Source organism: Pleurodeles waltl, chromosome 4_1, assembly GCF_031143425.1.
Source record: "Pleurodeles waltl isolate 20211129_DDA chromosome 4_1, aPleWal1.hap1.20221129, whole genome shotgun sequence".
Classification (NCBI taxonomy): domain Eukaryota; kingdom Metazoa; phylum Chordata; class Amphibia; order Caudata; family Salamandridae; genus Pleurodeles; species Pleurodeles waltl.
In genome coordinates this window covers 877,745,450-877,817,538 of record NC_090442.1, presented here as the reverse complement: position 1 = coordinate 877,817,538, position 72,089 = coordinate 877,745,450, and positions in this window count along the sequence as shown.

The following is a 72,089-nucleotide window of genomic DNA, read 5'->3' as shown; positions in this document are numbered from 1 at the left end:
GTCAGAGACCATGGAAGTGAGCCCAAAGGTTCCTTAACACCTGCCTTGACCCAGACGTTAAAAAATGACTCTAAACGGGTTTGGAGTAATTTTTTAAGGCCCTCTCCCTCCCGTGCGCCATTTTCACCCAGATGGATAAATATGGCGCACGGGTGTTTGAGTCGATTTTTGGATGGGAACGCCTACCTTGCATCTCATTAGCGCAAGGTAGTTTCCTGCATCCCAAAAATGCCTCTGACTCCAAAGTATAAATATGGAGTTAAGTTTGCGCTGGATTTGTGCCCAAAAAAAGGTGCAGATCAGGCGCAAACAGAGTATAAATATGCCCCTTGGAGACATATAATTCATTTCTTGAAGACAATATAAAATAATGTGTACTCAGATACTGTAAGTGAAGGTTTACAAGTTCAAGAGAGTTGTGGGTAGGAACTTTCTAAAGCCATAAAGCCATGAATAAGGTACTGTAGTTTATATACAATAGGTATTGTGTTCAACATCAGTGCAGTACAAATATTTGCAGTGTGGTTGCTTAGTCATGTTCCAATTATAAACTTCAAAATTGTCTTTGTAGCAAACATTTGTAGACAGTGAGCAGCTTGAGTCAGGCCTTCTGACATGATTTGGTCACTGAAAGTCAGGTTTGAGTTATTGGATTAATGGAATGCCTCATTTCTCATTCCCATTGTAGGCCTGTGTAACTGGTACAACTTTTAGCCGTTTGAGGGAAGAGTAGCATTTAAGGGATTGATTTTCTCCCTTTCCTCTGTAGCCAGAAGTATATTTTAGGTGGTCATCACCCACAGTTATGACAAAACATTTAGGCTGTGCACTACAGGTGCATTCTTTCCTACATACCTGTAGGGGGAAGCGAGAGTATTCAAGGTTTTAAAGTGCAAAAGGCTTAATATAGAGGCACTATGTAAAGTATTTATGCAACACGTCAAACAGTAAAACAGTGAAAACACCACAGAAAAAAGTATCCTACACCAGGTTAGAAAAATGGAGCAAAATAGAATAAATAAAACAAGACCAAGCCAATAAAATTCCAATCAGTAAAATCAGAGTTAAGAATTCTTTAAGAATAAACTGCAATAAAGTGCCTGAAAGCACCAAGCAGCAACTGTGGTTATCTGGTCATGCTGGACCAGGTCAAAGTCAAAAGTTCATGCCAACCGTGATGGAAGGGTCAAATACAGTCCCAGATCAGTCTAGCTGAATGTTTACCTTCTTAGGTTTTGTGCCAAGTGTCCGTTTCGTATTGGAGAGGGTTGCAGGGAGCACGTCGCAGGTGGTGGCGGAGTGGCGCAAGGAGCAGGCTGGGGGTCACAGACGGGCAGGCTGGTGCTTTGAATAGGCGGTCCTCTGCATCTGATCAATGCTTGTTGTGCAAAGATATTGGCTGGTAGCAGCATGTGCTGATTTTTGGTCCAAGCAGTGTAGTTCCAGTGTGAATGGGCTCATTTGCAGTTGCAAAGAACACAAAAGCTAATTTTAAAGAGTTTGAGAGCCACACCAAGGGTCCAGGACGTGAGAGGTATCACTAGGGGGTCAGGAACCTGCTGAAAACAGGTCCAGGAGCTCTTGGGGAGCCTTTTATGTACCTTAAGCTCAGATCACGAGGCCAGCATACTACCCCTTTGGGTCACTCTTGGGTTCAGGGTTCAAGATGAAGTTACAGGTCCAGTTCATCCTCTCCACACAAGAGGGCAGCAGGTCAGAACAGTAGGGCAGCAGTGCCCTAAGAGCTGCAGTCCAGCAGAGTGGCAATCCTTGCAGCAGCACAGCAGCCCTTCTTCCTAGCAGATTATCCACAGGCCCAGAAGTGCACTGAAGTGGTGGCATCAGAGGTCTTTCTTTTATACACATTTGTGCCTTTGAAGTGTTGTCAAGTTGCCAGAGGCATGCCCTTGAAGTGCACAGAAGCCCTGCCTTTGTGGCAGTGGCTCCAGACAATGCAGCAGCTTATGCAGTGTTTTGTGTGGTGGCAAGACATACACTATTGAGGTGTCAGGGAGGCTAACCCCAGCTCCTCCCTTCAATCCTGCCAGTGATGGCCCATCCAGTTACACCTAAGCTCCTATTGTGTGAGGTTGTCTAGGAGGAATTCACAAAGCCCAACTTCAAGCCACAGCCAGTCATATGGCTAGAGAAAGGCACCAGATATCTATAGCAAGAAAATGCCAACTTTCTAAAAGTGGCATTTTCAGAATTTCAATTTAGAAGCCTAATTCACCATCAGTTAGGATTTAAATTGTGATTCTAGAGACACCAAACATGAACTATGATTCTCTTTTCATTTGGAATTTACACTTGTAAAATGTAATAAGTTAATTCTAATGTTATTCTATGAGAGAAATCGGCTTTGCAGTAATAAAAAAAAACACATTTAAGAGTTTTTCTCTTCCAGTACATGTAAAACTTAAAAGTACATGTCCTACCTTTTAAATCACTGCACCCTGACTCAGGGCAGTCCATAGCCTACCTCAAGGGTGACTTATATTTATAAAAAGGGAAGGTTTGTGCATGCAAAAGGTTTATTATGCCAGGCCAACATGGTAGTTTATACTGCACACACAGTCTCTGCAATGGCAGGTCTGAGATATGTTTAAAGGGCTACCTAATTGGGTGACACTGCCCATGCCAAGTGAATGGGCAGTGCAGGGGCCCCCATGGGGCCCCTGGCACCCTGTTTCCACCAGCCTTTGCATGGCAGTGAGAGTGATATGCAAAGGTTGGCAGAAACGGGGCGTAATCCAGAGGGCAGCGCTGGCACCACCAGGCCATTGGTTGTTGCGGTTCCCCACGTTCATAATTTGGCAGTCGGACCGCCCCTGTCGGTGGTGGTCCAAGCACCACCGCGAGTCTGGTGGTCCATGGACCACCTGACTCGTAAGGAGGCCCTAAGTCCTGTGCTCCTTCGAGGTCAACCTGAACTTGTGACTTTGTCCTGGTCCACCATGACCAGATACCCTCACTTGGTGCTTTGCACCTTTTTGCAATACTTTTACCTAAACTTTTAAAATTGAATATCTCTAGTGCTTCTGATTGGATTTTTGTCATTTTAGTCTCAAAATATTTCTTAAATCACAATTTATTTTTCTAAACTGGTTTGTGGTTTTTCTTGTGTTGTGTTTTTACTTTATTACTGTTTTGTGCTGTATATATACTTTACTCTTTACCTCTAAGTTAAGCATTACTGCTTTTGTGCTAAGCTACCGGAGGGTTACGCACAGGATTATTTAGTGACTTTTGTGGTTCATCCTGACAAAGATTGCAGTTGCTGCTTGAGAACGGTTTACATCCCCCTCAATAAATAACCCAGTTTCTCACAACCTCTACACCTACATGTTAAATGTGTGCAATACTAACAAAACAGGACATTGCACTTTCAGGCTTGCAGCACTTACCGTGGGAAATCTGCAGGAAGCACTGCCTTCTCAGTCCAAGCTTCGAAATTGACTATCAGTCAGTAACTGAAGCATCTGCAGCTGATATACTTCACAAGACAGTTGTAAACATGCCTATTTCCAAAACAACTACATCACCTCACATCATGCAACAGAACTCAAGAAGACAGTTGCACCCTCCAGCTCAATCTTCAGCTTAGAATCCATATAATAGAAACATCCAACCAGCAAACTGCATTCGATAGGCAGATATGTTAAGAAGCACTGACCTATGGTTCACCGGGTATTATATAGGTATGTCATTTCATATGTAACATTTCTGGCCCACGCGAATACTAATATTATAAGCGTCATCAGTTGGTAGTCAACTTTAACTCACACCGCTAACATTCACATAAGACATATCTGCTCCAAGTCTTGTACGTCACCAATACTGTGCAGCCAATATACCAGCCATCACCAAATGAACAGGCATGGAATAACTGATGAAATCTATTGCATAATGCTGGTCAACTGGAGGACTTTAATATAGTCCACCACTGCAGGTCCCAAATGTCTATACCACTATGGCCACTTTTTTACATCTCGCAATGACAGTCACATCTGGGATGATAGCAGATACTCCCCCTTCTCTCTTCTTCTGGCCATGCCAGTTCAGGCCCACAACAATACACAAACTTTCTGATTGGACACCCTAGTGCAGTAACCAGCTAAGTAGACTATAGTCATAGGAAAACCCATAAAGGGACCTTCAGAGCTGTTCAAAGCTGCATGGATTCTTTAAAAAGCATAACCTGTGTGTCTGTGTCCCTCACACCTCATCATGCACCATACTTCTACCCTCTACATTCCATAACACAATAAACTTACATCAGTAGTCATCACGCAATACATGGAAATACTTTTCACATACAATAACAAAACAAAAACAACACCCTTCCAACTGTACACCCTCTATTGCTGCCACCCATGTAGGTAAGCACTTCAGTGCCCTATCTAGGAGTAGTAAGAACTATACAAATGCTGCAATACAATACAATATAATATTTTTCATTTGTGCATCACCAACATTTGTTTTGATCCTCTTAAAATCGTTCTTTCCATCAAGCTCCTGAATTACAAAGCAAAATGTGCTTCATTTCTGCTTTTATAGCTGCTGGTTTATTTTGAAATATGTGTCCAGTTCATTGAAAGGTATTTAAAATGTGTTGTATGTTAGACAAAATTTACATCCTAGACTCTTTCATTTTTTGTTACTTTCCAGGACTCTCTCACTTTGCAGTCAGAGAAAGAAAAGTAAACAACATCACCATGTTAAAAGTATAAGAAGACATTTGTCAGAAGACATAGCTTGGCATTTGACTTCTGTCTTTGAATGCACCACAAATGTGACAAGATTTAAAAAAAAGATCAAAAAGATATTTTTATTGCTCATTCACCTTCTGAACTCTTCCAATAAATACTGTGCCAGCTTCCTGGGTTCTTTGTGGGGAGGGGAGAATAATATGGGTCCTCAAATCCCCCAGTGTCTATGGCTCTGTGCATGCATATATTCGACATTCTAGCGTGTCCTCTTGGGCATATATTAGGTGGCAGTTGCATAAGATAGGATGGGTCTGAATCACATATCGCAAAAAAGGTTTTTACACTGTCTGTTAGGGATTGAGCTTCCCTTAGGCTTGTAATCAGTTGAATTAAATTGTTTAGTTTTCCTGCCAATAGAATGTTTATATTTCAGAGTTGTAGTGTTTTTTTTGCATCCAGTGATAGGTTTGACTGAGGCAGTTCCTCTCCTTATAAGATGAGGAATGGGTGCATTCAAACCAACACAATTACTGAAATTTCTATCCCCATGATTGGCTATCATGAAGAAGATCCTGCTACTCAATATATTGCTATTGTTGTTCAGTGACTTTCTTTGAAAACTCTAACTGGGTTTGAAGAGATTTAATATCAGGCTGTCATTGGGTTTAAACCCAGTGTCTTCAATGGGTTCATAAGGAAGAGGAGTGACCATTGCCCATTTATAAATTATGTACAGGATGTGGCCCTCCCTGTTTGGCTGAACAATTACTTGAACCAGGTAGTTAACAGATAATAATTCATATTGCAAACACACATGTTTAGTTTTAAATGTCTTGAAAACTTAATTTCAAGATTTATCATAGTGATAGAGTATTATTACATAGAGTTCCATTAAGTGAAATGCAGGAGATGAGCTTCCTGAATTCATAAAAATTAGACATTTGAAATCCACCTTTTCTGCGGATTTTCACCTTAAACTGGACCATATTGTTTGCTGCTTTTATATATGTATGTTACCCCTGCTAGCCAGGCAAAAAGTGTTAACCCTTTCAACATGGTTACATTGGCTTATTCCTGATTGGGATATTTATTTAATTTGCCTGTAAGTTCATAGTATATGGTGCATAAATTGGGGCTTGGGAGTGAAATACCAGTTGTGCACCTATGGTGCCATCCACCTCAGTGGCAGTGCAAACACGGCTGTAGGCCCACTTGGTGTGGCCTGACTGCTGTAGTATAGAACATTTAGTGTAACCTGTCAAAATAACCCTTTTGACAGATAAAACATCTCCCTTTCAAATCTTAGTAAGTCACCCCTTTGTAGCCTCAGTAGCCCACAAGGCAGGGTGCATTGTATTTAAAAGTGAGGCAGATAAAACAGTAACAGAACCAAGGCCACCAAAGCTATTTTAATTTTGAAAGACCTAGTCGTCGAATAGAGAAACCTGAGTGTAAATTAAAATGCCAACACTGCAAGCTAGTGAAAATCACCTAATAAAGCAATAATTGAACTCAATTTTTTAAATAATTATTAAAAGTTCAATTCAATGGTGAAATTGGACTTTTCATAAATATTAAGGAAAACAAACTTTTAGAAAGTTACCTTTTATCTACCTTAGCGGTCAGAAGTCTAATTAGCATTAGCCTCTGACAATTCCCAGCCTAAGCTCAGCTTTCAATGTGGTGTGAATGATGAGTGAAAGTACACACAAGAACTACACAATTTTGTACTGACTAGGCAGGAATGACTCCTCTGAGCACTGTTGCGATGGAGTACCCTCTCCACCAACCTCTGAATCAGCCCCCTCACTTTCTACAATAAAAAGCCATACCTATGGGTGTCCCTCTAACACACAAACTATAAATAGAATGGAGTCTTACAGACAAGTCCCAATCAATGAACACCATAGAAGGCACTGCTTGGTAAAGGTGGTGCATCAGAGAAGGATATCCTAGAAAACAACACTGTGCCCCACATCACCACTTACATTCTCCAAGGATTTCAAAAAGATGTGAGATATTATGACCCTCACTTGAGAAAGACTCTGCTTGGAAACATAGGGGTGCAAATGAATAAGAAACATATTCAATAGTATAAACTACTACCTCAATAAGGAGGACTGAGCACCTGAACAACCAGGTTACACATCAAGAACACTGAAACAGAATGACAAACTAAGACACATTAAATGATTCAGGGTATCTGAGTGGAACTGGTCGTGGTATTGTATGGGGTGTTATATATTTGAGAATAAAGACAGGAAGACTTTCATGTAAATACTCAAATTGAGATGGCCACATCTATTCCATGCTTTTAATAAGGCTAAGGAGACATCAACAACCTAAATGCTCATTTCCTTCAGCTCATTGACAAAGAGAAACCAAGCCCACAGATAGTAATATCTATATTTTGCCTCTATTTCAATTGTATGGACCAGTAGCTGAATCTCCAGAGGCTTGAGGCTTGAGAACTCCCTGACATAAAGCCTTACCCATAACTGGTCTTGAGCCCATCAAGTTTTCTAAGGCAGAATTATTTTTTTCTAGGTGATCCAGATATTATTATGTGCCTCCAATATTGATGTTTAGTCAGAACGAGCCTGCTTATGTTTTTAGGGGGTAATTTAGAGGACAGGGGTAATAAGTCATCTATCAAATAACTTCGGACACACTATAATACCTTTTATGTGCTTTCACATCTACTTTAAAGATCGATTAATTGCTTTGTATTTGATGGTGGACCTTCAGCTGTATCTGCCATTGGAAAAACCTTGAGGTATGTTAGCCACTGCAGTACCATGATCTAATGATGTCAAAGGCTCATCTTATTTAAGACAGGGCTTTTTAATGCTGACTTTTTCCATTCTCAAAAGTATGCTGGTCCTCAGGCAGAAAGAACTAGCAATGAACATTGCTTCGAAAAACAATAAATCATGGAGACCTGCCCTCCCCACCCTCATGGTGCCACAAAGAGGCTGGCCAGCTATTATTGTGCATTTTCATCAAAGGTGCTTCTGCAGTGACAGCAGAAACATATTTCTTGAAACCTCCCCACCCACAAGGTACTTTAATTACAGCCGGTTGGCTGAGGTTGATGCAGTGAAGACTGTGCCTCAACCATCTAGTCTTCCTGCAACCTAATTGTGGTAATGATAGAACAGTCCCTTTTCTCCTTGAACTATAACTCTGATTGTTAACGTCTTGCAACCCTGGTGATGCTAGATACAAAAGATGGGAGATTGACATTGATGGACTGTGGTGAGCTCGAATTTTTGTAAACCATGTATTTTTAGCTTATCTACTTTCATCTGATGATCAATGAAGTTGAGAATCTCTGTAACAATTAACTTAAGATCCATGTTGGAATTTTCACCTCTGAGAGGGCCCTTAGACCACACTCCTGGCTTTGAGGATACGAAAAACACAAAGGGCCAAATTTAGAGTTTGAAGGAGAGGATACCTCATCATAACTGTAACACAGTACCCTGTCCGCCATACTCTTAGTATGTTCACCATATTTTGAGTCAGGTTGACAGTCAGGTGTATCTTGACGCAGTAAAATTTACTCTGTCACCATAAACCTTCTTCAAAGACCTAAGGGAGGGTGGGACGTAAGAGGTAAGACATCCAACCGTCTACCCTATTTAGAGTGGGAGAAGAACTTATTATTCTTTTTTTACTGTCTATCACCACTAAGAATATCCCGGAAGTGATGGGAAGTAACAAAAACAAGCAATGACAAAGACAATACGTTTTACCTATGTGATGCCTATTGGCTTTGTCAATGTTTTATTATACATGTTAATACAGCAGCATGGGCTGCTGGTCAACATGGTTAAAATGCATAAAAACAGAGCTCTATGACGTGGCTATAAGTAACTGCATCCTAAAACGTTTTTCTTCACTTTAAGTACATTGCCGACTTGTGCAACATCTTTAAAAAACACATTATCAAAGCAAAAAAGCTCTCCAAACTATGGTCAGTAATAGTAAGTAATGGGGCCTTTTAAGATTTTTTAGTTTGCAAGAGAATTTGGAAACACAGCACAAGCGCAGTGCAGGTGTAACTTAAAAATGACCCCCACATGATGGGAGAAAATTCCCAAGGCGTTTTGGGCTGTCATTGTTTTTTTTTTCTTTTTCAAAAGCATGCTCACACTTGGGTATTTTACTTTTAGAAAAGAAAACAATTTGAACATTTGGTGTCAGTGTCTGTCATCAATGATGGATGATCACACAGCGCCACATTTATGAATTTTTGCAACACTCTTGCACCACGTAAGGCGATGCATAGTGACACAAAACCTAGAGTGAGATTTACCAAGCCACCTTGGATGGCCCTGCACGGCTTAGTAAATCTGGAGTAATGCAAGGCAGCTCTAGTCACTGGTTTGTGTTAGTCTTCCCTAAGAAGGCATTCCATGGGTGGAGGATGGGTGTTCTCACGCGTCCACCTATGGATATTGGAGCATCACTAGATTTACCAAGACAGGTAAACCTGGGCATGCATGAAACACACAAAGAGTGACAGGAGGAATGTTTGAAATACGTCAAACTGCTGCATTCTCTCTTGGAAGATTCCCAACCCGTTGTTCCTTTCCACACCCTGCTCCCTCAGTTTGGACCAAGCCATATGCACATCAGTCTTGATCCTGCTCTTAATGGGAAAATTTCAGCCCGAACTGCCGAGCCATGTCCTCCCTGAAATTGACCACAAGCAACTCAAGACCAGTTTCACCCTAGTTATTGGCTCAACAGCTGGGTATAGCGTGCTTCCAGTGACACAGTGAGCAATGGGCCCATGTTTGGGCATGCCCATGCCTCTTTGGGCAATACATGAGACACACAAAAGGTGGCGGGGGAATGCTTGCAATTTATGTCTCCACTGGCAATTGCTTGGGGTAGAATCTCAATCCATCATTCTTTTGCTCACCATGCAACCTTAATTTGGACCCAGCCAAATGCAAATCAGTCTTCACTCTGCTCTTCGCTGGAACAGTCCAGCCCAAACTGACAAGCCATGTCCTCCCTGAACCAGAACACATGCAGGAAGGAGCCAAAGGTACTGACCAATCAGAAGCAAGGAAACAAGAGAAGTAGAAGCCAAACTATGGTCAGTAATAGTAAGTAATGGGCAGGATCTAAGCCCCTTTTAAGGGCCCAGGATCAGTTTCACCCTAGTTCTGGGTTCAACAACTGGGTACAGCTTGGTTTCAATGACACAGGGAGTATGGGACCAACATCCGAGCATACCCATGCTACTTAGGGGGGTACATGAAATACTCAAAAGGTGACAGGAGGAATGCTTGCAATTTTTCCAAACATTGGCAATATCTCTGAGTAGCATCTCAACCCATCGCTCTTTTGCTCATCATGGCACCTCAGTTTCAACCCAGCCATATGCAAATCAGTCTTTACATTTCTCCCAAAGGGAATGCATCAAAATGGAATGCCTTCCCAGAGGAGGCACAAGAAGGAGAAACATCTTGATTTCTTCGCATTCGGCAGCAGATGTAGAAGGAAGAAAATGACTCAGAGGATTCTTTTTGTACAGGAAAGTGCCCTTTCCTGCAACAAATAATCTTGCCTACAATGTAGGCACCATGGTGCAAGGGTGCCTGAATTGTAGGCAGCTTATTGTGCACCAGCCCAAGGAGAGAATAGCAATGTGCCATATTATGTTGAATATGGCCTTTTCCTGTTTGTTCCCTTTCACGCAGAACAGCAAGGTGTCTTGCTGCATTGTGTTGATTGAAAGTATGTTAAATCTGGCCCCAAAATGTTAAATGGCTTAGTGTGAAGTTTTGTGATGGTAGTTCATACAAACCCATCTGACCCATCTGTCTCAAAACTAGCCACTGTATCTTTCATTATGCATTCAACATCATCCGATGTAATTCAAACAACCCAGTCCAGTAGAACTAGTCCATTTTTTGTGTGAGGCTATGGGCATATTCCAGGGTAGCAAGTACATGCTTTGGGTGTGTCAGTGTCAGTGGTTTGGAGCTCATGCTGGGCTTTATTACATGAAATGGATCAGTAACGATTTTGGTTGAAGAGTTTTCTTTACACCCAAAACTTTAAAACCCCACTAGATTGCACTGACACAGTAAGTGCAACTGAGGTCACTAACAGAGGAGCTCAGGTCAACCACAGTTGGTATTGGCAGTCTTTTAGTTCCTGGGCTGAGATAGGCAGAGCTGAACTACTTTAGGCCCATCACAGTTATACAGAAGGTCACAGCATGAACCTCAGCAATCTTATTTTCTTGAAGCACTGAAAAGGCTTGCAAACAGACTCCACAGTTTCGAAGACTTTTGGCAATGAGGGCCTGCAACTAAACAATAGAAGTCAGTGAACAAAAGCGACAGTGCAAGCTTGTCATTAGAGCCTCCTCAATAGTGCTAGGCTGTCATAACAGAATGGTTGCCTTAGTGTGACCAAAGGAGATGGTCGCCCTCCCTGATGTAGTACCCTAGCCAAACCCAAAGCAGAACTTCTGGTAAGAATAAACAAGAATTGAATTGTATTGTATTTGCATTCATATAACAGTTTCTGAAACTTGTCAATGATCAAAGTGCTGTCATAGAGGAAGTGTGGGGAATTGGGTTGTTGTTTGACCCGGGTGTGAGACCTCCTCAAGCAACACCCACAGTCCTTGTCTAGATAAACCACAAAAGGTTACTAAATTAATCTTTGCTTAAACCTCTCACACCTTGGCACAAAAGCAATCAGGCTTAACTTAGAGGCAATGTTTAAAGTAATTATGCAACACTTAAACATTAATAAGGTGAAGACACAACACAAGGAAAGTCTCATGTGAGCTAAAAGAAATAGAGTAAATATAATAAATTATTTGACACCAAAATGACAGAAATCCAATCAGTAGAAATGTACATATGAGTAAGACTGAAAAGTCAAAAGATAAGTCTGCCTGCGATGGAGTGTGGTTTGGATCTACGAGGTGCATTGAGCTTGGTGTCTGCTTACCTTTTGATTTAGATTAATTTTTTGTAGAAAAAAAGGTCTAGAAGGTAAAGTTCAGCTGTGCAAGTAAGGTAGCCGGTGGTGTCTGAGGAGGAGGCATCATCACCGGGGAGATGGTGGACGAAGTTGCAGTGAAGAATTCTACATGCAGACTTAGAAACTGATTTAGATACTGGCAGACAAGTTACTATGTCACAATGGTGACGGACATCCTGTTACTGAAATCTAAATCCCATTGGAAATAAAGGGATTTAGTTTTCCGTGGCTGGGACATCTCTCACCATTGTGATTGAGTAACTCATCTGCCAATGCCTAGATCCTGGAGACTATAATGGGATTTAGATTTTGGCAGATGGGATATCCGTCATTGTTGTGATGGAGTAACTCGTCCACCAATATCTAAATCAGACCCTTAGTCTCTTTTATGGAAGTCCAAACGCTCCAGCAGGACAGACCTGCAGGTTGTATCCAACAAGTGCTCCAGAAGGTCAGAGGCCCCTTCTGTGACAAGTTGCTGAATGTGATTTGCTGCTGATAAGGAGAACATAGGAGGAGCTACCACAAAGCCAGGGGGGACCAGCGAATCATCTTGGGCAGATTGGCAAGCAGGGCAGTCCTGCTCTCCTCTCAGAGCACTTTTTAGCTGAAAATGTTCGATGGCCAAAACTTTGGATTAAGGCTATGTGAGCCCCTTTAGTGCCACTTCCGAGGAAGGGGGGTGTAAGACTGGAGGGGCACCACTAGGAGGGTCAGGACTCACTCAAGCTGGGTCCAGGTATAGGTTCAAGATAGTCAAACCTTTTCTGTCCTTAGGGCTCTGATTAGGAAGCCAGCCAACTAGCCCTTGATGTCACTCTGGCGGTCCTGGGTTCAAGCAGAAAAGCAGGTTCCAAGCAGTAGGGAAGTTCTCTGAGGGCACTGGGCAGGAGGCTTCAGGCAGCAAGGCAGTCCTCTTGAAGCAACAGGGCAGTCCTCTGTAGTACACAGCAGGCCACAGGCAACAGAGCAGTCCGCTGAGAGTCCGCTGCAGGTCCAGAAGTGAACTGAAAAGTGGGTCTAAGGGTCCTAAGTTTATAGTTTTCTCTCCACAGATGGTATTGGAATTTCCTTGCTCCCTGCTGTGGTCCCACGATATCTGTGGGCAAAATAACAAGTGTGAAGTTCCTTGCATGAGGGCTGATGCAGCTCCTTTGAAGCTCAAGTATGGTTATGCACAGCTCTGACTCTCCGAAATTGTCAGGAATACACAAGGGCCAACTGCACCTAGTCATGTGACCCAGGAAACAAGCTGCAGGTATCAAATGGTTAGAATAAGAAAATGTCAACTTTATAAAAGTGGCATTTTCGGAATTGTGACTTAAAATATGACTTTACCAGTGAAGAGGGTTTTAAATTCCATTCCTTAGACACCAAACAATGATATATTTACCTGTTCCTAAAGAAACGTTATCACTTTTTAAATGTAATAAGGTAACCCAATGCTATCCCATAGGAATCCATAAGATAACACAGAAGTGAAAAATGAATTGGTGAGTGTTGGAAATGGCCCATTTTGCAGGGTTAGCCCAAACAGTTTCCTTCCTCCTCCTTTTTTCTTTGTTGACTTTAGGACTCTGAGCACTTTACTACTGCTAACCAGTGTTTAGGTACATGTGCTCTATCCTCTAAACATTGTAAAATTGGTGTATACACAATTGGCATATTTAATTTACTTGCAAGCCCCTTGCAAAGTGTTATACCATATACCCAGGGGCTGTAAATGGAATGCTACTAGGTGGCCCACAGCACTGATTGTGCCACCTAGTTAAGTAGCCCTTAAATATGTCTCAGGCCCTCCATTGCAGAGCCTGTGTGGGCAGTTTCACTGCCACTCTAACTTGGTATTTAAAACCTCACACCATGCCTTATGCTCCTATTTTATTACATATAACTCACCCCAGAGGTAGGACCGAGGTGACCCATGGGACAGGGTGCTGTGTAAGTAAAAGGCAGGTCATGTACTTTTTAGTTTTACATGTTTCAGAGTGAAAAACTCCAAAAAGTTGTTTTTCACTACTGTGAAGCCTACTCTTCTCATGTGCCAGGATTAGGAATTCCTTAATATACCATATGTAAGCTGTAATTCCTGGTAAGAAAGGAGTAGCTACATCATATCTCATATCATTGGCATGGTAATGATAGGTCCTCTTTACTGGTAAAGTTGGATTTAAGATTATTATTTTAGAAATTATACTTTTAAAAAGTGGGCATTTCTCTGTTTGTACTGCTCTGTGAGCCCAGCAGCCTGTGTCTAATACACGTCTAGGCTAGGTGACAGTTATACTTTGTGCATTTCTCCTAGACAGCCACAAACACAGGAAGGGTGGGTGTGACAAAGAATTAATCTGCGTTCTGATGGGCCTTGCTGGGCTGGAAGGGCGGAGGGGAGCTAACACTTACACTGGTATAGGGAAGTGTCTGTCCCCACACAAAGGGCTGATTACTTCCTGCTGATAGTCTGGGGCCAGGGCTGGGATGAAAGGGGGACCTGTGCACTGAAGAGCTGCTTTGAAGTCACCCCCACTTTAAAGGCACATTTGGGTATAAGTAATGAATCTCTGACCCTACCAAATCAGTACACTACTGAACCAGAACTCTGCTGGAGTAAAGACTGCTGTGCTGTAAGGATTGTCACTTTGCTGTGGCTGACTGTTCTGAGGAACTGCTTTTCTGCTTTGCTGAGCTGTCCTGCTGCCTGCTGATCTCTGCCCTGTTGAGGACAAATGCTGAAGCCATCTCCCTTGAACTCAGAATGACTTCAAGGGCTTGCTGGCTTGTCTCCTGTTTCTTGAAGTCTCAGGGATACAAAAGACTTCTCTCTTTCTGCCCCTGCCGTGGGACTCCGCACCTGGTGAGTCCCGGCAGTTGGGCTTGACAATGATCAGCACCTGGCTGATTGACCATTTGTGTTTGAGCCAAGTAAATGCTCCACTTAGTTAGGGACCGGGTACTTTAGGTGGTCTCTTGTTCAACTCGCTCCGCACAATTGGTGTGGGCCAAATGAGCGAGCCACATTACCTCTGGACGTGTTTCCTGCTGGAAGTGTTACTGAGGAGACGGCGGCACTGTCCCCACATAAACAACAGAGAGTTGTAGTCACTACTGTGCGGCCTGAATTCTGGTGTTCGGTGCGGTTGTGTGCTTTTTACCTTCATAGGGTCATGGGACCTTCCCTGTCTTAGCGCTGTCAGCTGGGTGTGGCCGATCGACACCTCACCGTCCGATGCCCAGACCACGAGGCCTTCACCTCTGCTACGTGGGCTGTTGAAGGTGGCATGTTCTGGTTGACTGAGGCAGGACCTTAGCTAGGCAGAACCCACCACACCTGTCAAGGGTGGGTGATTACACTTGCTGTATAACTTGTGTTCACCCTTGGGTAGCTTTGCACAGGCCAGTCAGGCTTATCACAGAGGGAATGTGTAAAGCAAAGACTCAGCACTTTCCCACCACAAACATGCTGCATGGCACTCACTGTGTATGTATAAAAAGATTGCATTCAACACACACCTTGTCAACACAGTAGTGGAAAATGTAACTCTGGGCCTATGCCTCAATTTACAATGGGAGTCACTATATGAGGCCCAACTGTGTTAAATACTACTACTGTATATACAAATGAGGAAAAATGTTGTCAGCACAAGCCCCACCCTAGAATTCCCTACAATCAGTGTAACACATAAATTTAGTGTGCACCCAGGTTCCCAACGTTAGAAGCAAAATGTACATACAAGCATTACAACATTTTCAAGTAGCACTGCAGCCACAGCCACACTAGTAAAACGTAATGCCCACTGTAAAAACTCTTGACAGGACAAATGTGATCAGCAGCACCACGGTACTGCCTTTGTATTCACTTGCCCTCACTCCCGCAGATCTGCGCTGCTCCACTGTGTGGTGCCACAGGTATCAGCCATTGTGTGCACACACTCATTGGTATCCACTCACTCCCAGCACCCTAGTGAGGTGCACTGATACCTGGATAGGGGAGGCCATTGGGTTTGCGAGTTCCCTGGGTCCTAAACCTCGCCTCACCCACCAACCAACTTTAACTATCCCACCTTTCCACAAACCAAAGATTGCACCAAACTTTCCCTGGTTACTGGGCCACTCACAGCTAGTCACTAGTTTCAGGGATGCTAGGTCAAGGCAGGGGAAAGGAAAAATAACATCTGGTAAACAATTAAGGAGGAGAGGTTCAGGCTCCACACCAGAGGCTCACTCGGAGGTCTGCAAAACACAGGTGGAGAGTCACCGGGGCCGTTGTTAGACACATGGCGCCCAGTCAGACAGTTTAATGTTACCAAATAGTTGTCAATTTCAGCACCTTCGGAAGTGAAAGAGTTTTACTCAATACTTCCAGTTGCACACACCAAGTTACTAGGACCACACCTCTTGTACCAGGATATGCCGTGTCTGGGGCACAAAGACTTAAGTGATCCCAACTGGTTATGAATCCATGTGAAAAGTGCTCAGTGCTACACCTCCAGAAGAAGGAGGCACAACATCAGAATTTCAATAATCTGAGTCGCCACGACTGTGCGTCACTCACAAGCCAATTCCCAATGTGGCACCTCCTCAGAAAGAGGAACTAGTCTGATGCGTGTTGACTTGAACCACATCAGACAATCCTGGGCTCTCCCACAAAGGATGTAAATTCTGCAGTCCTCTGGAAGGCACAATGTCTATCATGTAATGACTTGAGTCACGCTAATCACTCTGGTCACGCTCAGAAATTGGTTTCCGTAACTCTCTGGCATGAGGCTTACTGTCTAGTCTGCAATGACTTTAGACACACCGGTCACACACTTTGACACAAATTCAGTCATACCATACAGGGCCAAGTACAACACAACTCAAGATTCATCCTCACCTCCGAGGTCGCAACCAATGAACAGGGCACCACACACAATTAGCATACAGTCGAGGCTCAACCAAGAGAAATGCAACACATTTGATAATAGCGGGCCTCGCAGGGTCCTGCACCAGGCGATCCTGTTCACACCAGCAAGACCTTTCAGTGTGCAGTGGTCCCCATGACGAGGGCCACTCACATCAAGTGCAGGCAATCCTTGGCAAGCTCTGCACCAGGCAATTCTGGTCTCCAGACACAGTACTTAGGCCATGCCAATGCCGCTGCTGCCAGATGATATCCAGCATGCAACGTAGACTCTGCGGAGGCCACTGCTTTTTAGATATTACCGGTCATCCATGTAAGCCCTCTGATGCCCCTGGTCTATGATGCCCCTCAGTCCTCTTCAGAGAACAGGGGGCAACTGAACGAGTCCTTGGGGAGTTACCCTTTGGGATGCTACACATCAGCAGGCAATCAGCCCCAGGCCAGTTTCTAAGCAGGAAGGGGAGCGCGGATCCCCTCCTCGGATAGTTATCCTCCTGGGCACAACAAATTCACCTCCATTTTTCCCAGGCAAGCCTGACTGTACCAGACAACCAAATCTTTCCTTGCATTTTACCTATGCCAGTTTTAGGGAATGTAAGTGGTATACAGTTGAAAAGGTGAGTCCATATGGGAAGTATTGTAATTTTTATCATATTGACACTACCTTAAATTGCCAGTGGGAGATTCCTCCACCCATTAAGCAGCGAGTCGATCTCTATGGCCACCTTCCCTAAAGTGTGTGTTGCTATTGCGTCTAGAGAATGACCTACAGAAATGTCCAAGTATTTAATCTTGGTTTTCATTTCCCCCTCCTATTCAGTTATGTTCCAGCACGTGATCTTGACTTAGTGCTAATTACCAAGTTTCCTGATAGAGTCCCATACTCATCTGCTAGCTCCTCTACTCTGGGTATCAGGGTCTGATGTATAGATCATGAGATCATCAGCATAGATCAATATTTTGCTTCTAAAACTCTGGATGATGAAGAGGATTACTAGTTGATCCCTTCTTAGTAACAGGATTAATGTCTCAATATACATGTCACAATAGAGTGAGGTGAGTAGACACCCTGCCTCGTACTGTGAGAGTGTGAATTTTCTAAAATGTTTTAATAATAATTTTAATATATTAACCATATAGTGAACTAACATACAAAAAACGGGTGACTATTGAAAATGGTTGCCATGATTCATTTCTGTTCTTTGGCTGAGCAAAATTCTAACTAAAAGTTGTGGTTATTTTCCGTGGTTCAATGCTTACATAAAAGTGTTGTAAATGACTTAATAGATGTGCACACAGTTACCCCTAGTGGTTTGCTGTCTTACAAGGTCAAGTTTGATAAAGTTCTTGCATAAATTGAATGTTCTATTGTTTGAAATTGTCACTAATATGTGGATTCTTCCTCGAGGATGGAAGTAAGAGTTACAATCTGAGAAGTTTCTGCCTGAGAAGAGAAGTTTAGAAGAGATGGAACAATGGAGTCACAGACGAGACGGAAGAGGAAAAGTTACTGTTAAGAAATGTGTTCTGATTATTATGGATGTCATAGCAATTTAAGTTATCAATCAGCGCTACTATTGGTTAAATCGTAATCACCCCATGTATTAACTAATCCTAAACTTTTCGAAATTTAATGTAACAATCAGAGTAGGATTTTCTAGAGAAATTCTTATTTCTGGCTCTTCTACATGGTGGTCCGAGTCATATTAGCTATGTGGGCTTAGCTGTTGATAGGCCTGATCTTCCGAAGACTTATCTGATGGGATCCCTTTGCTTAAGTAGACTACATGTTGTTGTTCTATGGGTAATGTATGAAAATTGCATTGATATATGTGTCTCTTTTGCTTTGCAGGTACCAGCTGTAACTTATCATTTGACTGCTGCATATTAATAATGATAATAATGATTTTCTTTATAATAACCCGAGTTAGAGTGATTTTTTCTAAATTTGTGTTTCTAAATTCTTTTACATGAAGCCCAACATGTTGATGCTAATTTGTGGTTAGTGAGGGTTTTAGCTTTCAAATGCTCAAGATTCATATTGACACTCTGATTTTTTGTACTAATGTCTACATTACCATTATTGCCAATTCTGGTGTTATTAATCAGTGTTATGATTTTGGAGATTATTTGCTTGATTGTTTTGTTTAAACTCAGATAAATAAGGCATTCTAATCAGCCACTATTGATTCTATATGCTTACCACTTGTGTTTTTTTTTTGTGGCATTAGCATTGTTAATTTAGGGAAATAAATTCATAATTCTTCTTAATAAACTGGTGACGTTATTGTTTGAGGTTCAGAATTCTAAATATAATGTTTACTGTTGATAATCAAATTGACCCATTGATGACATCCCCATAATCCTTTGTCGCTTCGATCCATTGACCTCTTGCACAAAATCCACTATTCAGTTTAAGTAATAGCTACGATTCCGTGGAGCTGCAGCAGTACCTCCGTCTATACCAAAGCTCTTAGTTAAGGACCCAGAACCGTTAAGTAAGAGTCAAGCAGGTAAATTCCCATACAATCTCTGCAGAGTGGAAATGAAAGAGGGGCTGAAATCCATTGCTACTAACATCTCTCAAAGATATGCTCAACATACCCTGTCGAAAGTCTTGGCTGCATTTATTGTGGCCACTGCCAAAGGGACCAAAAACATGGAGGCAAGATCTATCACACCCACTCATTGTTGGGAACAAAGCCCTTCTGGTCAGGGTGGATTAATTGGGGAGCCAGATTGGCCAACTTGCTAGCTAGAATACCTGGGAAAAACATGTAGCCAGCATTTAATAGTGAAATTGGCCCATATGGGTCAGTTTCCTTAGGTTCCTTATTAGGTTTTAAAATTAACATTAAGGTGGCTTTCCTCCAGGAAGCTGTGGCCTCAGCATTCTCAAGGTATTTTGCATTAATCAAGTTCTTCCAAACTGGTATAATCACCTCCTTTAATAGTTATACAATTTAGAAGGGATAGCATCTGGCCCGCTGACTTCACATTCTTAACTCATTTCAGATATACCCTAATTTTTACCTCAGTAATCCAGGCCTCAATGGAATCCTTCCCCCAATATCTAAGCTTAGGGAGCTCCTTATAACTCAACCATTACCATAGCTTATTGGAGTCTAGACAGGCTTCCTCCAAGTAGAGAGCTGAAAATAATGCAACCGGATGTTCTTCCACTTCTTCTGTCTTGTTGCAGATATCCCCTCTAGAATTAATTATCAACTCTTTAATATTGTTTCTAGATTTCTCAGGTCTTGACTTCTATGCCAACTAACTCCTGGACCTCTACCTATACTCGAAATAAGCCTGAAGGCTTAGCCTGCCACCTGTCCCTACATTTCTTATACAGCTTAGCTTTATAGTTCAGCAGTTGCCTCTTCCAGCCTTTTGCGTGCTTGATCTTTATCCAACAAGGGGTTCTGCGCCTGTAAGGCAGTCTACCATGGCCCTTTTTCTTGTTCTAGGGAGGGCGAGCTCTTGTTTGGCTACTTTATTCTTGAACAATGCTTGGCTCCACAATACCCTTCGGATATAGGCCTTATAAGTGTCCCAAATTATAGCGAGTGGGGCAGAGCCTATGTTCTTTGTAAAAAGAATTGCCACTAGCTTTCTCAAGAACTTGTCTGATGCCTGCATCTTAAAGGAGGGTGCAGTTAACTGTCCATCTAAAATTCCCCCCGACTGGGGCACTGAAGGAGCAAAGTCACAGCTGTGTAGTTGGAGATATGTCTCGGCAGGTGCTTGACTGCTTTTACCCTTTCTGTAGCTGCGTTATCTATAAAGCAATAGTCTAGCCTGGAGAATTGGCAATACTTCTTGCTGTGAAATGTGTACTCCCTTTTCTGCCCCACTTGATGCAGCTACACATCCACTAGTCCCAGATCCATAACATACTTTTAAGGCCTGCCTTATCTTGGGTGTGTGTATTCAATCTCATCTGGTTGATCTATCAAGGTTGGTATCCAAGAGGGTATTAAAGTCATCCCCCCCAACCACCGGCAGTGGGGACTCTAGCCAAGTCCACTCCGGGGTTGAGAGGTGGGAAGGATCAATAGCATTGGGACCATAAAAACCTGCACATATGAAATCATAATTGAAACATCTCAGCTGTGCTAAAACCCACCTACTTGTGCTTTCCGTTTTAGAACTCAGAAACTCCGCCCCTGCACCTTACCTTAAAAGAATTGCCACCCCTTTGGAATAGTCTACTTGATCTAAGGCTATTTAATTCTCAATCCACTTTTGTTTCAAGTAAAGGGCTTGACTCTCAGTCACTGTTAAGTGGGCTTCCTGTAAAATCATTAAATGAGCCATACCATCTTCAAGACATTCCACGTTAAAAAACATATTTTTCTACTTACACCCATTTAGCACGGCAATTTTACAACCATTACTCCTCCTGATTTTACATTTACACCCTTGGTTGATTTTGGAATAATCTGATGAACATGAGGACTAAAATCATTTTGTGGGATTTTCTTCTCTTGCTCCCCACCCTGTGCCCCATCCTTGACCCCAACCTGGTAAACCCTCCCACTACTGATTGGCATAATATGCCATATGCTAACCCTTTAAGAGGAGGGAAGTGAAACAAACTATTATGCCTAAAACTAAGAGCGCACCTGCTACTCCCCATCTCGCTGCACCCCACTCCAACACTGCCCTAAATAAGCCCGGCATTGAGGGACACCGTAGGATTTTATCAGGTGTTTATGACTTTTTTGATGGACACAATCAATGTGTCACCGTCTTCCAGAATAAGATAATTATTCATTTGGTTATTCTACATAATGTGGAGCATCGCGAGAAACTTTAGTTGCACCTTGGTTTCAAATTTATGAAGTTCCTCAAATTTCCTGGGCAGCTTCCACTGAAGTTGCTTTGTGGCCTTATAGACAAAGCACCTTTCATTGAAGGTGTAACCCTTATTGGTAAAGGGACCATATTTCTATTAATTGCCCAGCATGAGCTCCTTCACCGTGTAGGATAAGAAATTTAACAGCATCTTCTTGGGTTTTTGATAGTTCAGGTTCCTTTTGAATGGGTTTCTAGGTATTCTCTGGATCACCTGATCAACATTATTGTCAGCCCAATCTTTAAGTACTCTATTTCAAAAAAGTGTTATTTAAGAAGGCTTTCATATCCTCACCCTCCTCTGCCTCTGGAACATTCAGAATTTAGATGTTATTCCTATCGGAGTGGTTTTGGATCCTCTCCAAGCCCTCTCTTAGGCCTTGATTTAGCGTGTCTAGCAAATTGATGCCTGTTGTCTTCTTCTGAATATCCTGCTTAGCATGAGCAACTTCCTGTTCCAACAGCCTAGTCTATTCAACCACCTCATCCAACGTTTGACTCAGAGCTTGACAGGAGGCTTGAATGTCCATCTGGTTGGTCTTGGAGAGTGCAAATCTGTTCTTAACCTCAGCCTTGAGGCCCAGCAGACATTATGCTACTGACTCGTCCAGCTATTCTCCACCCACCTCTAGTCTGTCAGATGCCCTCTGACAGAGACAGCCATATCCTGTTTTTTGACCTGGCAGATTTCTCTTCCCTCTTCAATTCTCCTTCGGGGCTAGGACCTCAAATCTGTTGCTAGGGCTTTCCTGAGAGACATATAGGGTGGGGATGTTCATATCTGGTCCTACTGGCAAGCTTGATACGTCAATACAGTTGGCACCTGAGGAACTTTGTGGGGGTGCAATAATCAGGCTCTGCGCCCCCTTGTTCCTCACAAGAGCATCCCCCTCTACACTCGGTGGGAATGCTGGTAGAGACATAACATTAAAAAAGGAGTTCAAAGATGCTTTTATTTTGATCTTTTCCTGCCCCTGCCCCCAGCTACTACCAGCCTATTAGGCCGTGTGGAATCCTTTTAAGGCTTAGAAGACCATATCCCAGTGCCCCTCCCAGCACCAAAGCCTTTAGGTTTTATAGAAAAAGCAGGTGCCATTTGTGAGTGACTTACTTCACTGGAATCACTGCCTGTTACCTAAGAGAGGTCTGCAATAGGGGGTTGAGGTGATAAGAAGCGGAGAGAGTAGCTTGATAGATGGTTATGCAAACTGTTGTATCCTCTCTCTTTCATAGAGGCTGCCTCCAGGCTACTCGTTATCTGACTGTCTTCTTTCCTAGACTGCCAGCATGCAAATCCTGCAGTCTGGGGGCACTCACATCCAGGAATGCTCTCCCGATTGCATACTGCAGCCCTCTCAGCCTGGGTCTACTACTCCTGACTTGTTCTAGCAGGACCCAAGCCTTCCTGCCACACTGGAACTCTTGCACTGCTTCCCCGAGCAGGAGATTCCTACAGCTGCAGCTGCTGGTGTGAAGGAATGCGCGCAAGGCATCAAGCAGCCCTCTGCAAGTGCAGCCGCCCCTTGGGGGCTGGAAAGGGCTGATGGGCAATTTGCTCACAAACCGGCCTTGACACAGGCATCAGCAAGGGACCAGCATAGACACAACATTACCTGGGAGGGGGAAGATGCACACCCCATGTGGTAAGGGGCCCCCTTCTACATTGGTGCTCTCGACCGTCTAGTGTGCAGCAGCCATGTTCTCTTGCATTGTCTTAAGTAGTGCCGTGAAGGTGGAAAGTGTCAGGGGGTCTGACTAGGATTTTGTCAATGCTTCTAGATTGAGTCTGGTGGTGTGTATTGCTTTCTTTGCATGCACTGCATCCATCAACGACAGAACATGGATGCACATCTTCCCTGCCCCTCAAAGTGTCTCTGTTGACCCACCTGTTTCTTTGCCTGTTTCTTTGTTATTCTCTATGTATTGTTTCAGATGGGAGCATAGGTGGACCTTATCTTGGGGGACCCTGAAGTGTGAAATGTTCATGCGCCCAGGCCTGGGTTGTCGTATCCGATCTGTGTCAAAGTGAACATCAGTGAGGTCATGGTCAGAAATCCTACTGAGAATTATGGCAGTACATGTAAGGTATTGCACTAGAGCTAGTGTTCTAATAAAATAGGCAGTCCTAGTGTGTATGTTGTGAGGGCAAGATGTAAGTGTGTGTTTATGGTCATGAGGGTGAAGAAGGCGCTAGGGTTCTACCAAAGCATGGTCAAGTATAAGGTCCGTTAGGGCAATCTATCTTTACTTGGGTGTAGATCAGGGGGACCTGACCTTTGATCTATCTAGAATGTGGTGTCAGGCTCTATGGAACACTCTTACCTGGAAAGAGGATTTGTTCAGGTGCGTTGCAGGTATGATAGGGACTCACTTTCTAACTCCCTACCTATTGCCTAGAGAGTTGTTAGAGCTGGGGCAATAGGTATGGCTCTGGGAGGAGGGCCTTCCAAGGAGATGTCCTTTCCAATTTGTCTATTCAATCATCGACCCTTGGGAAATAATGGAAAACTTGTATTAGTTAGGTCCTTCTTTCATGGAGGTAGATTCCCTCCCTGGTCACTTCCCAGATTCTTATATCCCACAGTATTCTGTGATGTCCTGAATTGTACCTGAGTATGGCTGGAAGGCTTCCTAGTAAGAAATTGTGATGGAAGTTTGCCGGGAAATGGTATGCAGTGAAGGGTTACATTGAAAGTCATGTGGGTGAGTTATTCCTAAGAGCAAAATCTGTTTAAATAGAGAAGCTTACAGAAGTGCCTAGTTTATAATTCAAGAATATTACTGTAAATCAACTGTACATGCAAGAACATTTTTCTGTGACTATCTTTTGGCACACTAAGAAATTAACATCACTTCTTAGCTTATGGAGCATCTTCTCGATTTTACATGCATATTTAACTCACTACTGATTCCAACAGTTCCAAGATTTCTCCTTAGTGAAACAACCAGCGTTTGAAAACAGAGCCCCTCCTTACGAGTCTGGTGGTCCTGCGAATGCAGAATGCAGAATGCAGCACACATGGAAAAAGCAAAAACCAAGAAGGAATAAAAGTATTCCTCTTTGTTTTGCTACAATATAAGGTTTCTCGTAAATCCGTGGCAGTGTCAAAAGCAGTGGGTGTTTTCAATGGAACACCCATTGCACGCCTTTCTGATGCAGAAAACTGCATCGGAGGTGCCCATATTTACAAGGAGGCACAAAGCCACAAAAAGTGGCATTACACCTCCTTGTAAATGTGAAGAAGTGGTTAGTGTCACTGGAGCATCACAAAAAGTGACACTCTGGTGGCACTAGGGCCTTGTAAATCTGGCCTTAAGTTTGAAAACAGTTCAAATCCAGAAAAATGCTTACCAGAAAAGAGATAGTTCAACGCAGTACTCCTCTGTATAAACAAATATATGTAGGGAGACCCAACTTAAACAAACATGCCACTACTATGAGGAATATATCTAAATAAGTGCATGCAAGTTAGCCGCCATTTTAGTCATAAACCACCTCATCTTATGTGTAAGTGGAGCCACCATATTGGAATGGAGCATATATTATAAGAAGACAGGGTAGGAAGCGGATTATTTTACCACTAGGAGCTCAGCTGCTATAGCTTTTGGCTCCTGTGTTCCAGGTTTCCACCCTCAGAGGAGTGTGATCCTCAGTGGGAGGAGGTAACTCTGTATCCAGGCTGTCTGTGTTTTTAGGAGTGTCCTGGACCATTATTCCAAGCTCCAGGGTTTCTTTCCCTCCTTGCTCTTTAGCCTATGTTGAGGTTAAAATGAGGAGGTGTTTAGGGATGCTCAACATGGCTGGATGGGCTAGGAACTCTACTTCAGCCCAAGCTGATGTCTCCATGTCGGTACTTAGGAGGTACTCTACAGGTATGTTAGAGGAGACTAATACCTGTTTAGGGCCAGTAACTCCACCACAGCTTAAGTCTACCACAGATATAGGGAAGCACTGAGTGGAGTTATTCACATCAGTGACTTGGTACTTGTCACCAAGTAGGTGTTGTTCAGGTGATACTAGTTTTTCAGTAACTATGGTGAAACTGGCACCTTTGTCCCTGTAGGCCTCAGCCTCAACATCATTTATCAAAAGATGCTGCTTGTACTTATCCATGTTAAGGGGAGAAGCAGCTAGGGTGCCAAGGCCAGTGCCACCCTCAGAGACAAAAGTTGTCTCAGGGGTTTCTATACCTACCCGAGGTCCCACTACAGACCCAAAGGTGAACCCACCTACACTTTTTGGCTGACTACTGCTATCATTGTTGTTGTTACTACTAGAGGTGATAGGGGTACTAGTGGTGATAGTGTTAGTAGTAGGGATAGAAGGCTTGGTGCTATTTTTAGGACAAGTGCTGTCGCCTGCCCTGTGGCTTGGTCGCCTACAAAGGTAGCACCAAGGTTTCTTGAGCGAAGATGACTTATACCCACCCCAAGAAAAGAAACGTTTTGCAGACCTTAGGAGGAAAATGTTTGCTTGTCTTTGTCCCCACCCTTGTCCTGATACTTACCTGCTTCTTTCTTTTTGTGGTCATCCCATGTGTGAGATTTCCTACTCACCCTGGTTCAGGCCCATTTGTCTGCCTTCTTTCCCAATTCTTGGGGAGAGGTCAGATCAGAGTCCACCAGGTACTAAAGCAGCTGATCAGAAACACAGTTATTTAAAATGTGCTTTCTTAGAATTAGATTATACGAGCCCTGGTAGTCACTTACTTTGCTCCCATGAAACCAGCCTTCCACAGACATTACAGCACAGTCCACAAATAGTACCCAATCTTGGGAGGACTCTTTCTTGGTCTCTCTGAACTTGATCCTATACTGTAAAGTAGTTAGACCAAACCCTTCTAACAGTGCTGCCTTTAAACCGTGTAGTTGTCTGCATCCTCTGCTCTGACAGTGAGGAGTCTGTCTCTTCCTTTGTCAGAGAAGGAGAGCCACAAAAGTGCTGCCCATTGCCTTTGGGGGACCCTCTGTACCTTACAGGCCCTCTCCAAAGCAGTGAACCAATTATAGATATCATCTCCCACCTTGAATGGCAGGACTATCCTGTTCAAGTTACTAGAGTCAAAAAAGTCCTCCTTGACCCTGGTGTTCCTGAAACTGCCTTTCTCTCACCACTGCCAATGCTTCCCGATCTAGGGCCAGCTGCTGCACCCTCAGCTTGGTTTCCTTCGACCTCAGCTGTCTAAGCTCCCCATCTAGAGAATCTTCCCCTGAGGTGGAGTAGTGGGTCCCCTCAGAGACTGAGGACACATGGGAACGGACAGAGGAGGATCTATCTCTCCTCTTGGGAACCCTCTGAACCAACCCTCTAGGAGTAAAGGTGGGCCTACTGGTATGACCCACCCCCCCTTCCTACCTGCATTGCTCCCAAGAGGGCTGTGGTGTTCCCCAGATTCTTCCTGACCCTCCCCAGTGTAGCCCAAGTCTACTCTTTCTAGGAATGGAGGGTCAGCCTCTACTTCTTCCTCCTCCTGGCTACCAGCATTGTCCTGGTCAGCCTTTTAGTAGTAAGCCAAGAAGGAGACTCTTGTTGGGAATCCTCCCAGTCTTTGGTTTTCTCTCAGCACACATTTCCCTTAACTTTTAGAAAGTTAGATCCTCATTCTGACAGTCCAGGGCCTGAGAGGTGTGCTCCACTGAAGACATGATGTCTAGCTAGAGTGGTGTAGGAGTCCCTAAATACTTTCAACAGTAGGCTCCTAGCAAAGGTTGGAACAAGGGATATTCCAGGCCCCTAGCTTACCCAAACTCAGGAGACTAGAACCCTAACACTTAGTGTATAGTGTACCTACAGTTAGTAATGGTCTTTCCTGTGGAAATAACCTAGTGACAGAGTGGTAAGGCAATTGCAAGTACTTATCCCCCACTTCCATCAATGTAAGAAGGTGGCCTGGCGTATGGTGAGCATCTATGGTGTGATCACCTTATACCAGGTCCAGGTATCCCCTAGTAGTGAGGTGTAGACAGTGCTCAGAAAGCCAGGGCTCTCTAGAGGTAGCTGTGGACGAGCAGCTAAGACTTATCTAGGAGACATGCAAAGCTTATGCAGTATCTCTGTAGTCACACAGCACGTACACACATGAAAGAACCATACAGTGTTGCAAACATAAATGTACTTTATTATGGTAACACAAATAATAAAATACTGTACAGGCAATACTCTACTAACAGGTGAGTAAACACACTATTAAATACATATTAGAAGTCAGGAAGTGGCATAGAAAGCAATTGAAAGCAGTAAAATAACAGAAAATAATGGAGACCCTAGGAGGAGATCAAACCATATACTAAATAAGTGGAATGCGAAAGTCAGTCCCGCAGCCAAGGAAGTGGAATCTGTAGAAGGGAGCTGGAGGACATAGGAACCCCAGAAGGTAAGTACTAGGGTGTCCCCCAGCAATCAGGAGAGAAGAGGCAAGTACCTGTTTTTCCCCAAACAGAAAACCTTTGTAAAAGGACTGTGTAAGACCCAAGCAAGACTGGAGGAAACTGACAGAGGAGGACCTGCAAATGAAGGGGACCAGGTTCAGTTCGAGTTGGAGTATCCTGCTGGAGCAGGAGCCATACCCACCCTACTGGAGATGGAGGACCAGGCTGACAGTGAATACCAGGAGTCGGCTATGCAGCATAGGAGCAGGAAAAGCATTCCAGGAGTGATGCAGTTAATGTCCCACATCAGAAGAAGAGTAGCAGTCAGTTAGTGGTGTGGAAAAACTACCTACAGGCCTTGGCAACAGCAAGAGTTGCAGAATAAGAGTTGCAGGGCCGCTGGGAACCAGAAAGGTCCAGGGGGACTCAACCCAAGGTGGGGAGTCCAGGGTGATCCTCAGCAGTCAAGGATTCAGCCCTCACAGGCAACTCACAGGCAGCAGGCACAAGAGTTGCAGTTAGTCCCACTCAGCACACCTGAAGAGGAGTACCACATTGCTGGAGCAGTAGACAGGAGACTGCGCTTTGCAGGGAAGAGTGCTAGCGGCAGGTGATACATGAGGCCTGAAGATCCCTTTGAAGAGGAGCCAACAAGCTTTGACAACTGCAAGGGTCATGGTGCATAGGGGTACTGTTCTGCAAGGAGAGGCAAAGACTCACCACCTCCCATGTTGGATAGCTGGTAGAGGGGACCAAGGGGATCACTCCACACCACCACCTGTGTTGCAGTATCCAAGCAGAGTTGCAGGGGGCTTGGGTCCACACAGCCAGACGTCGATGCAGTTGGTGCCTGTGGATGCAGGGGAGTGACTCCTTCACTCCAAGGGAGATTCCTTCTTGCGTCTAGTGCAGACTGAAGACTGAGTGCCAACCTCAGAGGATGCACAGCCAGGGAAATGTTGAAGATGCTGGAAGGAGCCAGAGAAACAATGTTGCTGAGCGAAGTCATCACTGGAGCTGCAGATTGTGGGTTCCTGTAAAGTCCAGTTGCAGTTCCAGTGGCCAGAAGACAAAGTAAATGATTCAGAGGAGTTCTGGTGGCATCTTGCATGTTGAATCTGAAGACCCACTCTAGAGGGAGATCCTAAATAGCCAAGGAAGGGGGATTTTCTACCTAGCAGGATGACCACCCATCAGGAGGGGCCTGTGATGTCACCTGCCTGACCTGGCCACACAGATGCTCCCAGGGGCCTCTGCCCATCTTAGATTCAAGATGGCAGAATCAAATGGCTACCTGGAGCAGCTCTGAGCACCACTCTTGGGGTGGTGATGGACAGGGGAGTGGTCACTCTGCCTTCCATTGTCCCTGGACTGATGCAAACCAGTTTATACAATGAGGGCACCAAGGAGGGCACCAAATGTGCCCATCAAAGCATACCAGTGGCTTGGGGATTCTACCCCCCATGTAACACCTATTTCCAAAGGGACAGGGTTTTGCCTCCCACTCTAAAGGGAATCCTTTGATCTGCTTTCCTGAGTTTGAGCTGGTCAAGCAGCAGGAGGGCAGAAACCTGTCTGTAGAATGGCAGCAGCGCAAGCTGCCCGGGAAAACCCTGCAGACTGGTAGGAGCAAAGTTGTGGGTCCTTCAAGGAGCCCCCAGATTGCATGGAATCATACAACCCATACTGGCAACAGTATTGGAGTATGATTCTAACATGTTTGATACCAAACATGCCCAGGTTTGGAGTTACCATTATGTATCTGGACACAGGTAAAATGGCTTCCCTTCACAAGTCCAGGAAAATGGACAGGAGTTTGTAAGGCACCTCTCCTCACGCAGGGGTGACCTCACACACAGATACTTGCACCCTTCCCTCAGGGATAGGAGGGCCTGCTATAGGGGATACTTACGGTGACCTGGTGCAGTGACCTGTAGTGGAAGGGTGCATGCACCTTTTCACACAGGCTGCAATGGCAAGCCTGCAGACACATTTTACATGGGTTCCCATGGGTCTCATAATACATGCTGCAACCCATGGGGAACCCCTGGTGCCCCAATGCTCTAGGTATGTAGGTTTCATATACTAGGTACTTATATGGGGGCACCAGTATGCCAATTGTGGGGTGTACTAAGTCAGGAAGAACCAAATTTAGGGGGATAGAGCACAGTCACTGGGGTCCTGGTTAGCAGGATCCCAGTAAACATAGTCAAAACACAACAATAGGCAAAAAAGAGGCTACTTTCCTACAGTCAGTTAAAAGGAAAATGTTTACCAATAAATAAAAATATCAATGTGATACCTTTCTTTATAAACAAGGATGTGTAGGGAGACCTGACGTAAATAAACATGCCACACATACGAAGAATGTATCTAGATAAGCATGTACAAGTTGGCTGCCAAATTAGGCACAGGCCACCTTTTTGTGGGTGCAATTGAAATCGTCATACTAGAAAGGGGCATATAATATAAAAAAGTCAGTTAACCAGCATATAAAAACATATGTGGATTTTGAATGAGACTACATGAGAAACCAAAAACCTGAGTACAATTGTGCTAATGCGTGATGATATTCCAATCAAAGTAAAGACAACAAATATAGCATAACTCAAACAAGCTGCCTTCTTAAATGCTATGTCCCATTAGGTGAAATTAATGAACTCAAACAATATTGGGATACATTGCAAAGAGAATGAAACACAAGAGGACTCAGGGTTCCCAGTAATTTATGCAGTAGCTAGATGCACGAGGGGACTAAGTTAACATGTTTTATGTGCATGTAGTGTACTCATGAACCATTAACGATCATGTGTACAAGAAAAAGGCAGAAGGTGAAAAACCACTAGGCTGGTAACATAGGTAGAGTCTGCCTTTCAATCTTTTGGTTAAGGCCCTTAGAGACAGTATTAAAATGCCAACTCCACCAGTTTTCTTTTTGGAGGCAGAATCAAAATGCCAAGTCGACCTATTTTCTTTTTTTGGTTCCTGGTAGTAACAGTCACCATATCCAAAACAAACTATATCAGTGGCATTATGGTGTATTGTTTGATAGTTGTCCACTATAGGTGCATTCTGTACATTACAACAGATCCTCGATTGATGTTAAAGGAACCGGCGTATGTCCTCTTTGTTTTTTTTCTCCCAATGTATTTTAATTTGCATGGACACACAGTTATAATGATGTTAAAATATCCATCATTTTCCAATTACGCAACAACTTTTGATGGGAGAATTAAAGTTGCATGCAGTACAAGTGCCACATTTAAAATAACCCACTACTGGGTTCAATCCCCTTAGCTGTGGTATTATTGTTTTTTAGGGTCCTTGTAAGCTTTAACCAGTCTGTCTCTCAAGTTACACCCTCTCCTAAAGGCAAAAATAATTCTCTCTAATGAGAAATTAGATGACTCAAGTAAATGCAAATTCTTCAGGATGATTTCTTTTATGGTATTTTGTTCTGTTACAAATGTGATTACACATACACTCATAGTACTATTTGTGCTTCTCTCTTTTTCTTTCAATAGTTCATCTTTGCAATTACACCCTGTCCTTTTGAGAAGATCTTCTAACTAGTCTTGGTGGCTAGCCTCTTGCAACTGGCTGGGATGACAGGGATGGGGTTGGGATTGAGATTAATTTATTTTTTAGTGCAGCCACAGGTGATTCTTAGGAATTTACCAAATGACAAACTATCCCTCTAGATCCTGGGGTGATAACTGGGTTATTCCAACAGCATGTTTGTTGCAGGTTTTGCGTTTAAACTTACAACAAAGGAATCACTTTCCGTTTTGATCAGTAAATCCAAAGAATCTATTTGAGAATCACTGTTATCAATGGAAATGTTCTGATTACTAAGCCAATTGTAAAATCATATGAGTTTTGTGAGAGAACCACACCACATAAGAAAGATGTAGTCAATATTTCATAACCATTTGCAAAGATGGGATATAAATAGATTAGTATCTGAATATATTGTCTGTTCCTCAAAGTATGACACATAAAAAAGTGTTATATCTGGAGCAGAAACTGCTGCCATTGCCACCCTTTTACTTTGGCATAAAAACATTGTTGAAAATAAAGTAGTTCTGACTCAGTGCAATAGAGAAACAGTTTACTATGAATAATGATGGTACTCTGTATGGCCAGGTGCAAGTTTCAAGAACACTGTGTATAATATTTAAAGCATCTTTCTGTGGAATGTTAGTATAGTGGCTTTCTATACCCACAGTGACAAGTAACTCTTGTGTGGAGTCAAACTTTTCACCTTCAAGTTAGTTAATTACTACTCTGCTATATTTTGTATATGATTTTGTTAGGGGTACAAAGATTTTATAAAAACAATTCCACATATTCTACCAAAGATTGTAGTATAGAGTTGCAGTAAGCCACAATGGGATAGTCAGTGGGCATATCAATGCTCTTATGTATCTTCAGTAGTGTATAAGAGCTGGGATTGAATAGTCTGTTTTGTTAAGATATGGAAACTCTGTCAGTAAGTCAAGATTCATTGAAGCCTTGTGTAGTAAGTTTGTGGATCATCTTGTGTATAGAAATGGAGGGGTGACCTTGGAGTCTTTTTTAGTGTGTATTATTACTTAATTCTTGTATGATTTCCAGGTCATATTCACATTTATTCTATAACACTATACTGCCACCCTTGTCTGCTGGTTTTATGATGACATTGTTCAAATTTATAGATTTTTTTGGAGCAGTGAGTTGGTTCTTTGAAAGATTGAGGGCCTCATTTACGAGAATCTGATGCTTCCCCATAGTTCTGTCAGATTTCTTGTGCTTCCCGCACATCCCCCAACAATGCCATGGATACACTGTACTTACAATACAGAATTCCATGGAGCACATTTACACAGGTGCATCAGAAATTCTAACGCATCTGTTGGTGCTAAAGGCACACATTGCTGGAGTGACGTTGTTAAACTGATGCAAATCCAGCAATGCGAGGAGTCTCCCACAGGAAAAAGCCCATGCGCCAATCTTATACCTGCTATGAACAAGTGGTAACATTTTGATACATTGAGAACGCAGACTGATGCAGTGAAATGTAAGTTTCATTGCATCAGTTCTGCATGGCTTTTCCTGTGGAAACACCTACCCTGCATACATTATACCTGGTGCAAGTATTATGTGGTGCAGAGCTTTACAGACTGAGGAATTGGGCCACATGCATCAGTTGGTAAATATGGAGCATTTTAGTCCACTGCAAGCGCCACCCCTGTGTCAAAAAACAAAATGACCCAGCGGTGGTGCAAAGGGCTTGGAAATGTGGCCCTGAATCTTGTATATTTTCATTTTTTAAAGAGTGGTTGCGTTTCTGAAAGTACTACATTTTCAAATGTAATAATGTCTTTAGACATCTGATTGGTTGTTGGTTAGAATGTGGATGAGCAATGTAGTCTGGTTGTATCACTAGCTGTTTCAGAATCATGTGCTAGAACAAATATTTGAGTCTGATAGTTCTAAAAAACAGAATAGTTTCACTTTAGTTGTGAAATGATCTTTTTTTTGTGCTGGAGCAAATTATATACCATCAGTTAGCACTTCCGTTATAGTAATGCTTAAATTATGTGTTGACAGATTGAATATAGATACAGGAGCGATATTGTCATAGTTATTTTTCGCCATGTGTAATATTGTTCTGGGTCTGTCATTGACCCGGAGTGTGTTTCCTGTACCATCCTCGCCTGTTCGCCCTCCGTCATCCCTGTTGTGGTTGTCTTCTTGGACCTTGTTTTAAAAAAGATTGGCTAGAGGAAGAAGGGGTAGTACTTTATCCTAATAGTCTGATAATTATCACTATCAGAGTGAAACACAGTATCAGAAAATGTGATTGTTCTGGGAGATGCTGAGTTACAAAGTTCTCTAGAAGCCTAATGGTAAAAATCTTTTTGTAAGTATGGATATGTCCATTCTTTATTATGCCTTCTAATGCCTTTCTGTATTTTCTCTGTTTTCTTTTGAATGTTGAAAGTATGAACATACCATATCATACCTTGGAGTTTTTCTAAGCACTCCTTAGCGTTAGTTAGTGTCTTATCATCCCATAATTTTTTCTCTAGTTCTTCAATCGCTTCCTTAATTTCCTTAATATGTTTCAGAGCTGTTTTAATACTCAAAACCATCCAGCTCTGGGAAAAATGATTTGATACAAAACTAGATCTGGTCTTAAATTTTTTATCTTCTACAAAATTATTTGGAATGTTTTTTACTTGCAAACCTGTGGGGATGATATTTACCAACTGTGAAAAATGTGACATGTCCTGAGCAATGTTTTTTGTAGACTTTTTAAATTGAGAACTAAGGAAACATTTTGAGATGCTGTTCCTGTAGCACTTTTATTCCCAATTAATGAGAGACCACTAACTATTTTTGAAATACAGTCATCTGTAAAGCTCAGTATTTCTTGTTCTGACATTAAGTCAATGTAACCCGTTAAAAAGGGGGACACCATTAGTAAGATAAAGGGCCCTTGCAGACCTAAGTCTGTGCTTAAGTTAAACACAACACACTAGTGCAACTCAGGAAACTCCCAGGAAACTGGGTATGAACATGAAAACACCAAAGAATCCGCAGAAGGAAAAGTTTCAACTTAGTGTAAGGAATAGCAGTAAGGAATCCTTATTACAATATGCAGTGAATAGCAAATCAACAATTGATTGTATCAGATGTGAGTCTTACTTCTGTATATATAAATATCAAGTACAATTTATTAATTACAAAAGGATATTAATCACAAAAGGGAGCTTAATTATAAAATAAGAGGTCAAAAAATGAACAAAATAAATAAATTGCACGTTTCTATTGTTGAATATAGATACAGGAGAGATATTGTAATCGTTATTACAACAATCATAGCATAAAGTCCAAATGGTGATCCGAAGTACCACAGGGAACACCCAATAACATAGTCCTCCTTATAATACTAAGAAGATTTTTTTTAAGGCAAGGGTATTGCAACTCGTTATGAATAAGTAATTGGAGTAGTCGCTGCATCAGCGTTTCAATCTCCAATCATCTGATAAGTTCATGAGACCGTCCTCAGGACGAATTGTCAGATTTTATTACAAGTATGTAGATCCTTGTCAAGTATACAAGCCTAAAAGAAAAGTGTTCATATGAAAAAACACAAATGGAGTTAAAAGATCATAAAAGTATAAAAGATAATGAAGTACGCCACTAGTGATACCCAAATGTGGATTAAAAGCACTCAGTGCAGAACTTGACCAAATCAGTGAAAAACATACCCAAACACTATGAAACCCATATGTGAACCAAGGACAAATGCAAAGAGAAAGAAACTAACACCTAACAATTTCAAATCAATGTACTACTCACGATCAGTATCCAAAGGGTAGTAGTAAATTACATACTGGTCAATGGATCCAGGCAATGTTACTCACAGTGAATATGCCTTTTAAGGCAGTCCTAAGACCAAGTCAATAAAAATTCTTATCGCCCGGCTACTGAATCCAAGGAGGAACAACCTCTAACTATCACAAGGGAAGAACAAACAAAAGTCCATACTCACATGGGATAGCAGATCAAAAGAAAACAAGCCTGAAACTAGAACTCGCAATGTCACTAACACCCTTAAAACACTTAGTTGAACAACTGAGAAAACAAACAATCAAAGCTAATAGCTAACACTTACTTACATAGGAAAAAGTAAATGTGTACCCCTCAGTGTCAGTTGAACCGCATGGTCTGTCCAGCATCAAGGGGAATGGTCATAGTCAGATATCCTGATGGGTAATGTACCAAGCCTCATGACATCATAGGGAAGGCAGAATATAGGAAAGTAATTGGGAGCCTGTCAGTTAACAGAGGATGCAGAGTATCCGCGTCGCTGGAAGGAAGTGTGTTCTCAGGACTTGAATGGTAATATTGATCTGTCTCCTCCCTGTTGAGGTTTCTAGGAAAGCTGTTTGTTTTTGTTTGCCTATTTCAATGTCACCCTTTCCCAGCAAAGACATTTTGTTTGTTCCTTAGCTTCCTTCTAGTCTCTGCAGCCCATAGCTGTTCCCAGTGGTGTGCTCAATAAGGGTACAGTATCCATGTTTGTGCTATCAACATCATCCAAAAAGGATTCCAGCTCCTCCTGTTCCTCCTATTCTAGTGTGCATCTGTTTCTCATTACAATCATAGTCGTTGCTTCCAACATTCCACATTTTATGTCCTTTCAATGTACTCTGGGGTTAAGCATTAGGAAAGTTTTCCCTTTGGCTGTAGTGTCTGCTGAGAAGTCAGCTGCAAAAAATATTTGGTTATCTCGATACGCAAAATGGACATGCTTTTTCTCTGCCATGACGATTTGTCAGGTTTGTTGATGGCAAACATAACAAAAAAAGATGTCTCTAGGGAAGGCATTAGAGGAAGCAAGTCAGGATTGCATGCAGTATGCGCTGTGAAATTCCATTGGGGTATTGAATTGACCTTGAGTGTTGAAGGGATAAACGTAATCAAAAATAGGGGTGGGCAAAGAATTCCAGTCCGCTAGAGGAGTTTGCAAAGTTTTCACCACTCTGCGATCTGCCTTTCATGTGGAGTTCTGTAAAACTCCGCAAAGTGACACTAAGCAGAGTTTGTTCTCTCCCGCGGCTCATCAGTGTTAAGTTGGCAAGCTAGAAAAATCTCTAAGTTAGAGAGGGACATTTCTAAATGAGGAATGTCGGGACAGGTCCCTACCACTGGCGTTGAGAAAGCTGCTGCTTGCCTTGAGACAGCTGCTGCTCGAGTAGAAAATCTACTCAAGTGGCAGAAAGAAGTTAGTGCACTGTGGCACTCCGCATGATGCCGTTTGCACTGATTTTACACAACAGGAGAAACCCCTGGTGCTGAAAATCAGTGCCGACAGCACAACTTACCCAAACTCTGCCGCTTGCAGAACTCTGCGTAGCGCGGCAGACTTTTTTCGGCACTTCACAGAGTTCCGCCTAGCAGAATTCTGCGAATTCTACCAGGGCCTAGTGAAAAAGCTGACCAAGTTTTCCTTCTCAAGTTGCACCAGCACCTCTAGAATGAGCACATTGTGTCTAAGACTGTGGTCTTCAAGATCCACACTCTTTCTGCTGAGGCACAAGAGCCCGGTTGTTTTTCTACGCATGTCTCCATATCTAAGACCCGCTGTTCCATTGTCTCAATTTCAGTTCTAAAGGCTGCAACCTCACCCCTGAAACATTGCACAGCTCCACAGCCATATTCACAGAACCAATGAATACCTTGATGCCCGCAAGTATTGATGGATGTACAGCCTGGGGTCTGCAATGGCAGCAGGAGCTACATCATCACCTTCTTATTTGAGTGAAGCCCTGTCCCTCTGTTTTTCAACTTTCAATGGATGATCTTTTTTCAGTTTTAGGAGGGCTTTTGCTAATGCCTGTTATTAGGGAATTCTGGTGTTTGGCTATATTGATTGATGTGTGAACAGATGTTTAGTATTTAGCAGTATGCAATGGCAGCTTTGTTGGTTATAAATGCTTTCATTTTCATTCATGGACTGACAAGACCTCCAAAGTTTAAGGTTCAGGTTTAAATTTCCGAGTTTGGGGGAATTTAGATAAAATGTCTGAGCAAGTTGAGTGCTGTGGACTATGGTATCCATAAGACCGTTTTTGAAGAGTTGCGCGTAAGTAGTCATGAAGTAATCCACTATATTGGTGATGCATCACCATGTGTGATAGTGGTATGTTGTCATCACAATGTAACTGGTCATTTTGGCACGTTTATGTCTAATACATATTTTCAAAAATACAGGCAGACTCCAGATTATTTGAGTGCAATAAGTATGTTTATTAAAGTGCTCAATTTTGGGACATGGTTGAAAATCGGTGATGGGTGATGGTGGAGGAATGTCCATGGCAGAGTCCAGATTCTCAGTCTCACAGGTGCATTGTCCATATGCCTGTGGAAGGAGGAGCAGGGGCAGTTTAAGGTTGGACAGGGTGACAATGTGGGACAGTGGGATGACATCAGGGGGTATCCTTTCCTGGCGGGGGTCTTGACATCCTACTCTGTCTTCTTCCTAGATCTCAGGCCCGCTTGCGGGGTGGTTCTTCTTCTGCAGGAGGTGGGGTTCTGGTGGCCGGTTGTTGCTATGTCGGGGCCTCCTGTCCACTAGCGCCGGCGGAGGTGGTAGCCTGTTCCTGGTCCATGCTAGTGACAGGGGCCCTTTGTGGTGCCACATGGTCCCGCAATGTGGTGACAATCTGGTTGAGAGCCACAACGATGGTGCCCATTGCGGAACTAATGTTTCTCAGTTCTTCCCTGAACCCCATAAACTGTTCCTCCTGCAGTACCTGGATCTCCTGGAACCTGGCCAGGACCGTCGCCATCGTCTCCTGGGAGTGGTGGTATGCTCCCATGATGGAGGTGAGGGCCTCGTGGAGAGTGGGTTCCCTGGGCCTGTCCCCCCCCTGTCGCACAGCAGCCCTCCCAGTTCCCCTGTTTCCCTGGGCTTCTCTCCCCTGGACCATGTGCCCACTACCACTGCCCCCAGGTCCCTGTTGTTGTTGGGGTGGTGGGTTAACCTGGGTGCCCTGTAGTGGTGGACACACCGCTGATTGACGTGTCCTGGAGACAGAGGCATGGGCCCGCTGGGTGGGTGCTGTGCTGGTGTTCCCAGAGGGGGGTAGGTCTGCTGTAGCCTGTGGCTGTCTGAGGGAAACCGACTGTCCTGAGGTCCCCGATGAGCCGGGCTGGTCATCTGGGTCCAGGGAGACAGAGCTGCTGTCATCACTGGGGGCCTCTTCTGGGGGTGGGATGGACATTTCTGGACCCCACTGGGCGGTCTGGTGGCGTTCGGGTCCTGCAGGGGTATAAGAGTATGGTTATTGCTTCTGTGTGTGCCATAGCGTGCAATGGGTGGGTGCCCGTGTACCCCAGTGCTGGCATTCCTTTGTGGGGGCTGTTGTGACGGCGGTTTGTGGGGGAGATGGGTATGTGCAGTGGGCATGCTTAGGTGATGGCTGTCGATGGTTTGTGGTGGCATGCAGGGTTTGGTGTTGGGATGGGTGGGTTGTGATGGTGAGACATTAGCAATGAGGATGTGTGATGGTGGTGGGGGGGAGGGTGGGGGTATGAGTTGGCATGCTGGTGGGGTGGGGGGGATGAAGTAGTGAAGATGAGACTTACCAGAGTCCATTCCTCCGCCTACTCCTGCGAGGCCCTCAGGATGCAGGATGTTCAAGACCTGTTCCTCCAATGTTGTAAATTCTGGGGGTTGAGGTGGGGGTCCGCCACCAGTCCGCTGCACCGCGATGTTGTGCCTGGATACCATGGAACGCACCTTCCCCCGTAGGTCGTTCCACCGCTTCCTGATGTCGTCCCGATTTCGTGGATGCTGTCCCACAGCGTTGACCCTGTCCACTATCCTTTGCCATAGCTCCATCTTCCTGGCAATGGTGGTGTGCTGCACTTGTGTCCCGAAGAGCTGGGGCTCTACCCGAACTATTTCCTCCACCATGACCCTGAGTTCTGCGTATGAGAACCTGGGGTGTCTTTGGGGTGCCATGGGGTGGTGTGGATGAGGTGTGGGGTGGTGTTTGCGGTGATGAGTGTGGTGAGTGTAGTGGTGTGTGGTGTTTTGTGCGTGGTTGTTGTGTGGGTGATGGTGTAGTATGCCTCTGTGTGATGGTGTTCTCTGTTCTGTGCTGTCTCTCTCTGGGCTTCGTCTCTGATTTGTGGTCGTAGGGGTTTGTGGGTGATGTGGGTGTGTGTTTTATAGTTAATTGGGTGTGTGGGAGTGTTGTGTGTATGTGTCTCAGGTGTGTGTATTTCAAATTGTCCAATGTGGCTGTGTTTTGGAGCTGTGTGTGTATTTTGAGCGTGGCGGTGTGTACCGCCAATGGAATACCGTGGTTGAAAGACCGCCGCGTGGATTCGTGGGTCGTAGTGGCAGGGGCGTATTTCTGTTGGCGTGACGGTGGAGGTTTGGTCTTCGCCAGTTTAACGCTGGCTGTTGGTGTGGTGGACTTTTGTTGATGTCGGGTTTTTTGCAGTTTGCCTCTTGAGGGTCAGAATGACCGTGGCGGTTTACCGCGACCGCGGCGGTGTTGTGGCGGCCTTCTGACCGGCGGTAAGCGCCTTTTACCGCCGAGGTCAGAATGACCCCCATAATCTGTAAACCCATCAAATAAAATATGCAATCCATTTGCAGTACGAGCCACTAAAACAGCATAGTCAACATGTATGAAAATCAAAATCTGATAGGACTCAATACAAGAAAAATCTTTTCCAATTGGAGTCAAGAAACTAGAAACACCATTTACATATAGTAAAAATAAAAATGGTGCAATGATGTATCCCTGTCGGACACGACATGTGACCTTTATAGAAAAAGTCAGTTCACCCTGAAGTCCAAAACAGACTTTCAACAACAGGTCCTCTTTAAGGCATTTTAATATTGCTAACAGTTCAGGCTCAAAAACCATCCCTTCCATCAGATTCCAAAGTTTTTGCTGGTTTACAAGGTCAAACGCTGTGGATAGCTGAATAAAGGCCATATGTATTGATGCTTCTTTTGCTAAGCCTTACTTCCTCAATACCAAATACAGATTTAAGCACTAATCAATGGCACTAGCACTTGGTCTAAAGTCAAACTAGACACTTGATAAAACGTTAGTTTCTGAAGCCCATTGTTCCAAACACTCCAGTAGCACGCCACCCAAAATCTTCATATTGGAATAGATTAGTAAAATAGGTCTATAATATGTTGGGGATTAACTGTCACCCTTTTTGTAAATAGGGGCCACTATTGCAAGTTCACATGAAGCAGAAATGTATCTCTTAACCACATGCCTAAAAATGTTTGTTAATAATGGGGCTCAGAAATCTACATTTGACTTAAAAACATCTACCCGGACCCCTTCCGGACCTATGCCTTCCCAGCCTTACTGATTTTTATTGCTATCTCTACCTCCTTAACATCAAAACATAAAGGTCCGCCATAATTCCACTTCTAGACTGGCTCATATCAAAGCCATGGGCAAGGAGAGGAAAAGAAGCAGATTCAGATTGAAAAAGGGATGTGTAATGCATCACCCATTTCTCTGCGGGAATTGTTGACACTGTTTTCGGGGTACTAGCGTCAACAAAATATGGCTTATTTATTATTTTTCAAAACAGTCTGTTATCCCTTAGAGAAGTTGTCCTTTGCAATCACACAGACTTGCTCCCTAAACTCCCCTTTCCTCTTTTTAAGGCACTATTTATGTTGCTATTGAGCCAACCTAACTTGGTCTACTGGGCGAGGTGAAGTTTGCAAAAGGCATTTTAACTTCTTATGAGCATCTGAACATTTGGAACTAAACCATCTATGGGGAGGGTTTTCCCTAATAGATACCTCCCTAGATAGCCTTTGATTAATAGCAGTCATCAAGTGTTCAGAGGCCAATTGCAGCGACTGGGCTAGGGGAGTCTCTGCAAGACGTAAAAATATCAGAAGCATAGTCCGCAACCAACTGTTTGAGGAAAGCTTCAGCATTTATCGTTTCCCATTTCGTTTTAAGAACACCTTCACTTACGCTAGATTGCAATTGTGCTTGTCCATATCAGAGATTTTAGCCCCAAGGCTCAAAGTTAAGACTAACGGATTGTGGTCACTCAAACAATACGATTAAACCCTAAAATCCTGCAGAAAATGAATTAAAACATCAGATATCAAAATAAAATTGATAGTACTACCTGCATTACAGCCCTTAAAAGTAGGTAGTAACCTGTCTTCCCTTTCAGGGGATATGAGGTCACTGGCTGTGCCTTACGACAAGACTATTTAAAGCATCACCACACGTAGAATGTGAGAAGTGTGTAAGATTTTGGTCCTCCACATTTTCTAATCCGCAAACTAGTTTAGTGTTTAAATTACATGATTTTATATTAAAATCCCCAACCAAAAACAGCCTGATATTAGATTTTGCCTTTGCTATAAATGACATGATAAAATTATCAAAATCAACAATGGGCTCTGCATCTGTATATTTAAAATTATGATAATAAAAGTTGACCATCAAGGTTTCGAAGTCTGCCCAACCAAACATTGAAATCACTAAAAAGAAAGGGGATGACCAGATCCTGGAAGCTTTTAAATTAGGATTCGAAACTGACACCAAAGTTACTAAGGGGGTTATTACAACTTTGGAGGAGGTGTTAATCCGTCCCAAAAGTGACGGTAAAGTGACGGATATACCACCAGCCATATTACGAGTCCATTATATCCTATGGAACTCGTAATACGGCTGGTGGTATATCCGTCACATTTGGGACGGATTAACACCTCCTCCAAAGTTGTAATAACCCCCTAAGTCTCCTTTTGCTCTGCCTGCACGGAAGGCCAGGCTGGCTCCCACAAAGCTGAAACCCATTTATATAGACAGTGTCTTGCATCCATGTTTCCTGCAAACAAATTATATCACCATACTTACCAAAACTGATCCAATCTGGATTGTTTAATTTAGCTTTCAGTCCAGCTATATTCCAGGAAATCAGTTTAGTGCCAGCATCAACTACAAACTGTGACAAAAAGCAATCATTTCCCCTTGCAGTAACAGAGAGTGGATCAAGGCAAGAAGCCTCATTTACAGAAGGATCAAGTCAGGTGGTCCAGGTTGGCCATTGTTCAAATTTGTTCGAAGTTGATACAGCAAAAGTGGACAGGATCTCTTTGCTTTCATACCAACCTCTGTCCCCTTTCTTTTTCCACGTTTCAGTTTTAAAGATTCTGTTAAACCATCCTCCTGTCCAGTTCCAGAAGTGGTAACTGGTGGGGAGTAGACTTCACCGACAAGCAACAACTGGTCATATGAAGCATCCAGAATGTGAGGCTGTGTTTGTATACCTCTATGCAACTGAATGGAAGATTTTATTCCAACAACGTTAACTCCATAAGTGCTTGAAGGGTGGACAGAGATACCCTTAATTCTGCCCCTTCTATTTTTTTATTTACCACCCCTATCACCTGCTGCAGGAATCCATCCAATGTGGAATGAGCGTTAAAGCTATTGGAGCCCACAGTGGAAACAGTGGTTGATGGTATAACCCTCTTTTTACCCATATTTAACTCAAATGTCCTTTCAAAAATCACCAGGGCCTCTCTACCTGATGTGAAATGAACACAGTACCCTAGGTACCTTCATCTCAATGGAAAGGGGTGGTCCAGCCCAGCCTCCTCCGGCCGCTGGAGGGTGTAGATGGGCCCAGTCTTAGCCCAGGAACACACCTGGGCATGTCCCTCATGCTTCCTGTGCTGTGGTGAAATCAATCACTTTAATAGCACACAGCAGGCCAGCAACAGGTGACTCCAAAAAGCCTGCTGGGGGAAGTAGTCCAAAGGGTCCCAAAGTAAGAAAGCGAGTTCCGTGCCATAGTGCAATCAAGCGATTTAGTAGCGCACAGCAGGCCAGCAACAGGTGACTACACGAATCCTGCTGGGGGACGTAGTCCCACCCCAGCAGGATCAAACTGCAGCCAAATGGTCCCAATGGAAGAAAGCGTGTCAACAAATCATATGGAACAATGGAAAAATAATTATTTGTCCAATATAAACTTACTTAAGTGTTAGTATACAGGAATGGTGCTTCTGTCTCCTATATGATTATTGTGGGCATCATAATGAAAAGGCCATGGTATCCACAAACCAACTGGTAGCAAATTATAATGAAAAAGCATTATCAGTTTAACCCCTCAAAGTAATAGAGTGGTGTGGAGCAGAAATCACTAAAACACATAGGGGCATACTTAGGAGTATGCGTTCTGCAGGACACACAGAAGTGCCAAATCACCATTAGTGATGGTTTATGTGAAGGAAGGGATGCAAACAATCAAACCCCTCAATGCAGCTATCCTTGCATGATGGTTCAATTTAGTGCCAGCGCAGGGGGAAATGCAGAGGTGTGCTGTTTTCTAATAAATACGGTGCATCTCTGCATTTCTAAAGTGATGCAGTGCGGTGCTGCCAATTTTGGCTCAGCACCCCGCTGCACCACTTTTTTAGTAAATCTGGCCCACAGTGGGCAAAAGTGATTGGGAAACCAAAATACATGGAATTGTCCACCTCCTCTAGTTAGAACCTCAGTGAGTAAAGTGAGGGCGACCATGGAATTATGCACAAATATGGTGGACATGGTGTGTGCATGCATCAGACTGGCAGAGGTTGGGTGCTTGGAACAAAAAGGGAGAGCAAAGATTAGACGGCCCTCATATAACAGAAAAAATGCTAAATTGTGGAAAAATAACATTCACAGTTATGAAATGTAAAATTGCAGGAGTTTGGGGAGCTAGTAGAAAACAGACTCACTAGAAATTAATATAGTAAAAAAAAGACTACACTGTATGAAGTGAAACACATATTTATTATATTAAAAGATATAGCTGTAAATCACAGATCATCTGAAATGTCTGGTCCCTGTCCTTAACAGGTTCACATTCTAAGATTTCTGGACATAAGAATTTCTGAAAAAATGATCAAACAACTTGTCATTTTATATCATCTTACTCTAAATCAGAGACTCATAAGATTGGCAGAAGTGCATCTGCCATTTTTTGACAGATAGCCTGTGTGCAGTAACTTCTAAATTACCCCATTACACAGTAACATAAGAATCAAATGACATGTTTTACAGTGCGAAAAGCAATGATTCATGTGAAATGGTTTAGGTTGTTTTCTTCATGAACAGTAATACAATTCTTGACCATCGCCATTCTTTAATATTGATTGTTTTAAATAATGTCACTGTTAGAGTCCCTGTGTTAGAAGATTAGTTTAGATTTAGGTTTAGATTATTTTCTTCATGAATGTTATTACAGTGCTTGACTATTGGCACTGTTAAACATTGATTATTGTAACAATATCACTGTTAGAATCCATGGCCTGGTCCAATGAAGGGAATTGTGAAAGTTTTATACATCAGCAACATTTACAAGTTTTGTATTAAAAAAACTGAGAGACATCTCAAATTTCACAAAATTCCTTGAATTTCACAGCCATGCCATTTCTCAGAATTTTTCCATAGGGTACAGACATATAGTTAAGGGGACATTTTCTCTGTGAACGAGACTTCTTGCAGGTGCGATGTGTGACTTTTAAACATGCTGTATGTTCTTACATTCAATTGACGTAGAAGGTAATGGAAAATATAAAATATACTTAATTTTAAATGACTTTTGCAAATTTTTTGCGCACCTAATTTTGTCAATGTTTTTCAATAATTATAACAGATTAATCAGCCAGGGTTGTTTATAGCACATCACACCACCAGTGGGTTATCAATCTCAACCATACCCTTTCTGTGGTGCTCCCCTGTGAAGTGAGTTTCACACGGGGCCATTTGGGGACAAAACAAGGAAAATATGCACACTGACATATTGTTCTTTGAAACGGAAAGGCTCCATGAATGGCATCAAAGTTCAGTTAAATGGGGCCATATGGGAAAACACATTTTTCCATAGACACAAAATGGGCAAAACTGTTTGATACATCTGGCCCATGGTTCGGGTCGGCAGTGGGATTGGTAAAGAGTTGAAGTGGCTATAGTAAGGGGCTCATAATATGATTGACAGGATGATGTTACAGCTTTTCTCTTATGCAGGCCAGGATGGACACAGCACATTGAGAAAGGTTCCAAAGAAATTTTAAGACTATCACACCAAAGCACGATGGAAGGGTGAAGGCAAGAAAACTTGTCATCAGTGAAAAAACATCCTAAGGTGAAGACTAAGAAAAGAAAGGAGGCAGTGAAAAATGTAAGGATGTTTGTGACTTTCTGATGATACTGTTAGATTGTGATGTTGAAATAAGTGATTATACCTAAAATGATGAAAGGAGAATTGAGGCTTATCATCTTCTGTTATGCCCTAAGAGGAGGTCAGTCTATGACTTTATGGATCAAGTGGACCATTCAGTGGCATACTTGGACAAAGCTTTGGAATTGATTAGGGTGTAGGAATGGTGACAACGGTGACAAAGTGCTACATAAATTCCCACCATCAACTCTCCCGCCTTTAAATATCTCTCTTTGAGGGTGAGAAACTTGCAATCAAAGCATTGACCACAGACTAATAAGAGACCATCAACTGTTGTAAAAATTGGCTTTTGAGAGACAAATGAGACCAGAGCAAGTGTAGAGCTACCTGGATGACTGTTGAGGATGGAATCCTGAGTGCTGATGCTACTAAGGTAATTAGTGTTATAGTGTTTAAGTGGAACAACATGTTTTGAATGATACACATTCTGGGTGTGGACAATGAAACACCAGATTTATCATGTCATTCAATTGCATGCCAGTATATCATTAGTATAAATGCAGTCTGACATAAATATCTGTCCTAAGTATCACTTGCACACATTGGGTCCGATTTGCAAAGGTAAACTTAGACTGTGGTCTAAAACTAGACCAAAAGTCTAGGTTTTGGCTTTCAGTATTCACAAAAGGCATTAATGAGTAGTATTTTCACGTTCACACTCGGCGGGGATGCCACTCCTGGTGCGAAGTGTACTGTTCGCACCCAGAGTGTACTCTCCGCACTTACAGTTTGCTCTGTGCACCAGGATTGTGTTCTTTGCACTCTGGCGTATGTTTACCCTGTGTGCGAACATAACGATACTACTCGTAAATGCCCTTTGTGAATACCAAAAGTCGTAAACTTAGACATTTGGTCAAAGTTTAGACCAAAAGTTGAAGTTTACCTTTGTGAATCGGTCCCTAAGTGTTTTATTGGGTGCAGTCTTCCTATTATTACCTCCAATTGGGCAATATTTTTGAAAATTATTTGGGACATAATATTTCTGACAGATGAATCTTAGGTACAATATTCTGCTTCTAAATAAGCATTCATAGTGGGTAAGATTCCAGGGTTGGGGAGTAAAACTGAAGAAAAGGTGACTGCATTACCACATGAACTCTCAAAGCTTGGGAGTGAAGGCACTGCAAGTTGTTAAGAGACCATCAATTCTGTCACACACCAGGTTTACATTCAGGGTTGCACAGAGTTTCAGGGATGTGGAGCACCTGAGATGGTTTAGCAAGAGTTGAAATGGAACAGAATTGGGAGAATTGAGGCAAGGATGTTACTGTTAGATATGACTTAAAGAGGAATAGTTTGGTTACAGGTAGCGGAAAGCAGAACCAGCTGGTTCTTTAGTACATAGTGCTGTTTTGCTTTTCCTCTGGGCGGGCTGACGTGGCTGAGAAGAAGCATGCATCAGGCTATGCTGCTGCATGCCTAGGGACTTGCCTTTATCAGCCAGCTTCATGTCCCCGTAAGTGGACCTTGCTTTCCATCTGTACTGTGCAACCCAGTTGAAGCTAAACAAACTTCCTTGGGTTATTCCCATCCTGGCATGGTGGCCTTCTTTTAGATTCGGTCCTCTATCTGTGGGGATAAGCTAGACCAGTTCTCCAAGCAAGTGGCATGCAGGAGAGGCTAGACCCAAGGAGGAGAAGGAAGAAGAAGGAAATGGCAAGAAAAGCAGGATTCGCTTCTGAGTGCAGTTGGATTGGGGAAGCATGCATGTGGGGGGAACTAAAAGTGCAATGTTGCATGCCTTTCCCATTATACCTCACAGTATACTGCACCTTTTTTCTTTTGCTAAGGTATTTTTAGGGGGCACTCACCGGGGGCATTATCCTGAGTTATCTGGTAAGCAAAATAAGTGGTGATTGTCCACTTTCTCTGCCCCCCCAGCAATGCAAACATTTAACCAATTATTTGCCCTGACTTGCAAAAGAAACATAGTTGGTATAGCAGGGTGCTTTTCTTTGCTTAGGTCAGCAAAACACACTATGCCAGTAAAGAAAGTCCAATCTCTTGCTATTTTACCTAGGCACTCACTGAGAGTTTATGTTGACAATAAGTAAATGTCTATGTTACCTAAGGGTCAAGGGGGTTCTACTACTCAAATTAAGATGGGAGTCCCCCCAATATATTCAAAATTCAAGGGGACATGTTGCCAGCTCCAACTACTTAACAAGAGGTCCATCTGTAGCTATTGTAATAGTACCCCAGACGTCTACTGGCTGTCAAATACAATGAGGCCAATGGGAATATAACAATCGCCATCCTGAAGAGGGCCCAGAAGATAACACTGGCTTTCTAATTGCTCCTCCCTACGTGGCTGGGGTGAGAGCAAGTTTTGATGAGGTTCTGGTATGCAGGAATGGTTTGAAGCAATTCTGTAGGGTGAAGTTGAATGAAGAGGACCCACGCACAAGCTTTAAGCCTACATCTTTTGGTCCACTTGTCTCATCGCCATCTTCCCTTATTAATGATTACACACTCCCAGGATGTACCACTTACTATTAATAAAAACGATGTGCCCTTTACCTAGCTAGGAAAACCATATGAGATGTTGGGCAAAAAATTGACTATAATTAGAGACCAAGAGTGGGCTCCAAAGGGTCAATCATCTAGATTTGATTTACCTAATACTCCAGTGATATTTGATTTGCCTTCTCAATAAAACCTCAATACTCAACATATTGTATCAGAATCTTTGCAAGCTCTAGAAAGGATATTGACCTCAATTCTTGCTCTATTTGAGAAAGTTTGTATTGCATACTGATCATATGTCACAAGTGAAAAATTATAGATTATATCTAAGCATATGGGAAGGGGAACAGCAATAGAACCAATCCTAAAAAGGGAAGCAGCTATACAAACAGAAGGTGCTGGGAAAGCAATGCAATAGATAATACAGCAACACAAGTAGATCTGGACATTAGCTTTTCTATAATATAAGAAAATAGAAAGCAGTGTCACAAAGAAAAAGTTGAGAAAGGTAAAAAGCATAAGGGAAACAGTAACTTCAAGGACGAACATTATACAGTATATTCTTTGAGAATATTTGATGAGCAGGACGACTTTAATGAACCCCAGTTCCAGAGGAAAGCTCTAACCAACATAACCAGTATTTCTTTAGAATCTGCCACACAAACTACATTTACCATATTTTCCTGTATGTAAAAAGCCTTTAGATGTGAACCAACCAGAAGTAATCAAAATAGGAGACAATGGCAGATTACTAAAAGTGGAACTTGTAGAGTTAGATTTACCTTAGCAGAAGAGTAAGTGAATGATATTACCTTGGAGTCCAGAAATATAGTGGAGTTACCAGCAGATGATCTGTAAGTTAATTCTATAGAAGGATTGCAATGTTCTGCATATTTAGTTCCAAAAGCTACAAATTATTCCCCACTAAATCCTTTCACTGAACAATTTGTGTCATTGTGAAAGTAGCCTAAAGACTTCCTTGGTTAGCTGGTGAACTTTCTATTATAAACGTTCTGAGAATGAAAGTAGCTGCAAAATTCTTATACTAGATTTTGGGGACATATATGAGGATGTTTCTGCTAATTTGCCTCTTAATTAGTGGAGCTTGTTTGCTTAATTCTTTTATTCTAATACCATCACCATGACTGTGCATTTTTAGGGATCTTAAATTTCTGAATCCCATGATATATGATTATAAACATTGCTCTAATGTGCCTGTGTAGAATTTTCAGTCCATGCTGCAAAAATGGTCATGGATAATTCTGATAGGCTGAGGGCAGTGGGAGTAGATGTAGTTTCCTGCTTATTGGAGGTGTCTCAAGAGGGAGGAGTACCCCGTCCAATGTACCTTCATATCCTACCACCAAAAAACTGATTTGGTACTAAATAATTAGTAATCACAAAAAAGAAGGATGCAAGGGTAGTTTGTGATTGATCCACCTGGAGAGAAAAAGAGAACTTTAATGTCCCTGATCATAAAGAAAATACCTGGGCATGGTTACCTGCAGCCCTAGCAAGTGCAACTAGACCTACAATTCCTGTGGGGCATAGAGCAAGGGTTTAGCACAACCCATGAAACTGAGCCATGGCAGAATAGGGATATATAGTGGGAAACATTGGGATAGATAGTGAGCAAAATGTACTAAAAATAGTCAGTTTGAATACCCATGGGCTACTGGCTAGACTAGAGTGGCAATATTTTATTCAAGAAAATTGCATTGGCTGCCTATAGGAGAAATGCACTGTGGCAGAAATAAGGGGCATATTTATATCTGTATTGCACCGAATTTGCATCATTTTTGTAATGCAAATTCGGTGTAAAACTAACTCCATATTTATACTTTGGTGCTAGACGGGTCTAGTTATGGAGTTAAAGTAATTTTTTGGACATGGAAACCTACCTTGCATCAATGAGATGCAAGGTATGCGTTCTCGTGCAAAAAATGACTCTATGGCTTTAGCGCTATATTTATCCCGTGCTAAACTCATGCACGGGGGAGGGGTCAAATAATAGTGCAAAGCTTGTTTTGTACCATTATTTAATGCCTGGGTGAGGGGTTAGGGACCTGTGGTGGAACACCATGGAATAAGCCCACAGATGCCCTCCCCAGGCCCCAGGGACACCCCGACCCACACCAGAGGGACAGCGGATGATGGGGGACCCCATCTCAGGTAAATTTAGGTAAGTATAGGTAAGTATTTTTTTTAAACTGCCATTACATGGCACTGGGTGTAATGGCAGTTTTGCACCAAAAAAGTATAAATATGCCCCTTAGTTTTGGTGACTATGCCGCAAACCCATGCTTTAGATGTTAAATATGCTCCTGGTCGACCTTCAAGGGGTTTATGTCATTTGGGTGAAATGGTCTGTGAAATTTCTAACTATACCAATTATGACAACAAATATTTTACATACTAGATTGAAAGGGGATGGCCACAGGAAAGAAACTATTTATTTAGTAAATATTTATGTTCCCCATGGAAGAAAGATAGAGCCAGTACATTTTATATGTTCTTAAAGAATTGATTTTAAAGATCAGATCTGATTGTAGAGCATTTCTCCAACATAGAGTAATATTTCTGGAGATTTCAATTTCTGATGAGGACTCCCCATGAAGAGTTCCAGTAGTCATCTTGCAGGTGAGTATTGGGAGTAAGAAATTGGAGAAACAATTTATAACTATGTTACAGCCCTGAGGGCTCAGATACCTTAATGGGCACTCCATATTTGATGCCCCAGCAAAAATGACATTCAGAGGGCATAAAAGCTCATCTCTTATAGATAATAAATTGGCAAATGTTGAAGCTTTGGCAACAGTATGAGACATGCAGGTGATATTGTGACCTTATAGCGATCGTAGTGCCCTCGCTGGCCTCTTTAAGAATGGCAGTAAAGTTTCAGGGCTTGGTTGAGGAGGATAATGAATCAACATATCATTACATATCTGTCCAGCTAGGTATTTGAAGGGAAGCCTTAGATAAGTATAATCATATTTCCCAAGGAATGATGAATTTGATCCATGCTAACTTGATGGAATTGTTAGCAGCACCCAATAAGGGTGAGGAGTATAGGGTGATTGAACTTTATGAGAAGATCACTTGTAGTTTATCCGCTTTTATGACTGCCATTAAAATGAAAACCTACTTTAATGATGGTAAATTGTTTGGTAATTGGTTTGACCACAAGTGTTGGACTATGAAGAAAGAGTTAGCCAGTGCACTTACAAGTTGATATAAATCTACCGCTCATGAGATAATATTTACAAAATGTAGATAGTGTTATAAAGCATTAATATGTGTCAAAACAGGATGCTTAATAAAATATTGGAGACTGTTTTACTGGTAGTGAAGAGAACCAAGATACATGCATTAGGACCCAGGAGTTGGTGCAACACTTTATGAAACTCCATTCTCCAGTTATGACTAAAACAAAATCCCCACAAATGACAGACAGGGACCACAAGCTGCCCACACAGAATGATGACAATAATTTCAGCTTTGTAAGTAGAATGTGGTATTGCTAAACAACAGCCTAAAAGCTCCAGGTCAGACTTTATTCATGTAGATCACTTTAAAGCTGTGCCTTTGCTGTGGGCCTCAGATTTTTACAACATGATTTAATTCCATTCTGAGATCCGGTATTACTCCTGAGTCATGGTGAACTGCTATGATTGTTCTGATCCATAAGAAGGGATTAAACAAATTCATCCAGTTATTGCCATAACTCGCTTCTAAAAGGGGATTTGTAAGATATATGGATGGGTCTATTTAATCGTATTCAAGAATGGGTGGATGTAAAGAATATCCCACCTGATAATCAAGCAGGTTTCAGGAAGGGTATTGGAACTATTGAACAGGTAATGCACCTGTATTTACTATCAACGAAGTATGTAAAACAAAGAGTTGGTCCCTTGTTTTTAACATTTGCTGATCTTAAATCAGCTTTTGATTCGGTAGTAGAGACCAATTGTGCATTGGATTATGTGCATTGGATCACAAGAGGATAAGTTACCCACTTTTGGGAGCCCTGCAAAGCCTTCACTCTAATACATCAGCACAAGCACACTATGGTCTGAATGCAGAGACTGATAGATTCCCAATTTTCACAGATGCATGCCAGGGGTGCATAGGAACTCCCCTGCTTTTTTCTGTATTTCTGAATGAAGTTGTCAGATATCTTGAGAACATGAATCTGGATAATGTAAAATTCTACAAGAGAAGAATTCCTGTACTACTGTTTGCAGATGATGCAGATTTGCTTTCATTGACAGAGTTATCTATGCACAAACCAAAGGACATTAGAGACTATTGTACAGAAAAGCAGCTAACTCTTATCATACCTAAAACAAAGGTTAAGACAGTAAAACCACAGATGCCTCTAAAGTGTTATTTACATGGTAAAAATTAGCAAATAGAACGGATGGGCAACTTTGATTATTTGGGCATACATTTAGATAATAAGCTGGTCTGTAACCCGCATAGAGAGAAAGCTGCGACTATCTTGAGGCAAGCTGCAGCCATTGTTATTAGATGCAAACAAAAGATCAAGAACCAATCTTTGAGCTCCCTGTTGAATGTATATAGAGCTAAAGCTGTAGCAGTGACTATTTATAGAGCTGAAGTGTGGGGTAACATAGATGTTACTATTCTCCAGAAATCAGAGAATATATAGGTAAGAACCTTGCTGTCATTGGATCCTAGCACACCTTGGAATGCACTCCATTTGGAATTATGTATTTATTAGACCTGTCAGCCTTAGGGTGGTCTCCCACCAATCTTTTTTGCCTTACTCCTCTATGTTTTTCTGATCTTGATTTTGCTGGCCTCAGGACTCTGTGCACGTTACCACTGCTAACCAGTGCTAAAGTGTGTGTTCACTCCTTAAAACAGTGACATTGACTTGCCACCAACTGGTATTTTTTATTTACTTTTAAATCCCACGTAAAATGGCATTGCATGTGCACAGGACATGTAAATTAATTGCTACTAGTGGGCCTGCAGCACTTGTTCTGCCCGGCACTTAAGTAGCCTTGCAAACCTGTCTCAGGTCCGTCATTGCAGCCTGTGTTTGCAGTTTTAAACTGCCATTTTGACATGCCAAAATAAACCTTTTGCAACACCCAAACTATCCTTTTTAACACAAATAAAACACCCTTAGGGTAGGCCCAAAGCAGCCCACAGGGCAGGGTGCAACTGTTTTTGAAAAGTAGAACATGTGCTTTTAACTTTTACATGCCTTGATAGTGAAAAACTCTTACATTTGTTTTTCACTATTGCAAGACCTACTTCTCTCATAGGATAACACTGGGGTTACCTAATTGCATTTAACAAGCACTAATTTCCAAATGAAACCAGACAAACAGTTCATGTTTGGCATCTTTGGAATTGTAATGAGAACATCTATTTTATGGTAAAGGCAGATTTTACATGTATAATTTTAAAAATGCTACTTTGAGAAATTTGGCATCTTCCTGCCTTAGCCATTTAGGCCCGTATTTATACTTTTTTTAGCACCGCATTTGTGCCGCTTTTTGACGCAAAACGGCGCAAACCTACAAAATACAATGGTATTTTGCAAGTTTGCGCCGTTTTTGCGTCAAAAAACGACGCAAATGCGGCGCAAAAAAAGTAAAAATACGGGCCTTAGTGCCTGTGGCCTGTGAGTCATAGGACTGGGTGCAGTTGACAGTTGGTCTTTATATATTCCTCATAGACAGCCACACAACAGAGTGCTTAGGTGTGCCTGGATGGGCCTTTGATGGCTGGATGGGAGAATGGAGCTGGACACAGCTCTACTTACACGTGAAAAGGCTATGTCCTACCTTTACACAAATGATTACATACCCACTGTACTTAGTCTGGAGCAAGGGCAGGGAAGGCAGGAAACCTGAGCACTTCAAAGGTAATCCCCTAGAAGTGTCTCCCACTTCGAAGAAGGCACCCTGTATAAATATTGGACCTCAGTCACCAACTCTTCAGTTCACTTCTGGACCTGTGCAAAACTCTTGCAGGAGGAAGTACTGTTGTGCTGCTGAAATGAATGCCACTGTGCTAAACTGCTGCTCTGAATGAATTCTGCCCTGCTGTGCTGACCTGCTACCCTATTGCCAGGATGAGAAGGATTGGATCTGCAACTTTTGCCCAGTCCCGACAGAGTCACTTGTACAGATTGTCTCTAGTTACCTGCACCTGGACTCTGCAACTGTGAGATCTATCCTGCCAAGTGGTGCCATCCCAGTCCAGGATCTTTGGAAATGGGCCTGAATGTGCTTTGCCAGCTAATCTATGGCTCCAACAGAACAGAACCAATGTATCTCTTCTGCTGCTCGGAGCAACCCCAAGTAGAACCAGGTATTGCCTCTGCTGTGAGGATTCTTCCAGCTTAGGGGCTTTACATCTACTTTGCAGCCTCACTAAAACCACAGCTGCATGACACATCCCAGATTCAGACCCTCGCATTTCAAGACCCTCATTTGATGGCAGCCTCAATGACGATGCAGGATTTTACATCACAAGCCCCACAGTCTCTTCGGAAACCAGCTGGTGTGTGACACATCCCTGAAGCAGGACTTGGCATCGCAAGCCCGATTCATCAACGGCCTCCTTTACAATGATGCAAGGCCTCATATTGCAGCCTTGCAGCTCCTCAGAACAAATGTTGCGCAATGCACCTCTGACGCAGACCTTGCATCACCATGGCATCCTTGATTTGGAAACTAGCAATGTTCTGCAACCGGGATATAAAGTTTGCCCGCGCTTCATTGTGGTCAGCCCAAACTTGTGAATTTGTCCTGGTCTGGTGCGACCACATAACTAACGAAAAAAATACCTTCTGGGTAGTGGTACCTATGTACTTCATAAAATTCTAGGGAAATGAAAGTTGGATTAGTGTTTATTTGAAGTTGGATGACAACTTGTTAACAGTTTGGGTTGAATGATGGTTTTGAAATATGTAATCTATGGCACAATGCACGACAAGACTTGGTTGTGTGCTAAGTCCAATGTAGAAAAGACAAGTTGGCCAGGTATTACTTATATTGACCAAGATGCCTAACAAGGAACTACATGGGTTAAAATGGGGCCTGGGAGGGTCAGAGTATGTGAAAGGGCTGAAAAACCTGAGTAGTCACCGTGGACTGAAGCACAAGAAGACTTTGGAGTCTAGTTAGGTCAGTGTTAGCTAATGGATGGTGGGGTGATGCTACTGCCCTTTGACATACTCCTGAGATTTGTGTGTGCTCTACATTTTTATGGGGCTGTTAACAATAACATGATAACTCTGGTGGTTAATGCACTTAAATGAGAGATCTGTGATTTATCTAGACGAAAGGTATTCAAATATTTTTCCTGAGCCCCCTAACCAAAATGTTTTGAAGTCGTCACTCCCTCCAATACTTTATGGGAAAAGTTGGGGCAGCGGGAAGGTTAGGACTGAGCACATGGTTTAGGGCTTATGAGCTAATCTCAGGGGCACATTTTCAGTAGCTCCTACTTGTAGGAGGCTGGCCTAGCTTGTAGTGGGTACCAGAGGTACTTACACCTTGTGCCAGGTCCAGTTATCCCTTATTAGTGTAGAAGAGGTGTTTCTAGCAGCTTAGGCTGATAGAAGGTAGCTATGGCAAAGCAGCTTAGGCTGAACTAGGAGACATGTAAAGCTGCTACTATACCACTGGTGTTATATGCACAATATCGTAAGAAAACACAATACACAGAAGTACTAAAAATAAAGGTACTTTATTTTTATGACAATATGTCAAAAGTATCTCAGTGAGTACCCTCAGTATGAGGATAAGATATATACACAAGATATATGTACACAAACCAAAATTATGCAGGTAATAGCAAGAAAAGAAATGCAAGCAGTGTAAAGTTACAATAGATTGCAATAGGAGCACATAGGTATAGGGGCAACACAAACCATTTACTCCAAAAGTGGAATGCGAACCACAAATGTACCCCAAACCTATGTGAGCTTGTAGAGGGTCACTGGGACTGTAAGAAAACAGTGAGGGTTAGAAAAATAGCCCACCCCAAGACCCTGTAAGGTAGGTGTAAAGTGCACCTACTACCCCCAGAGAGCACAGAAGTCGTGATAGGGGGATTCTGCAGGAAGAACAAACACCAGCAATGCAACAACAGTGGATTTCTGGACCTGAGTACCTGTAAGACAAGGGGACCAAGTCCAATAGTCGCAACAGTGTCGAGAGTGGGCAGGAGCCCAGGAAATGCCAGCTGAGGGTGCAAGAAAGCTGCCACCTGTTGGAAGAAGCTTGCAGTTCTGCAAGAAATAAGAGAGCTAGGAACTTCTCCTATGGAGGATGGATGTCCCATGTCGCAATGAAGCTTGCAGAGGTGTTCCCACGCAGAAAGACTGCAAACAAGCCTTGCTAGCAGCAAGGGTAGTGGTAGAGGTTTTTGGATGCTGCTGTGGCCCAGGAGGGACCAGGATGTTGCCACTTGGATGAGGAGACAGAGGGGGCACCCAGCAAGTCAGGAAGCCCTCACAGAAGCAGGCAGCACCTGCAGAAGTACCTGAACAGGCTCTTGGAAGAAGAGTGAACGGGAGTCCACGCGAAGTCACAAAAGGGAGTCCCACGACGCAGGAGGACAACTCAGAAGGTTGTGCACTGCAGGTTAGAGTGTCGGGGACCCAGACTTGGCTGTGCATGAAGGAAATACTGGAAGAGTGCACAGGAGCCGGAGCAGCTGCAAATCACGTGGTACCCAGCAATGCAGTCTAGCATGGGGAGGCAAACTTACCTCCACCAAACTTGGACTGAAGAGTCACTGGACTGTGGGAGTCACTTGGACAGAGTTGCTGAGTTCCAGGGACCACGCTCGTCGTGCTAAGAGGGGACCCAGAGGACCAGTGATGCAGTCTTTTGTTGCCTGCAGTTGCAGGGGGAAGAGTCCATCGACCCACGGGAGATTTCTTCAGAGCTCCTGGTGCAGAGAGGAGGCAGGTTACCCCCAGACCATGCACCACCTGGAAACAGTCGAGAAAGCCGGCAGGATGAAGCGATACAAGGTTGCTAGTAGTCGTCTTGCTACTTTGTTGCGGTTTTGCAGGCGTCCTGAGCAGTCAGTGGTTGATCCTTTGGCAGAAGGTGAAGAGGGAGATGTAGAGGAACTCTGATGAGCTCTTGCATTCGTTATCTGCTGAAATCCCCAAAGCAGAGACCCTAAATAGCCAGAAAAGGAGGTTTGGCTACATTGGAAGGAGGATTGGCTACCAAGAGAGGTACGAGCCTATCAGAAGGAGCCTCTGACGTCACCTGCTGGCACTGGCCACTCAGAGCAGTCCAGTGTGCCACAGACACCTCTGTTTCCAAGATGGCAGAGGTCTGGGACACACTGGAGGAGCTCTGGGCACCTCCTCTGGGAGGTGCAGGTCAGGGGAGTGGTTTCTCCCCTTTCCTTTGTCCAGTTTCGCGCCAGAGCAGGGCTGGGGGATCCCTAAACTGGTGTAGACTGGCTTATGCAGAGATGGGCACCATCTGTGCCCATCAAAGCATTTCCAGAGGCTGGGGGAGGCTACACCTCCCCAGCCCTCACACATATTTCCAAAGGGAGAGGGTGTTACACCCTCTCTCAGAGGAAGTCCTTTGTTCTGCCTTCCTGGGCCAGGGCTGCCTGGACCCCAGGAGGGCAGAAACCTGTCTGAGGGGTTGGCAGCAGCAGCAGCAGCAGCTGCAGTGGAGCCCCGGAAAGGCAGTTTGGCAGTACCCAGGTTCTGTGCTAGAGACCCGGGGGATCATGGAATTGTCCCCCCAATGCCAGAATGGCATTGGGGGGACAATTCCATGATCTTAGACATGTTACATGGCCATGTTCGGAGTTACCATTGTGACGCTGTACATAGGTAGTGGCCTATGTACAGTGCACACGTGTAATGGTGTCCCCGCACTCACAAAGTCCGAGGAATTTGCCCTGAACGATGTGGGGGCACCTTGGCTAGTGCCAGGATGCCCACACACTAAGTAACTTTGCACCCAACCTTCACCAGGTGAAGGTTAGACATATAGGTGACTTATAAGTTACATAAGTGCAGTGGTAAATGGCTGTGAAATAACGTGGACGTTATTTCACTCAGGCTGCACTGGCAGGCCTGTGTAAGAATTGTCAGAGGTCCCTATGGGTGGCAAAAGAAATGCTGCAGCCCATAGGGATCTCCTGGAACCCCAATACCCTGGGTACCTCAGTACAATATTCTAGGGAATTATATGGGTGTACCAGTATGCCAATGTGAATTGGTAAATTTAGTCACTAGCCTGTTAGTGACAAATTTGGAAAGCAGAGAGAGCATAACCACTGAGGTTCTGGTTAGCAGATCCTCAGTGAGACAGTTAGGCATCACACAGAGAACACATATAGGGCACATACTTATGAGCACTGGGGCCCTGCCTGGCAGGGTCCCAGTGACACATAGACTAAAACAACATATATACAGTGAAATTATGGGGGTAACATGCCAGGCAAGATGGTACTTTCCTACACTACTTCACACTAAGGCCCATTGTTATACTCTATTTGCCCCGGATTTGTGTCATTTTTTTTAACGCAAATCTGGCACAAACTTAACTCCATGAGATGCAAGGTGGGCGTTCCCGGGTAAAAAATGCCTCAAAGGCCCCTACGACTCATTTATCCTCCTGTGCAAAAATCATGCATGGGAGGCAGAGGTCGTTAAATAATGGCGCTAAGCCTGCTTAGTGCCATTATTAAACGCATGGGTATGGCAGGCATAAGGGGACCTGGAGGCAGATTTCCATGGTCGGAGACCATGAAAATTGCTCACAGGTGCCCGTCCCTGTCCCCAGGGACACACCCACCCACCCCTACACTCACCAGAAGGTCACCTATGGATGGGGGACCCATCGAATGGTAAGTCCGGGTGAGTATATATTTTTTTGTCCAACACCGCTCGGGGGCACTGACTGGGGGCCCCCTGCACTGCGCTGGCCCTAATGGCCATGCTGAAGGGACATTTGTCTCCTGGGCATTGCCATTGGGGTGGTGGGCATGGCTCCTGTCTTTACTAAGACAGGAGCCATGCCCATGGGACTTATGCACCAGGAAATGGTGCTGCACTGCTTAAAGGCAATTTTTTTGCCTCTAAACAGTGTAGCGCCATAATTGGGTGCACAAGCCCGGGTTCCCCCTACGCATCCCCCTGTTTGCGTCCTTTACAAGGACTGTAACAGGGCCTTAGTGCCGGCTAGCACCATTCCATAAATATGGCACCCGGCCGGCATCATGGATTGGCACTAGCAGGCGCTATATTTTTTGCTGCAAACCTACGGTAATGCAGGTTTGCGGAAAAAAGTATAAATCTGCCCCTAACTGTGAAATATATAAAGAGCAAACACATAAAAAGTGAAATACACAAAAGACACTACTCTCATTATTTGAGGTCCTCATGCTCTTGGGTCCCAAAGCAACTGCACCTTATGCAATCATGATAGCTGTGGCTCTGAATAGCAGGCTATGCCCTCTGCTACTTTTACCCCTTCGTCGCTATGGCTGGCCATCATTACAATCTTGAAACAGAGTGTCTGTCCCTTTCAGAAAAGCTGTTGCCCACCTCATACCTAATGTTCTTAATGTCTTGTTTTAAAGTAAGACAGTCATAACTGTGATGCAGTAGGCCATTCGCATTAGTGGGCCCCAGTGCGCCACTTTGCCTGCTTTTCTAATGAGACATACTGCCTTGCCAATCGAGAAGACCCCTTTGCACCTTGTTAAAGCCCTCCTCCCATCCTCCTTTCTGCCATTTCTCTGAAGCTTAACGGCTAATGTGTCTTCTCTGCTCCAATTATCCCCTCTCTCTTGGGCCATTGGTCGGATGCTGAAAACAACAATGGCATAGCAAGGGTGCACTGAGCCCTAATGTGAGAAAGGAATGAGTAAAGCTGTCGTAATATGAATTTAGTTGGGCCTTCACACTCCTGGGCTCCAGTGCCACTTTATCTGCAGCACCAATGATAGCTACTCCTCTGCCCATTCCACTGGCCATTATTTCTAGGCCTGAGGCTCAATGCAGACTGTATGTCCCTCTGTTTGGAAAAAAGGGACACACACCCACACAAAACTCTAGCAGCCCACCTATTATTGGGGTGCAGTTCCCCCTCACACAATTTACCCGGGGCCAAGGCACCTGCTGTACATATGGTATTGATGATCTTTTTTTTTTTAAAAAAGGAAAGTTGCATTTCTCAACACCTTCTTCAGGGCATCTCTCAGAGGAAGGAATGGGAAGCTGTCTCATTTATAAACAAAAAAATAGACTTCTTTCAATCCTCTCGACTCACCTGAAAGGACATCTGTAAAAGGCAGCCAAAGTTGGCAGGGTGTATGAGGACTAAGGTGCCAGTGTATTTTTATTTTTACAAAAACTGCTCCCATTCTTTCTGTTAAAAACAATAATCCATGGTTTGTTAGTGGGAACCTGGAGGTACGTTTGTGTGAGAGTGAAATGATGGGGGTCTAAAGTGATTTCATTTATGGAGTCACTTAAAGCATCATGATGACAAATATGTATTATTTTTGAGAGACAAGATAAGGATGCTGAGTTTTCAGAAAGTAAAAAAGAACAGATGATGGAATGAATGCTGAATAAATGAAGCATTCACCCCCAGTCACAGATCTACGTTTAATCCATTGGCTTTTTTTTCTCACCACAGAACTGCCAGGCCAGGTCCTTCCATGGCCTAGAAACAAGCAACCTGGGATCCATGTCAGGGTATTAACACTTATCAGCCAGGCTAGCTTAAATCCAATGGCACAGTAAGCACGGGCCCCACATCTGGGCATACCCTTCCCCCTTAGAGCGAAAGATTAAAAAAGAACAGATGATGGACAGAATGCTGAACAAATCAAACTTTCACCCCAGTCAAAGATCTGGGTTTAATCCATAGTTTTTTTGCTCACCACGCCACCCCAATTTGGACCCAGCCATGTGAAAATCAGTCTTAACTCTGCTCTCCATGGGAACAGTCCAGTCCGAACTTCCAGGCCAGGTCCTCCCTGGACCGGAAACAAGCAACTGGGACTGTTTTTGGGGTATCATGCATTATCAGCCAGGCTAGTTTGAATCCAGTGGGACAGTGAGCACAAGACCTACGTCTGAGCAAACCCTTCTCACTTATGGTGACAAAAGCAAAAAGTGTCTTTGAGTTTTAGAAAATGTCATATTAATGGACCTATGAAAATGCTTGCCCTAGGAACTATCAGGGTAGCTATTACTAATGTATATTCATTGAAAACACTTGTTTTATCTTATAAAGGGCCATTGAAATTATGCAATTCTGCAGTGGCTGAATTCTTTACACAATTATGGATTTGCCACATTTGCCACTTAATGCACCAAATGCTGCATAAGCTGCAGATATTACAAAAAATTGTTTCTAGCTCAACCAGATCAAAAGTAACTAAAACATGGTGACGTGTTAGTGTACAGTGGAAGCCCCTCACAAAAGCTAACTAGTCATCTTTCAGTTGCTTATTTCTGTATTTAGCTGTCAAATTGGCACTAATGTGGTGAAATCATTGCCCTGGGAGTATTACTATTTGAAAAAATGTCAAAATAATGAAATAATACTAGCAAAGAATGTGCCACATTATGCTGCATATTTTGCCTTTTCGTGTTCCATAATTTAGTAAACCCCGCGACACAATTTGGTGCTTCCCTCCCATAATTTCAAGTGGTCCTGATCACAAACACAAAATCATTATGTGGTAGCCTTTCTTATACTGTGTGCAATACAATTTTAGAATCATGCCTTACATATTCACAGTGCTTTATGTTAGATGCCGGAACCTCACAGCACTACAAATACACAAGTCACTTTTATGCACTGCAACAACGTAGATTCAATTCTGTGATTCTTTTGAATCAATTACAAACATCTGCAGTGATCACATCAACCAAGTTTCATAACCTGAAAGAGCGCATTTTCTATCAACTACTTTAATTGGCATTTATTATACAATTTAAGGTCTGTGCATTATTTTAAATACAGCTGTGTTAGCATGAAAATACAGCAACATTTTATAAAATATGTTATTTTTTTTTTTTAGTGAGTCTTTGACCTTCGCAACTGTAGAGCTCAGTGGCAAAGGTTGTTTTATGTTTTTTTATGCAGTCAACTGCCATGTAAAAGAAGACAGCCTGGAACCACGAAAAATAAACAAAGTTGCTCTTCTCAGCCATCTTCATTTACAAGTACTTACTGAAGCATTTGCGTACCCCTGCAAATGCCGACACGGATCCCTAATGGTTGTTCGTCTCCCAGTTTGAAGACCTCTGGTCTAGACATAGTTTTGACTAATGAAAAAGCAGCATAGAGGGTTAATGCTTACACTGCAAAGCAGAACATGTAACATTCGGATTGTAGATTTGCATTATGTGTTGATAGTTCAGTGGGTTTCTGTTTTTGGCACAAAGATCCTTTTTTACTTGCAGGTCCAATTTTTCTAATATAGCACTGTGAGCTATGAATAAGCATCAAGGAACTTTTTGCAAACTGTAAGGCACTGGTTTAGAACCTTATTGTGTTTTTCAATCACTCTTTCTTTATTCTAAGGTTGCTAAAGGTTTGACTAGTAACATCATTTAATTAGTAATGCTGCCCCAAACTGTGTCCAACTTAGCATCAATGGATGGTACATGGATGTTCCCAAGCACCCACCCATGGATTTTGAGGCTAATCCCTATATACTTAATGTGGTGAAAATAATTAGCATTACGACATTTAAGGCAAGCATACATCGCAGAGAAGATTTATTCTCTCCAAAACCTTTCCAACTTTGTATGTGTGCTGTACTGTGCAACACACATGCAAAGTGATAAAGTGTTAAAACACAGTCAACACATAGAATTTTGTGCTGGAAGAGTACAGATTCAGTAGAAAACCTATGCTTGACTTTGCACACACATACACACACAAACACCCACACACACACACACACACACCCTTCCACTATGGTGCATGACGGTGCCCATAAGCACAAGGCAGTCTCGGGTGTACCAGCATTAGAGGAGAGATAAACAGCACTATGGGGCCAGATGAGCAAAATTCCTGTTTTGTATTTACTAGAGAATCCTAAGAAATCACAATTTAGGAAATGCAAAATGGAATGTACAAAAATAGAGATTTCCTATTAGCAATTCCTAAAGACTAGCAATTGCTATTAGGAAATCGTTATTTAAGAAATGCTACACCATTTGTTCCTATGGGATTAAAAGGCCCATAGTTACGGATGGTTTTGTGCTTCCAAATTTGTGATTTTCTAATAGGAAATCGCAAATTAGGAAATACAAACCCAAGGGTGCCTACAGGCCTACGTCCCCCTTGACGCACCTCAAAAGGGGGTGACATTTGTCAAGTGCCCCTAAGGCATTTGTACGCTACATGACACTTGAAAAAATGCATTTTAATGCATATTTTAAACCTGCACATCGTTACCATCCACTTGGAGTCAATGGTAATATAATTTCCTAAATGCCCATTTCGCAATTAGGAAATGCTTCATACATATGCTTAGGAAATCGCAAATAGGAAATCCCTATTTGCAATTTCCTACTTGGGAATTCCCAAATGTGATTTCTACTGAATAGAAATCCCATTTTGCAGTCTCCTGTTGGCCTTTGTACATCTGAAAAAGCGAAATAGTATTTCTGAATGGACCAAAATTGGGATTCGGTCCGTTAAGAAATGCTAAATCTTTTCGTACAACTGGCCCTATATCTTAGGAGATATGATGCTATTGTGCTTTCTCCTTTCCACGCAAGGCAGAGCCACAACTTTAGTTACTGCGTTGTGTTAAAACTTAGTAAATCTGTTTCTTCATTTTTTAGATCAAGCTCTCTTAACATATACTGCCTACCTGTATGTATGACATGTGACTCCTGTACCTTGTAGCCATTGTTGTCTTGAGTAACATTTCATATACACTGATTTACACACTTGTATGATTCATTGTATATCTCTGTATAGTATGTTTGTGATCTAAAGTGCTCTGACACTGTAAGTTTGAATGAGTAGTCCTATAAAATAATTACATTTGAGAGAGGGTCTAAGGAGAGGGGACGGACACCAAAAGAGGGTGAGAGAATATGTGAAAAAGGAGATCACTGGAAGGTTTCATGCCACCAATGCTAAAGCCAGTTCTGATTTAGGTGGCTTATGAATTTAGGATGCAGTGGAGATACAGCCGTGGCTATGAATTAATTTACACATAGGACTTCATTTCCAGGTCTTTGCAATTCCTGATTCTGCGGTAATATTGTTTGTTGAAGTGGGATCCCTTCTTACATTAATAGCTATTTAAACCCAGAAACCATATATATGCACGTGATGCAAATGAAATATATAATCATGCATTTATTAGCTTCTCCTTAACTTTTCAATAACAACAAATTAAATATTAAGTTGATGAAGTCAAGCTAAAGATAAAACTAACTGCAGACAAGAACACATTGATATTGGACAACCATTTGTCTTGCGAGGGTTACTACAAAGTTAACCATTAAATGTAATGCATAGAACAAAAACTGCCAATCACTTCGCTTTTTAGATTTTTAGACTGTTTGATTTGCATTATTAGATGATGGTAAAAGCCAAGCAGCTCCTAGTTACGGAGACAGATAATGTTGGCGATAAAAGGGCACATGCTTTAAGCATGGCTTGTGCATTATTCATGCTTCTTCTTTGATTAAGAGCCATGGGAGACCGCTATTGGGCTGTGAAATGCCAGGACCATCTGGCAAGCGAGGGAGCAGAGAGCTATCATCATCCCCAAACAGAACCAGCAGGTTTGAGAATTGAGATCTCCAACTCCTCCTTTGAGAAATTCCAGAAACGATGACATAAAACTGAACCATAAGCCATTTTACAGCAAGTGATGGTATCTTCCACATCTAAATGAAGAACTGTTTGTCATATATTAATTATATCATTTAATTAACATATGCATAGGCATTTATCCTGTGATTTATGCATCGTTTTTACGGTGATTTATTTCCTTGATTTTACTTTCTTTTTCTATTTCCAGAGAAATAAAACGTGGAAATGCGTTCTGCTGTTGCCATTGAAGTTTCTGTCAGCATTTAGGTGACTGGAGTGCTGATACATAAAATCCACTTTTATTTAACGTACTGGCTAACGCTTGAAGGAAAAATAATTCTGGAAACAAAGTTTGCACAACTTAAGCACTTGGAACAACACAGAATCATATCAGACATACAAAATAGTATAACCAATCATGTACTTTCAGAATGGTTGTTCTCTATATCTTGTGAGGGTCTCCACCTGAATCCATTTTAGTTCCTACATTGTAGACGGTGGTCAACAACAGAATGCCCTAGAATCCACCTTTTATTACACCTTTGCTTCTGAAGCACCAAAGTCAACTCCTCTCTCCCAGTATCTAACAGGTTCTCAAGTGTAACACTATTACATGGACCTTGAAAACCTCTCGGAGGCAAGCGAACTAGGGCATTTTGCACCAATGGGATTGATTTCAGCACTACAAAAAAATTAACATAAACTATGCATATGTTTATCTTAACATGACAATCTTCCGTCAACAGGTAAGAGGTTGCTATAGCCACCTCTCTAGGGGCCAGATGTAGTAACGTCCGAATTTGCGATTCGGAAATTGCGAGTAGGTGCGACTCACAATTTCCGAATCGCAAATTAGGATGCAGAACAGTGTCTCAGACACCGTCTGCGACTCGCTATGGGGTCGCAAAGACCCACCTCATTAATATTAAAGAGGTGGGTCGCTTTTTGCGACCCCATAGCGAGTCCCTGTACTCACAGGGATGGTGGCCTGCTGAAGTCAGCAGACCTCCATGTCTGTGACTGCTTTTTCAATAAAGCAGGTTTTTTTTTTTCATTTTGCAGCCCGTTTTCCTTAAAGGAAAACGAGTTGCAAAATGAAAAAAATTACGAAACCATTTGGTTTCGTTTTTTCAGTGTAGGCAGTGGTCCATTGGACCACTGCCTGCTCTGAAAAAGCCTTCATGCCCACATTCACAAAGGGGAAGGGGTCCCATGCGGACCCCTTCTCTTTTGCGAATGAGTTACCACCAGTGTGACACTGGTGGTAACTGCAAATTGCAATGCGAGTCGCAAATAGGAAGGGAACACCCCTTCGTATTTGCGAGTCGCATTCACAAATTGCTAGTCGGTACCGACTCGCAATTTGTGAATAAGCATCGCGTTAGGCTGTTTGCATGGCGCAAACTGCGATTTTCATAGTTTGTCCCATGCAAACGGCTTCCTACATCTGGCCCCTAATGAGAAAGCTTGTAAGGAATTACTATGCTTATCCGATCGCATACCACCAACGCCACTAAGGAATACTGCAGATAATCCCGGTCTCCTGATTTACCTCCCTGAAAAATTGTTGTCCAGAGATTTTCGTTTTTGATATCTGTTTTTGGGTCATTAGAAAAGTAATTTAGCTTGGGTACTGCTGATCCGGGCCTAATTTGTCTGGATGACATTTTTAAAAATGGCAGATGTGTTGCAGTGATGATGTAATATTTCAGGAACCATGAGACCTATATACTTCATTTTGATCTCAAAACGTAGGTTTTGGGGGTCAGGTACTATTATAGAGACAGAAAATAACTCCTTAGAACAACCCTTCTGCCATTTTCCAAAGCAGAAGCTATAAAAGAGGAAGAAGAGACATATTTAGAAATGAACAAATAATAATGTTTTTTAATCCTTTCTTGTATATACCAAACAATGTTTATGTTCTGAATATGAAACAAATAAAGTTTATAAATCCTGTTTTAGATACGTTTTCATAGTTCACCTCATTTATTTGTTTTGGCAACCTCTAGTGGTACATTTGCAGGGGTAGAGGCTTCAGATATTATGTATTTTTTAGCACCCCATCAATGTCTTTTCAACCAGATTCACATTAAACTTTCTCTACACATGCATGATCAAAAACATTTACACATTTTCTATTCAAGCAGAACACTCTTTTAATGTGTCCATGCACAGAATATGACGACGGTGGAAGGTCACTTAGCGGAACTGATCTCTTGAACTCACTGTACCGAAGATTGTCAAATGTATGACAGTCAAAACTTGTTTTCCACATCCGCACAAGGTATTTTTCTACATCTTTAATGTCACATTATTTTTCTGTCTCAGCACATCCTTTTAGAGACTTCACAGGTTCAGCAGTTAAAACTTTAAGCTTTGTTCCAATTGTGCTCACAGTGTCGTCACCCATTCGCATATATGCCTTGAGAAAACACTGGGCTTCTCTGGGTCACCTTTCTTGTACACAATATGAAGCAGAATCAAGTGTCTGTTCTCACCTGTTCGATAACTTATCCATAACTCTGACAATCATTTCCCTGTGAATGGTGCAACAAATCTAAGTACCACAATAATAAGATATGGGTCATTTGACAGTACAATGACTCAATTGGAACCAGTTCGAACAGCCCACTCAACATGTGGTACAACACAAAAGTCAGCTTCCTCCAATTTGCTGTTAAGTTCTTGAATACTATCGGCCGTACCTTTTGAACATATCTCTGCATGCACCAACTTCTCGTTGTGAGAAAACAGGGCTGATTGCAGAGACCCCCTAAATTTTTGCCCCCATTCTTCACTTATTTTTGGGTGTTTTCCTGACTCTGATGGTGCCCTGGGTACTGCAAACCAGACCCAGGGCCTGTGCTCTGTGTAAAACCAGTATGCAAATTAGGCCTATTATGATTGGCTATGTCAACCTACCTATAAGTCCCTAGTATATGGTAGGGCATGTAGGTTAAGGGACCCTAGCATAGGTAGTGCATTACTGAGATGCCCGGTGTCATTTTAAAGGCAGGCCTGCATTTCTGGCTGCTTTTAAACTAAAGTTGTATTCAAATTCAACTTTGGAATTAAAAGCACTTCCAAAGTCTTATTTTTACATATATGTCCCCCCTAAATTGTGCCTCTAGGGTTGGGTGTCATGTAACTATAAGCACAGACATTATAAAAATTGTTTTATATACCCAGGTCAGGAAAAATATCCAAATGTGTTTTTCCCTTACTGTAGTGAATGGGCCTCCATAGGCTAAAATAGGAAGACTTTATTTTAATTAACAAATTCCCCATAAGTAACAGATACCTTGAGTTTGGTATCTAATTAATTGTTGGATTTAGTATAATTATTTCAGGTAAAGAGTTTTAAAAATCTTCCTGAAAATTGCAAACTCCAGCTCTATAGTGCCCTTCACTGACTGGCCAGCCTTTGACAGCCTGGCTAGGCTGTCTTGATGTGATGTGAAGTCTCCTGGGCTAAACACAAAGGATGTGCCAGAGGGAGGAGATCTGCCTCAGCATATGGGGCAGCAGGATGGAGGGAGAGCAGCCAAACTGGTCTTCAATGGAAGGGAAGGACATTTGGAGCAGCTCAGGACCTCCCCCATTTCTTGAAACTCCAGAAAATTAGGTGCCATCTTCGTTAGGGTAGGAGAGGGCAGGAAAGGGCTGTGTTTAAGATTTTTAGCCACACCACTGGGTGGACTCAGCCAGATCTAACCTCCAAATATCAGTTTCAACCATGTTGGATTTTTGAAGAACGTTGCTTTCTGGGATGGAGTTTTGCCACACTTCACAGGAAATGGACATCAAAGGGGGAAGGAGCCTTCCTGTGATTGGACAGTGACCCACCACCCGCTTTCCACCCCAGAAGCAAGGATAATATGGCAGAGCTGCACCCACACCTCACATCACTGTGGGGAGCAAGACAAAGAAGAAGAAGGACTGCCCTGCTGGACTCCTGACCTGCACCTGGAGGCTTCACTCTTCACCACTAATAGACTTTGCCTGTGTTCTACTGCTTCAATAAGGGACTCCCTGTTTTCGACAGGTACAAAGGAGCTACCCAGAGTCCCCTGCATAAAGTCCTGCAAGAAGGGCCCAGCTGACTAGCGTCCAGTGGCCATTTGAGGATGCTGACCAGGTGCATTCTGGAAACTGTAGTCCCAACTCCCAAGGAGCCTGGAACCTTGGCTCAAGTTGGGGACACTTCAAGGATGCAAAAAGGACCTCTGGAAGAACATCCAGAGGCTTGGAGACCTTTGGAGCAACTCTTTAATTTAATTAGGTGCACTGTGCGAGTTGTAGTCCCAGACCCCAAGAGGCAAACTAGAGCCTCTGAACCCTTGGCTAGTGCTGTGGACCACTCTCCTGAATCGAGAAAAAATTCTGAAAGTAAGTGTAATGGTGTTACCTTGTGGGTGGCCTGAACTCTGGACTTTGTCCCTGTCCAGTGTGACCTTTTTTTAACCCTTTGAGCACTATGGGCCATATTTATACTCCGTTTGCGCCGAAATTGCGTCGTTTTTTTTGACGCAATTTCGACGCAAAACTAACGCCAACTAACGCCATATTTATACTATGGCGTTAGAGGCGAATAGCGCCAAAGTTCCCGGAATGTGCGTCATTTTTTAGCGTGAACCCCTTCCTTGCGTTAATGATATGCAAGGGAGGCGTTCCCGTCTAAAAAATGACTCCCAGGACTTTACGTGGTATTTATACTCCCGGGCAAAAGAGACGCCCGGGAGTTGGCGTGGCTAAAAACGGCGCATTTGCGCCACTTTTTAACGCCTGCTCAGGGCAGGCGTTAAGGGGCCTGTGGGCTCAAAATGAGCCCACAGGTGCCCTCCCATGCCCCCAGGGACCCCCCCTGCCACCCTTGCCCACCCCAGGAGGACCCCCAAGGATGGAGGGACCCACCCCAGGGACATTCAGGTAAGTTCAGGTAAGTTTTATTTTTTATTTTTTATATTTTATTTTGGTGGCATAGGGGGGCCTTATTTGTGCCCCCCTACATGCCACTATGCCCAATGACCATGCCCAGGGGACAGAAGTCCCCTGGGCATGGCCATTGGGCAAGGGGGCATGACTCCTATCTTTCCAATGATAGGAGTCATGTTGATGGGGGATGGGCGTCGTTAAAAAATGGCGCAAGTCGGGTTAAGACGATTTTTTCGACGTAACCTGACTTGCCCCATTTTAAGACGCCCATGCGCCATTTTCCCCCTACGCCGGCGCTGTCTGGTCTACGTGGTTTCTTCCCACGCAAACCAGGCAGCGCCGGTCTGATTGCGCCGTCTAACGCCATTCCATAAATACGGCGCCCACATGGCGCTTCAGAATGGCGTTAGACGGCGCAAAAATTTTTGACGCTAAACTGCGTTAGCGCAGTTTAGCGTCAAAAAGTATAAATATGGGCCTATGTGCTTCTACACTTCTATGCGCTAGAAAACATTCATTCTTTAAAAAATAATATCTCCAGTTCCCCTTCTCCAAATTTAATAATTTTTTGTGTCATTTTAAAGACAAAAATATAATCTCTTTTTATAAATTGGTGTTTGATTTTTATTGTGTTTTGTGGTTTACTCATTGACTGTTTTGTGATTTTTAAATGCTTCACACACTTGTCTCCTAAGTTAAGCCTTGTCGCTTGTTGCCAAGCTACCAAGGATTGAGCTGTGTTTAATTTATTGAGACCTAACTGGACCTAAGTGGGAGTTAGTGACATACTACTAGGTGTAGATACTTACCTGCTCTTACCAATAATCCACTTACCAACACTTATTAACAATCATTCCACTTGGAATAATTGGAAATTCATTGTTCACTCAAGAATTAGCAATGTTTTGGCTAGTTAACATCTCAAAGTTCATCTTGTTCGATGTTGATGACCAGAATTTATCAAGTGGCACAGGTATAGGTGTCAAATTTTTTGACAAAGGTAAGGTCAATTGTCCACTTGTAGACATTCGTCTGATTCTCGTACATTCTTTGACAGATAGTTCAAGATAACTGTCCAAGACAATGTGCAGTTCTTGCAAGGTGCACACTGGCTTTGAGATCTGTACAGGATGAAATGTTGACCATTCTCACTTGTGAAACATAAGTTCATAACAAGAGTAGTTTTCAATGAGGACATCTTTCAAATTGAAATCTTCAGGTGAAAGGTTTGTTTTTAGCTTTTGTACAAGGTTGTGGTTCACTAGTTTGGTTGTAGCATTTCCATCAAATGATGTGTTTGTTGGAAGAACATCACGCAAAATAATGTGCCTGATAAACTCACCCCTTTTCTTTTGCTACATCCATCTTTCTATGTGCCTGTGAAAGTTGTTTTTTTGTAACCTGTTTTGTAGTGGCTGGTAGGATGAAGTTCTTACTTGGCAATTAAAATATGGAGGTTTAGATTTAGTGATAATGTCAAACAGATGTTTCTCTTTCAATACAAATCCCTCCTGCTTCAGTTCTGCAAATAGTTTTGCTCCATGTTCAAGGACATCTAGTAGATGTGTCTTTACATCATTACCCACATATTGTTTGGTCACGAAGTTGTGGAGTCGCACAGGCTCTGTAATTTGAAAAGGGTTTCCTTGCTGCTAAATCAAATCAAAGAGGCTGCAACATGTTTATTAAAACACTCCCTTTACTCTTTCCCACAAGTTTGTGGTGAGGAATGGTTTCACAATGGTCCATTAATTTTGAATTAGTAGTTTCCCTGAAAACATTTCAAATAGAAAGGTCTTCAAGGTAAACTAGCTGCTATTGAGCAACCACAATTCCCTTGAAGCTTTTCTATGATCTCTGGATTGTCTGTTCTAGTTTCATATCTGGAGCCACAGTATTGAACCTTCCCTCTCTGCTTTTCACCACAAAATGTTTGTGGATGCATTTTCTGTAGAGCTTCTTCACTTTTTCCAAATACCAGGACTCACACCTCAGGTAGTTTATGCAATCAAATTCATGAAACACAGTAATCATTGATTCCAAAGTCTTTGTGTGCAGCTCCCAATCACCTTCCCGATCAGCATGTACCAAGTTTTTCACTAGAGTTATCATGTGTAAAACATTTCCCCAGTACTTGCAAAGTTCAGATTTTTCTTCACATTCTTT